The sequence below is a fragment of the Hemiscyllium ocellatum genome, chromosome 1 (assembly GCF_020745735.1).
Source record: "Hemiscyllium ocellatum isolate sHemOce1 chromosome 1, sHemOce1.pat.X.cur, whole genome shotgun sequence".
Taxonomy (NCBI): domain Eukaryota; kingdom Metazoa; phylum Chordata; class Chondrichthyes; order Orectolobiformes; family Hemiscylliidae; genus Hemiscyllium; species Hemiscyllium ocellatum.
The window spans coordinates 10,448,745-10,520,833 of record NC_083401.1 but is presented as its reverse complement, the minus strand read 5'-3'; the positions used below and the strand labels follow the sequence as shown (position 1 = coordinate 10,520,833).

The following is a 72,089-nucleotide window of genomic DNA, read 5'->3' as shown; positions in this document are numbered from 1 at the left end:
GCACCTGAACTCCAAGATCTCTCTGTTCCCCACACTCCTTTGAAAGAAGTGTGTGTGTGTGCGCGTGCATGTGTTTGTATGTTTGTGAGTATGGGTGTGTATTCGTGAGTGTGGGTATGTGTTTTGAATGTGTGTTTATGTGTGAGGGTGGGTGTGTCTTTGAGTATGTGTGGATGTGTCTGTAGATGTGTCTGAGACTAAATGTAAGATTAACCAATTCAGCAGATTGACCAGTACTCAAAACCTTAATTTTACATTCAGAGTCTCAAGTACAAACTTTACTTTGGCTAGTCAGTCACACATAGCTCAACAATTAACAGATTAGCCTTTCAAAGGTGAGGGTGAGGTTTCGGAACAAGGCAGAAGATCAGAACAGTAAAACACATCTCCCTGGGAGACGAATTGATGCAGTGGGGCAGAACGTTCACCTTTCACCTTTCCCTTCTGGCTTTGGCTGATTGAATGAGAATGTCATCGCACTCTCCACCACCTGTTCCATTCTCTCTAAGACTGCACACTTTAAAAATCATTCCTGGAGCTTGGTCACTGTGTTTCTTGTCACCCTGACTGCCCTGGGAAATATCTCGATACACCTTTGTGGCTGTCCAGCTTGCTTCAATATTCAGGGCAGTTCACGTAGGTCTGGAGTCATGAGTGAGCCTAGGCTAAGGCCAGGAGCTTCCCTTTATTCACATGTTTCTCACCAGTCTACAGCTCAAATGTCACTTACTTTGGCATTACTTGCTGATTTACTGTACTTTTAATAACTGAAGTCAAATATTCGAGAGGTGTTGTTGGGATTAGAAGCCACATTCCCTTGAATATTAGTCTTTGTGCTTTGGATTACCGGTGCAGTAACATAACTGGAGTTTGAGTTGAGTTACTCTGTGGGGTAACATAGTGATGGCACTGTTATAATGATACACATTAAGCTCAGCTCCTTCTGGACATGGCTATTGTTTTATTCTGCTGTGTGGTGTGGCCATCACTTTTGTCCATCCATTCAACTGGCCATTTCAGCAGCAGTGAGTCACATGTATTCCAGACTTGCTTCCTTAAAAAGCATTAGTGAGTAGATGGGCTTTTAATACAATCATGGCTGCAAATGTGTTGCTGGTCAAAGCACAGCAGGTTAGGCAGCATCTCAGGAATCAAGCAATAGCTTCAAGATGAGTCAATCTCTCAACTCCAGATTTGTTCATTGAATTGAAACTCAATCAGCTGCTGGACTGGGATTTGAATATGAATCACTATCCCAACAGCCTGCACCCTCTGGATGATGTGTATTGTGACATTACAACAGCAACACTGTTCGGCCCCTCCCGTACACCCCACTTGCTCACCTCCCCACCCCCCACTCAACCCGTGTAAATGCTATCAGTGAGGGTGAAGGTGTACAAAGGAGAATGGAAATACCCCAGAAGATAACTAACTCTGTGAACTGACAAACCACAATCCAATCTGTGAATAATACTGGCTGGTTCCAACTGGGAGAAAGTGAGGCCTGCAGGTGCTGGAGATCAGAGTCGAGAATGTGGCGCTGGAAAAGCACAGGCAGGTCAAGCAGCATCTGAGGAGCAGCAGAATCGACGTTTCGAGCGTAAGATATTCATCAGGCAATCTCAGCTCACGGGAGGGAATGTGTTGAATGTCTGTTCATCTTATAGCACAAAATCAGCCGTGACAAGTCTGAATTTCTAGGTTACATCCATTAGAGAGGTGACATTATACTCTTCAATACTGGGACTGATTTTAATGAATCACTTTAATGGAAAGGTAAGTCAAGAGATACATATCTTGCTTGCCTCTAACATCCATTTTGTTCCAATGACCAAGTAAACTACTTCCTTTCATCTTGGTATGTTTTTCACCAAAGGGGAATCAGCCCCAGAATGGGTTAACAATTACTGGAGACTCATGTTCATGTTTCTGAGGCAGCATTGCTTTAAGTGCCAAAGCGGATGTCGATAGACCTATCTCCAGCAGTTTATGTGGCTGGAGTTTGTTATGTGGAGCAGGTTAATGGGTGTCGAGCCTTTCACACCTGGGTTAGGTATTGGATGACTCAGGGGTCAAGTTACAAAATAAAAAATGTCTTCCACTCTTCATCTGCCAAAGAATCACTCAACAAAGGATAAAAATAGCCCTGTTTGAGCCAGATTCACTTCAGAGAGAGAACCTCTGGACTCTCAATCACATTCACTTAGTTTCATTAAAGAGGAGACTTCATTTGCATTATTAAAGGTGAAGATGAATTAACACACAGTGCACAAATTGCTGATTCATAAAAAGTATTATGAAATTATGCAAATTCTGTATCGGCTGTGATTCAGAAGCTAAAGTTGCTCTGCTCGGAGAAAGACGATTGTGCTTCCAAACCCACATGACTGAAGATAAAATAGTGGTCATGATACCAGACTAGTCCTCCAGGTGCACCAGAATAGGAATCCAGAGGTTCCAAACAGCACCGTCTAAATCCACAGCCACTGCCAACTAGAAGGATATGGACAGCAGATACGTGGGAACACCACCACCTGCAAGTTCCTCTCCAAGCCACTCACCGTCCTGACTTCCTTCACTGTCACTGGGTTAAGTCCTGGAATTCCCTCCCTCAGGGCATTGTGAGTCAATCCACAGCACATGGACTGTAGTGGTTCAAGAAGGCAGCTCACCCTGACCTTCTCAGGGGGAAACTAAGGATTTGCAATAAATGCTGGGCCCAGCCAGCAATGCCCAAGACTGAGAAAAGTTCCCAAACAGATGATCCAGAGTTTCCATATTCAAATCCAAATCTAGTAATCCAAAGTTTCATGGATAATAATCCAGACTGGTTATCCAGAAATTCTAGATTAGAAATCCTGCAATTCCAGACTAGTAATCTGGAGGAAACAACCTGGTAATCAAGAGGTATCCAACAGCTAACAGTTACATTTCACTGAGGGAACACACTGGAAAAATCATCTAGGTAAAAACAATGACTGCAGATGCTGGAAACCAGATTCTGGATTAGAGTGGTGCTGGAAAAGCACAGCAGTTCAGACAACATCCGAGGAGCAGGAAAATCGATGTGCCTGAGCACTCTGCCTCTATTCCTGATGAAGGGCTTTTGCCCGAAACGTCGATTTTCCTGCTCCTCAGATGCTGCCTGAACTGCTGTGCTTTTCCAGCACCACTCTAATCCAGAACATACTGGAAATAAAGCCTTATACCCAGAGTAATCACAGAAGTTTTATAAAAGTGCACAGAAGTCACCCAATTTATTTGGTTTTTAGTCCCAAGTTGACAGACAGCATGTACCAGGTGTGTGTACTTAATAAAAATTATGATTTATTGCAAATAAATAGATTTTAAATACAGGTAAACAGTTATGATTGTCAATAGATAACTCTAGTAGTTAAATCTCCAACCCCCTTATAAACTCCCCCTTTATACATACACAGACAAATATACAGAAAAATATGGGTGTTATGGGTGAGGGAAGATCTGGGAAGGCAGGTCAGTCATCCCTATCTACAGGTGAGATGATTTTTGGACCAAACAGTCTGTGGTTTCTCAGTCTTCCTTCTCCTGATACTTTCATTTGCTTTGCAGGGTGGCTGTTTACACTTTTAAATTAAAAGTTGCAGTTTCCAGCAACTGAAAAGGGGAAATAAACTGGCTAGCCTCAGGCTTAAGATTCTTTTAATACAGAGTAAAAACAGCTCCTTCACTTCCGAGGTCTAATGATTGCTGCCAAAACATTCACTCCCATAAACTGTTTACTTACCTGGGATCCAATCAAATTGCTGATAGCAATCAGCAGACCTTGGTCATTGATAACTGATCACTGGTCCACAAACCAATCAGCTACTTGTTGCTGACTGAAGTTCCTTTCGTGCACACCCCTTAGCTCCAGCTCGTCTGCAATCTAGGCTTCACCTATGGCTTAAACACTGTATAGGGGGATATGGATGTGTAGAGTCATGGAGATGTAGAGGCAAAAGATTTTTAGTTTAGAAAGGCATCATGTATCTTTGAGGGTTGTTTCTGTGCTGTGGTGTTCTTTGCTCTTTGTCCCTAAACAAGCAGCTGTGTAAACAACGTTTACAATGAGTGTCACGTTACTTTCTTTTAAAAAGTGCAGCAATCCTTCAACAATTCTTGGTTTTCATACAGTTATTGTCCCATTTCAGTTTCAAAACAGCAGAAAAATAAAATAAAAACAGTCTTCACATTGTCCAGATAAGTAACACAGCGGTTTCAGATTAATAATCCAGAGATACCACACGAGAATAGAAATCCGCAGATTCTGAAATAGGAATCCAGAGGGGCTAGATCAGACATCCAAAGATTCCTCATCAGTAATCTGAAAGTTGTTGACTAGTAATCCAGATTAGAATGCAGAGATTCCAGATTAGAATGCAGAGATTCCAGATTAGTAATCCAGTGAACCAAACCAATAAACCAAAAGGAGCAGTTTAGATATCCAGAGAATAAACCAAGGATTCCAGATAAATCATCCTGTTATTCCAGAATTATAATGCAGTGATACCAGACCAATAATCCGATGCAATATTATAATCTAGACATACAAGACAGTCAGTTCATTACCTAATCCTGCTCTGTCCAATCTGACCCCAATCCCACCCTCTGTCCACTCTGATCCTGCTCTCACTCCCTATCCATTCTGATCCCGATCCAGCTCCCTGTGCAATCTGATCCTGCTCCTGTCCACTCAGATCCCAATCCCACTCCCCGTCCATTCTGATCGTGTTACCACTCCCTATCCATTCCAATCCCGATCTGACTCGCTGTCCACTCTGATCCCAATCCTGCTCTCTGTACACTCTAAACCCGATCCTACTGCCTGCCCACTATGATCCTTATCCCTGCCCACTATGATCCTGATCCCTGCCCACTCTGATCCTGATCCCTGCCCACTCTGATTCTGATCCTGATTCCTGTCCACTCTGATCCTGATCCCTGCCCACTCTGATCCTGATCCGGTTTCTGTGTTTCTTTTCCATCATTGATGAAGGTGATCTTTCTGAAAAGTAATTTGAATCAATAGTTTTAATTGGGGGACGGGAAGGTTTACTGCTATGAGACGGGAGCTGTGGTGTATAAATTGGAAAGAATTGTTCGGTGGGAAAGGTACAACAGAAATGTGGAGGCTGTTTAAGGAGCACTTATTGCGAGTGCTGGATAACTTTGTCCCACTAAGGAATGGTAAGGTAAAGGTGCCTTGGATGACAAGAGCAGAGGAGCTTCTTGACAAAGGAGAAGGAAGCTTACTTGATGTTGAGGAAGCAAGGATCTGGCACAGCTTTAACTGATTACAGGGTAGCTAAGAAAGAACTCAAAAATGGACTGAGGAAAGTGAGGAAGAAGTACGAAAAGCCTTGGAGGCAAGGGTTAAGGAGCACCCAAAGTCATCTACACATACGTGAGGAATAAGAGAATGATCAGAGAGAGGGTAGGGTCGATCAGGGTAGTGGAGGGAACTTATGCCTGAAGAAGTAGGGGAGGCCTAAATGAGTTTTTTGCTTCAGTATTCACTACAGAGAGGGACCTTATTGATAGTGAGAATACTGTGGACCAGGTTAATAGGCTTGAACAGATTGATATTAAGAAAGTGAATGTGCTGGAAATTTTGGGAAGCATCAAGATAGATAAGTCCCCAGGGCTGGACCAGATACATCCAAGATTACTACTGGAAGCAAGGAATGAGAATGCTGTGCCTCTGGTGATAGTCTTTGCATCCTCACTCTCCACAGGAGTAGTACCGTATGATTGGAGGGAGGTGAATGTTGTTCCTCTGTTCAAGAAAGGGAATAGGGAAATCCCTGGGAATTATAGACCAGTCAGTCTTACAGCTGTGGTAAGCAAGGTACTGGAAAGGATTCTGTGAGATGGGATTTATGACTATTTGGAAAAACATAGTTTGATTAAAGATAGTCAGCGTGGCTTTGTGAGGGGCAGGTCATATTGAGCCTTATTGAGTTCTTTGAGGGTGTGACAAAACACATTGATGAAGGTAGAGCAGTGGATGTGGTGTATATGGATTTTAATAAGGCATTTGATAAGGTTCCCCTTATTCAGAAAGTTAGGAGGTATGAGATACAGGGAAATTTGGCTACCAGGATACAGAATTGGCTGGCCAGAAGAAGGCAGCAAGTGGCAGTGGGTGGAAAGTATTCTGCCTGGAGTTTGGTGACCAATACTGTCCTGCAGGGATCTGTCCTTGGGCCTCTGCTTTTTGTAGTTTGTATAAATGACTTCAATGAAAAAATGGAAGGGTAGGTTAGTAAGTTTACTGATGACACGGAGGTCGGTGGTGTTGTAGGTAGTGTCACAGGGTGTTGCAGGCTACAACAAGACATTGGCAGGATGCAGAGCTGGGTTGAGAAGTGACAGATGGAGTTCAGTCTTGATAAATGCGAAGTGATTCATTTTGTAAGGTGAAATTTGAATACTGAATACAGGGTTAAATACAGGATTCTTGATGGTGTGAGGAACAGCAGGATCTTAGGGTTCACGTACATAGATCCCTCAAAGTTGCCACCCAAGTTGATAGGATTGCTAAAAAGGCATATTGTGTTTTGGCTTTCATTTAGCAGGGGGATTGAGTTTAAGAGTCGCATGGTTTTGCTACAGCTCTATAGATACCTGGTTAGACCACACTTGGAATACTGTGTCCCGTTCTGGTCGCCTCATTATAGGAAGGATGCAGATACTTTAGAGAGGCTGCAGAGGAGGTTTACCAGGCTGCTGCCTCGATTGGAGAGCTTGTCTTATAAAGAGAGATTGAATGAGCTTGGGCTTTTCATACTGAAGAGCAGAAGGAAGAGAGGTGACTTGATAGAGGTGTACAAGGTAATAAGAGGCACAGACAGAGTAGTTAGCCAGAGACTTTTCCCCAAGCAAAAATGGCTAACACGAGGGGTCATAATTTGAAGGCAATTGGAGGAAGGTTTAGGGGAGATGTCAGAGGTAGGTTTGTTACACAGAAAGTGTTGGATGTGTGGAATGCACTGCTAGCGGTGGTAGTGGAGTCTGAGGCATTTGGGACACTTAAGCGACTGCTGGACAAACACATGGACTGCAGTAAATTGAGGGGTGTGTAGGTTAGGTTAATCTTAGATTAAGATAAATGTTCGGCACAACATCGTGGGCCGAAGGGCCTGTACTGTGCTGTACTGTTTCTATGTTCTATCGCCTGTAAGCACACCCTAGAGGGGCCACAGATCAGTGCGACCTCTTCAGACCACAATGTGGCAATGGGCAAGCTTGACATTGGTGGTCAGTGCCAGGAGCTGCTGAGGAAAGGCCTGTCCATTAGAGTGATAGCAGTGGGAACAGTGATGACCACAAGTGTGAAGGAATATCCCAACAACAGCATCAGAGTGTCTGGATGGGCTGATATAGCGCGCAGTGAGAATGGAATGAGCCCATAACTGAAGGGCTTTTGTCGGAAACATGGATTTTCCTGCTGTTCGGACGCCACCTGACCTGCTGTGCTTTTCCAGCACCTCTATGATCTAAACTTTGGTTTCCAGCATCTGCAGTCCTCACTTTTGCCCATAACTGACTCCGCCCTCCCACGTAATCGGGCCACTGTAACCTCTCAGAAAGGGACTTGGCAATGACTAAAGATTGACCAGATTCTTCTGATATGTCTGTACACAACGAGCTGTTTCAGAGGTAACTGAAAGCACATCATCCACACATGAGGCAACTCCATTTGCTAATAACCAGAGAATTATCCATTTATAGAAATAATTACATGCTTTAAAAAGGCTCAGAGCAGCAGATTTAAGTGTTGAATACGTTTCAAATTAAGCCACTTTTATTAATATTTCTCTCACGTTCTCCTGGAAGGTGCTGACTCAGAGGGAAAGTGGAGGATTCAAGTTCCAGTGAGATCACGTGATGATTCAGTACCAGCCTTATTTCAGGGAGTCATGTCCTCGTTTTCTGAGGATTTTTCACCCATGGGGGGTGGTCAGAGTCTGAATTGCACTGTATGGGAGAGTCATTGAGGCTGAAAACCTCACAGCCTTTAAAAAGTACTTGGAGGAGCCCTTGAAATGTCACAACATTCGAAGCTATGAGTGTGGAAAAGTGGGACTACAGGAAGGCAATGGCTTGGTGGTGTTACCACTGGAATGTTAAGCCAGAGACCCAGGCAATATTCTGGCAACTTAGGTTTGAATCCTGCCACAGCAAAGAGTCCAACTGGATTGAAAGCTTTCTCTCCACAGATGCTGGCAGACCTGCTGAGCTTCTCCAGCACTTTCCGCACTAGTTTCAGAAAATTACTGCTGTTGGGAAATGCACTGCCAACAGGACAGATTCCGCAGTCACTTTGTAAAAAGGAGTTGGACAACTGGAAGTGAAAATTAATAAATTACAGCACTATGGGGAGGAAAGCAGGGAGTGGAATTAATTTGCTGAGGCTTTCAGACAGGGCAGTCTGCCACACTGAGTTAAATAGAGTGTGCCCACACCACCAGGAGGGGGCTAACCTGTCCAACATGATGTGATAGCAAATAGGAACTGCCAATAACAGGCCAAACAGCCTCCTCCTGAGCATTGCTGGCAAGACCAGTCCATTTATTTAAAAGCTAATTTCTCGAGAATAGCTTGGCTTGCTGTTGTATTGTGATGCAGATTCCAGACCGCATAACACTGTACTTTGAAGACAGTTACATGACATTAGTGTATAGGAACAGGAGTAGGCCATTCAGCCCCTGTTCCATCATTCAGTGAGATCATGGCTCATCTGTGGTCTCACTCCACACACCTGACTTTGATCCCTATCCCTTAATATCTTTACGAAACAGAAGTTATCTGTTTCAGATTTAAAATTAACAATGGATCCAGCATCCACTGCTGGTTGTGGAAGAGAGTTCCAAACCTTCTCCCACCCTTTGTGTGTCAAAACGCTTCCTAACGTTTCTCCTCAACACTCTAGTCCTCATTCTCATAGTATGCCCCTGGTTCTAGAATCCCTAACCAGTGGAAATGGTTTGTCTTTATCTACTCTGTCTTTTCCTGTTAATATCTTGAAGACTTTGATCACCCCTAAACCATCAAAATTCTGCAGAAAACAGGCCTAATTTGTATAATCTGTCCTCATAACTTAAATAGGATCCCTACAGTGCAGAAGTAGGCCATTCAGCCCAAACAGTCTGCACTGCTCCTCCAAACAGCATCCCAAACTCACCCTGTAACCCCAAATTTCTCACAGCTAAACAATCTAACCAGCACATCCCTGGATAATGTATGACAGCCTATTCACCTAGCCTGTCCACCCTTGGACACTACTGGGCATTGTAGCATGGTCTATCCACTTAACCTGCACATCCTTGGACTGTGGGAGGAAACTGAAACACCTGAAGAAACCCATGCAGACACAGAGAAAGCGTGCAGACTCCATACAGACAGATATCCAAAGATGGAATCGAAACAGGATCCCTGATGTTGTAGGGCAGCAGTACTAACCACTGAGCCACCCAAACCTCACCCCTGAAGTCCAGATATCGTTCTTGTAAACCTACGTTATATTCCCTGCCATCTACCCTTCCTAAGATGTGGTACCCAGTGCTCCAAATGGTGTCTAACCAGGGTTTTGTATAACTGCAGCATAACATCTGCATCCTTGTACCCCAATGCTCAGGATATAAAGGTCAGCATTCCATTAGCTTTCTTAATGGTCATGATGTATTACAAAATGCACCTGAGCTCACAAGTCTCTTTGGACATTCACTGCATTTCACCTCATACCGTTTGTAAAGTACCCTTGATCTATCCTTCTACTGTCCAAACTGAATAACATCATACTTGCTTACTTTGAACTTCATCTGCCACAGTTTGATTCATACACTTAGACGAGCAATATTACTTGATAATTTTATGCTATCATCTACACTGTCTACAATGCTGTCTAATTTTGCATCATCAACAAATTTGGATATATGACTTTCTAGACCATTATCTAAGTTATTAATAATTAAACCAATATTTGAAGCCCTAACGCAGATCCTTGTGGGACACCACTAGTCACATCCTGCCAATTTGAGTATAGGTCATTCTGCTATGATGTGCATTTCATCAGCACGAATTGGCTATAACACTATTGATGAATTGTGGACTTTGTTTGAATAATGTGAACTTTCTGATGAATGGGACTTGCGGTCTACAGTGCGATGTTCTATAGCAGTTTTCCATAGTATGATTTTCTATTGCACAAGGTCACAGAGGAACACACCCGTCGGTCTATAGCAGAGTGACCTGAAGCTGCCTATTGTCCCCAACTATTGTTGCCTGTCACTCAACTAGTGTTGTCCCATTATAAATATACAGTACCTGTCTTATTTTCAATGTCTCCCAAGGTAATAAGATCAGTGTAGCGTGTTCAATCAGTCAGCTTTGTATATATAATGTACAGTCACTAGTAGGCTCAGAGCTCAGACTTTATATAAGCCATGTAAATAGCATTGCTAACAAACTTCAAGATATCTGTCTCAATAAATCTCTTTGATTTAAGAGTTACAAGGGCTTTTTTACAGAACAATCTACCAATATCAACAGTACGGTCAGCCACATTGCAGTCACATGTACACCAAACCAGGTAAAGCCAATGGATTTTAGTGAAACAATTAAGTTTAGTGCACCATTACTGAGACTATCTTTCAAGTTTTTAATTTGTTTTTAAAACTTCCGCCAAATCGATGATTAAGCACTGTCCACCAGGATCAGTACAGCAATAAACAAAGGGGAGGGCAGGATGATTAAATTAAAATGACGGTGGAAGGGAGAATAGTGCATTCCAATCCTCAAAATGATCATCTTCCACCAAGGTTTCACGAGTGTTACAAATAGCACTTAAATCCCATCAGCTGCCATGGTGGGATTTGAACCCATGACCCCAGCTCATTTCTCAGCTCTGATCTCCAGCATCTGCAGTCCTCACTTTCCCCAGCTCATTTACCTGGGCCGCTGGATTACTGGGAGAAAGAGAGGACTGCAGATGCTGGAGATCAGAGTCGAAAAGTGTAGCGCTGGATTGCTGTTCCTGTCAGTCTCCTACAGTTATCTCCCCACCAGCATGTGACGTGGGCATGACTACTGATCAGCGTTGGTCGCTCATCCCTAATTGCCCTTGTGAATGGTGTGGCTTTCTCAGCCATGTCAGGATCAGGCCCAGTGCTGAGGGCCAGGAGTCCCATTGGGGCTAGTCCAGGGAGCAGCATCAGCTTTCCTACCTGCTTTTCTTCTGCCAGAGGGTGGGGAATCTGTGGAACTCAGTGCCGCAGAAGCATGTGGAGGCCAAGTCACTGAGTGTACTTAAGACAGAGCTAGATATGTTCTTGATTAGTAAGGGACATCAAGGGTTACAGAGAGAAAGCAAGAGAATGGGGTTGAGAAACATATGAGCCATGATTGAGTGGTAGATCAGTTTTGATGGGCCAATTGGCCTAATTCTGCTCCTATATCTTATTATCAAACCACTGACATTTGTACAATGATAGATTTACCATGACCCTCCCCATGTTTATCAGGAGGGCTAGGGCCTTATGGTATTCCCACCAGACTGTTAATCTAGACACTTGGGTAATATCTAGGGACCTGGGTTCAAATCCCACCATGGTGGAATTTGAATTCAAATTTTAAAAGTCTGGAATTAAGAGTCTGTTGATTGTTGGAAAAACCCATGTGGTTCAATATTGCCTGCTTGAGAAGGAACATGCTGTCCTGAGCTGGTCTGGTCTACATGTGACTCCAGACCCACAGGGATAGGCAATAAATGCTAGCCTAGCCAGTGTCGCCCTCATCCAACGAATGGACAAAAGGACAGTTATCTGGACTTTTGAATGACCAGTGGGAGCAAACATGTTTCCCTACACACACACCCCCCCCCACCAAGTAATTGTATCCTGAGCTACGACCCTGTGAACAAGGAGTGTCAGATTGAAGGTACAATCAAAGGTTTGAATCGTCCTGTGGGAAGCCACTGACCAATTCTGGGAATGGAAGAACTCTGTGTTCTAGTGCACTGTGTCAAACCGTTGCCTCGGTTACCGACAGTTTTAATCCTTACTAAGGAACAGCTATTAATCTCACCCAGATTCCTCATTAACAGTTAACGTTTTTTTTAATGGGGTTAATGTTTTGTAAACTTTTTAACTGATTGACGCTGTATAAGTTCAGCTCTCGCTGAATTGTCAATGTCTATTACAATATCACAGTCAAAGAGCCTGCGATCTCACTCCGCTGACTACAATGTGGTGTTAAATGGGACGGTACATTGCCTCATGTTATTCATGTCTCCAAGACACAGTGTCAGAGAAATAGCCCTTGACCATCTCCCCCTGCTTCTTGCCTCTCAGCCAAATTTGGATCCATTTTGCCTTGGGTCCCATGGCCTCTTACTTTCTTGACCAGTCTGAAATGAGGGACCATTTCAAAAGTCTTGTTAAAGTTCATGTAGACCACTTCAAATGCATTACCCTCATTAATTTAGCAGTTTGGATTAGAAACTAGCTTTCTGAAAGAAGGCAGCGAGTGGCGGTTGATGGAAAATATTCAGCCTGGAGTCCAGTTACTAGTGGTGTGCCACAACAATCCATTTTGGGACCACTGCTGTTTGTCGTTTTCAGGCATAGGTAGATGGATTAGTAAATGTGCAGACAACACTAAAGTCGGTGGAGTAGTGGACAGTTTGGAAAAATGTTACAAGTTGCAGGGGGACTTGAATAAACTGCAGAATTGGGCTGAGAGATGGCAAATGGAGTTCAATGCAGCTAAATGTGAGGTAATGTACTTTGGGAAGAATAACAGGAAGGCAGAATACTGGGTCAATGGAAAGATTCTTGGTAGTGTGGATGTGCAGAGGGATCTTGGAGTTCATGGACATAGATCCCTGAAAGTTGCCACCCAAGTTGATAGTGCTGTTAAGAAGGCATACGGTGTGTTAGGTTTCATTGGTAGTGGGATTGAGTTCAGGAGCCAAAATATCATGCTGCAACTATATAAAATGCTGGTGTGGCCACACTTGGAATATTGTGTACAGTTCTGGTCCCCATATTTCAGGAAGGATGTGGAAGCATTGGAAAAGGTACAGAGGAGATTTACCAGGATGTTGCCTGGTCTGGAGGGAATGTCTTATGAGGAAAGGCTGAGAGATTTGGGTCTGTTCTCATTGGAAAGAAGAAGGCTAAGCGGGGATTTGATAGAGACATACAAGATGATCAGAGGATTGGATAGGGTAGACCGTGAAAGTCTTTTTCCTAGGATGGTGACGTCAGCTTGTACGAGGGGGAATAACTACAAATTGAGGGGTGGTAGATATAAGACAGATGTCAGAGGCAGGTTCTTTATGCAGAGAGTGCTAAGGGCGTGGAATGCCCTACCTGCTAATGTAGTCAACTCAGCCACATTAGGGAGATTTCAACAATCCTTAGTTTAGTGTAGGGGGACGAGCTGAGAATAGTTCACAAGTCGGCGCAACATTGAGAGCTGAAGGGCCTGTTCTGTGCTGTATTGTTCTATGTTCTATTAATGCTCCTGGTCACCTCTCCAAAACATTCAAACAAATTTGTCAAACATGATCTTCCCTAAACAAATCCATATTGACAATCCCTGATTAATCTCCATCTCTCCAAAGGCAGATATACTCTGGCCTTCAGTATTCTTTCTATTAATTTGCCCACCACGAGGTTGGACTGTAATTTCCTGGTCTATCAGTACATCCTTTTTTTATGTAACACTATCAGACCTCGAGTCCTCTGACTCATCATCTGTGTCCAGAGAGGTTTGAAAATTGCTGCCAAGTCCTTCATATCTCCGCCTTTACTTCCTTCAATCAGGAGCACATCTTATCTGGGCCTGGAGGGTTTATCCACTTATAAAGCTGCTAAATCTGATAGGACCTACTCTCTGCATTAATTACTTTTTACTTATCATTGTCTTCCACGCTGTTGTCAAGAATAACATTTGCCTTTTCCCATTATGAAGACAAACACTGAGCATTTCATTCAGGACTTTGCCCACATCTTCCGAGTTCACACACTGATTACCCAATGGTCTCCAATGTGCCCTACTCCTTCCCCAGTTATGGGTGGCACAGTGACTCAGTGGTTAGCACTGCTGCCTCGCAGTGCCAGGGACCTGGGTTCAATTCCAGCCTTGGGCAACTGTCTGTGTGGAGTTTGCAAATTTTCCCTGTATCTGTGTGGGGTTCCTCCCACAGTCTAAAGATGTGCAGGTCAGGTGAATTGGCTGTGCTAAATTGCCCATAGCAATAGATGCATTAGTAGGGAGTAGATGAATGGGTCTGGGTGGGTTACTCTTCAGAGGATCGGTGTGGACTTGTTGGGCCGAAGGGCCTGTTTCTGCACGGTAGGGAATCTAATCTATTGTCTTGTTCTTTATATGGTTGCAAAACCCTTTGAATTTACCTTTATCCTACCTGTCATTGCTTTCTCTTTGCTTTCCTAATCTCCTTTCTGAGTCCCTCCCTGCATTTTGTGAGGACTCTGTTGTTTTTTAAAGAATAACTTTACTCCATTATGGGTGCTGTGTCAATGCAAGTTGTTCCATTCTACTTCAGGGTAGTCACTACGGGGGAACTAACACAAAGAAACATATACAAGCAAAATGATGAAGGCAATAGTAATTGACACAACACCAGCTTAGGAAAAATCACAAGTCTTTATTCATGTACTGAGACAGAGAATGCAGGGGAAAGTAAAATAATAAGATTTAGCTTTCGAGAGCTCACATCCATTTTTAATCATTAAACTACATCACAGATATTTACAGTCTGATCGTTGAGAGTTGGGAGACACCCCATGTTCAGAGAGAAATTGCTAATCACCAGAAGAATGTTGGCCTTCACACTTGCATCGGGAATTGTGAGAGGAGAGTTTCCCACCAGAGAGCGTATGGACAGAGAGAGAGAGAGAGAGGGAGACAGTATGGAAATGGAGAGAGGCAGGAGAGAGAGAGAGAGAGAGAGAGAGAGAGACAGGCAGGAGAGAAAGAGAGAGACAGGAGACACAGAGAAGCAGGATGGAGAGAGACAGGAAGAGAGAGTCAGGGTGTGGAAACATTCTCTGAGTCTCTTGCCCCTCCTTGATTTACAAAAGCCATTAGTCAGACAGTGTTGAGCCAGTATGCCCCCACCACTCAGTGGCCTGCTGGGAAAGTGTACGAGCAATCAGTGACTGATATGTTTGAGAATGTACAAGTCTTCAGTGTGTGCTTCAGCTCTGAGTGTGAGTCTTGTGTGTGTGCATGTCTGTGTCTGTGTGTGCATATGTATGTGTCTCTGTGTTTTTATCTGTCTGTGTGTGTGTGCATGTGTGTCTGTGTCCGTGAGCGTGTGTGTGTCTCTGTATGTGTGCATGTGTGCGTCTGTGCCTGTGTGTGTGTGTGTGTGTGTGTGTGCGCGTGTTCCTGTGTCTGTGTGAGTTGAGGCCAGGTCAGGCTGTTCCTCACTGAGAAAGCTCACACAGGGAGAATGACCATCCAGGTGATTGTAGGCAGTGGAGTCGAACACCTGGAACTAAATCTCAGTGAGATTCAGCATCTTCAGGAGATGAGGAGAAGGAAACTGTGAGGAGCTGGGACTATCTGAGCAAACCACTGAAAGCCTCTTGCATGTACATCAATATCACTTACATGTGACGACACCAAGATGTATTGATGATGTTGTGAAAGGTTTTTATTTCTGGGCGATCAGTAGGAGTTCCAGATATAACTCATCCAACAAGTGCAGTGAGAAACAAGAGGCTCACTCCCTGAAAATGAGGCATACAACCTCCCAACACGTTCCCTTGTGGATCTGCAGTGATTGGAACACCTTCACCTCAACAAAAACATATTCAACTCCTGAGAAGGCAAGACCGTTTAAATCGTCCCGGCTTGAATCCTCTCAACAAGTTGAAAAGTCACCGTTATAAAAAAAAAGGAACGTCCAATAAATAAAAAAAAGTGTATCTTTCTGATAACATTTTAATATAATATATATTTATATATATACAGGGCATGGTTCAATGTCACTGGAAAAGTATTACCCTCTTCCAACTACATCCTGAAGTGCATTTACTTTTGAGATTCGCTCTCCACAAAGTCTTGTACAAGGTCTTTGATGATTGTCGATGTCTTGTTGTCATTCTCCAAACTTGTTTTTGAAGGTTTCCCATCCTCCTTGCACTGGGTCAGAAATGTCTGTTCTTTCATTTTGTCCCCTTCAATGTCTCTTGCTCTTTGCCTTCCCCCTTCCACACCCACCTTTGCCATTTTCCCTCCACCCCCTCCCCTCCCTGCCCCCGTTCTGCCTCGCTAGTCCTCAGAGGTGACGTCAATGTCCTCGGGACTGGACTGTTTGGTGGCCAGTCTCCAGCGGTTGACATGATGGGAGCCTTTCTTTTTCTGCTGGGACTCAGGCCCTTCCTCTTCCAGCTTCTGACGCTTGTATTTCGTTCTCCTGTTCTGGAACCACACCTTCACCTGCCAGGGAAAGACATCACAAGGTTCAGACTTCAGACATAATATTTAAATTGTGGAAGAAAGAGACATGGAAATTGACTCGGGCTGACAAGTGGCAAGTAACAGTCGAGCCACACAAATGCCAGGCTATGACCATCTCCAAGAAGAGAGTCTAACCATCACCCCTTGACATTCAACAGTGTCACTCTCACTGAACGCCCCACTATCAACATCTTGGCATTTACCATTCACCAGAAACTCAACTGCACTTACCACATAAACACAATGGCAGGCCAGAGGTTAGGAATACTGCAGTGAGTACTCAGCTCCTGACTCCCCAGAGCCTGCAAGGCACAAGTCAGGAGGGTGATGGAATACCCCCTACTTGCCTGGATGAGTGCAGCTTCAACAACACTCAAGAAACTTGACACCATGCAGGACAAAGTAGCGTTCTTGATTGGTACCATATCCACAAGCACGCACTCCCTCCACCACCAAAACTCAGTAGCAGCATGGTGTACTATCATAGAACATAGAACAATACAGCGCAGAACAGGCCCTTCGGCTCTCGATGTTGCGCCGACCTGTGAACTATTCTCAACTCGTCCCCCTACACTATCCCATCATCCATGTGCTTATCCAAGGATTGGTTAAATCTCCATAAAGTGGCTGAGTTGACTACATTAGCAGGTAGGACATTCCACGCCCTTACCACTCTCTGAGTAAAGAACCAGCCTCTGACATCTGTCTTAAATCTATCACCACTCAATTTGTAGTTACGCCCCTCGTACAAGCTGACATCATCATCCTAGGAAAAAAACTTTCACGGTCTACCCTATCTAATCCTCTGATCATCTTGTATGTCTCCATCAAATCCCCTCTAAGCCTTCTTCTTTCCAATGGGAACAGACCCAAGTCTCTCAGCCTTTCCTCATAAGACCTTCCCTCCAGACCAGGCAACATTCTGGTAAATCTCCTCTGCACCTTTTCCAATGCTTCCACATCCTTCCCAAAATACGGGGATCAGAGCTGTACACAATATTCCAAGTGTGGCCGCACCAGCGTTTTATATAGTTGCAGCATGATATTGCGGCTCCAGAACTCAATCCCTCTACGAGTGAAACCTAACACACCGTATGCCTTCTTAACAGCATTATCCACCTGGGTGGCAACTTTCAGGGATCTGTGCACATGGACTGCAAGATTCCTCTGCACATCCACATTACCAAGAATCTTTCCATTGACCCAGTATTCTGCCTTCCTGTTATTCTTCCCAAAGTGCATCACCTCACATTTAGCTGCATTGAACTCCATTTGCCATCTCTCAGCCCAATTCTGCAGTTTATCCAAGTCCCCCTGCAACCTGTAACATTCCTCCACACTGTCTACTACTCCACTGACTTTAGTGTCATCTGCAAATTTACTAATCCATCCACCTATGCCTATGTCTAAGTCATTTATACAAATGATAAACAGCAGTGGTCCCAAAACGGATTGTTGTGGCATATCACTAGTAACCGGACTCCAGGCTAAATATTTTCCATCAGCCACCACTCACTGCCTCCTTTCAGAAAGCCAGTTTCTAATCCAAACTGCGAAATCACCCTCAATTCCATGCCTCTGCATTTTCTCCAACAGCCTACCATGTGGAACCTTATCAAAGGCTTTACTGAAGTCCATGTATAACACGCCAACTGCCCTACCCTCATCTACATGCTTGGTCACCTTCTCAAAAAACTCAATGAGACTTGTGAGACATGATCTGCCCTTGACGAAACCATGTTGACTATCTGAAATCAACTTGTTGCTTGCTAGATAATTATAAATCTTATCTCTTATAATCCTTTCCAATACCTTTCCTACAACAGGAGTAAGGCTCACTGGTCTATAACTTCCTGGGTCATTTCTACTGCCCTTCTTGTACAAGGGCACACATTTGCAATCTTCCAGTCCTCAGGTACTCAACCTGTAGACAATGATGACTCAAACATCAAACCCAAAGACTCTGCTATCTCCTCCCTAGCTTCCCAGAGAATCCTGGATAAATCCCATCCGGCTCTGGGGACTTGTCTACTTACACTCCTGCTGCAATTGATAACACCTGTTCATAATTAACCTCGATTCTTTCTAGTCTAATGTCTTGTGCCTCATTCGCCTCTACAATATTCTCCTTTTCCTGAGTGAAAACTGATGTAAAATGTTCATTTAGCACCTCTCCGATCTCCACAGGATCCACACTCAACTTCCCACTACTGTCTTTGACTGGCCCTATTCCTACCCTAATCATCCTTTTATTCCTCACATATCTAAAGAAAGCTTTAGGGTTCTCCTTTATTCTATTTGCTAAAGACTGCTCATATCCTCTTATTTGCTCTTCTTAACTCTCTCTTTAAATCCTTCCGAGCTGATGTGTAACTCTCCATCGCCTCATCTGAAGCATCTTGCCTCATCAAAGCATGCGCCTCCTTCTTCTGCTTAACAAGAGATGCAATTCCTGTAGTAAACCCTGGTTCCCTTACCTTATCACTTCCTCCCTGCTTGCCTGGGACATACCTATCAAGGACACACAATATCTGTTCCTTAAACCTGCTCCACATTTCCATTGTTTGCATGTCCTGCATTTTGCTAACCCATTCTATGCATCCTAATTCTTGCCTAATCGCATTATAATTGCCCTTAGCCCATCAATAACTCTGGATCTGTGGTATGTACCTATCCCTTTCCATCACTAAACTAAACGCAACCGAATTATGGTCACTCTCTCCAAAGTGCTTACCTACAATTCAATCAAACACCTGGCCTGGTTGATTGTCAAGTACCAGATCCAATGCTCCCCCCCCACCCTCATCGGCCTTCGATATGCTGTGTCAGGAAACCCTCCTGTACACATTGGACAACCACTGATCCATCCGACATACTAGAGTTATAGCATTTCCAGTCAATGTTGGGGAAGTTGAAGTCCCCCATAATGACCACCCTGTTCCTTTCACTCCGACTCAAAATAATTTTGCTAATCCTCTCTTCCACCTCCCTGGAACTCTGCTGAGGCCTATAAAAAACTCCAAGCAATATGACCTCTCCTCCTGTTTCTAACCTCAGCCCACACTACTTCAGTAGACGAGTCTTCGTCAAAAGTTCTCTCAGCCACCGTTATACTATCCTTGACTAACAAGGCCACACCTTCCCCACTTTTACCGCCTTGCCTGTTCTTAATGAAAGATCTAAACCCTGGAACCTGCAACATTCATTCCTCATCCTGCTCTATCCAAGTCTCCGAAATGGCTACAACATCGAAGTCCCAGGTACCTATCCATGCTTCAAGCTCACCTACCTTATTTTGGATACTTCTGGCATTGAAGTAGATACACTTCAAACGAGTTTGCTGTCTGCCAGCACATTCCTGTGACCCTGAAAATCCTGTCCCTGTCCTTCCTACTCTCATCCTCCTGTGCACTGCAGCTACACCTCTGGTTCCCGTCCCCTTGCTGAGCTAGTTTAAACCCACCTGAATAGCACCAGCAAATTTCCCACCCAGGATATTAGTTCCCCTCTGGTTCAAGTGACAACCGTCCTGTTTGTACAGGCCCCACATTCCCCAGAATGAGCCCCAATTATCCAAGTACCTGAAACCCTCCCTCCTGCACCATCCTTGCAGCCACGTGTTCAGCTGCTATCTCTCCCTATTCCTTGCCTCGCTACCACATGGCACGGGTAACAAACCAGAGATAACTACTCTGTTTGTTCCAGCTCTCAGCTTCCACCCGAGCTCCCTGAAATCCTGCCTTACATCACTATCCCTCTTTCTACCTATGCCATTGGTACCTACACGGACCACGACTTGAGGCTGGTCACCCTCTCCCTTCAGGACCCCAAAGATATGATCCGAGACATCACAGACCCTGGCACCTGGGAGGCAACGCACCAACCGTGAGTCTCGTTCATTCCCAGCAAACCTATCTGAGCCTCTAACTATTGAGTCCCCAATGACTGACACTCTCCTCCTTTCCCTCCTTCCCTTCTGTGCAACAAGATGACCTGCAGAAATTCACCAAAGATCCTCAGACAGCACTTTCCAAAGCCATGACCACTTCCACCAAGGAGGACAAGGACAGCAGATATCTTCATTGCCACTGGGTCAAAACGACATCCCCTCAGCAATATGTGTGTCCTCACACCAGTTGGACTGCAGTGGTTCAAAAGGCATCTTACCACCGGCTTGACCAATATACATGGAGATGAGCAACACATGCTGGCCCACCCAGCAACATCCACCCAGGTTATTGGATTTAATAACAGAACCAATACATCACCAGGTATGCTGATGGTGTATTGGTTCTGTTATTAAATCCAATAACCTGGTTAACAATCCAGAGAGCATGTTCAAATTCCACCAGGGGTGTCTGAGAATTTGGAGTTTGTTTTTCTTGAAGACAAAGACCAGCATTAAAAGCTGAGTAAAAGTGACCGTGAAGTTGTCAGATTGTGGTAAAATATAACCGGTTCACTAATGTTCTTTCGGCAAGAAAACGTATTGTCCTCACTTGGTCTGGCCCACATATGACTCAGACCTTATACACCCCAGTGAATGTGACCATGGCAGGTGTGATTCATGTTAGAATAAGGAAAGAAAATCCCTATCTCTGTAAACATCCCCATCATTCTTTTCTCCTTCAAGGGATAAGAGTGTCACTGTCTGGGCCAGTATTTATTGCCCAACCCTAATTGCCCAGAGGGCAGGTAAGAACTAAACACATCGCTGTGGGTCTGGAGTCACATGTAGGTCAGACTGGGTAAATTCAGCATTTCCTTCCTTAAATAACATTAATGAGTCAGATGGGGTTTTTCAACAATTGATTCATGGTCATCGTTGGACGCTCAATTCCAGATTTCTTTTCATTGGATTCCAATGCCACCATCTGCCTTGGGGGGGGATTCAAACCCAGGTCCCCAGAATATTAACTGAGTCTCTGGATTAGCAATCCTGCGATAATATCACAAGGCCATTGCTTCCCCTAAGCTCTACAAGCCACTAAGATATCTCCAGGCTATTGAGTGGGTCCTTCAGCTGTGACTTCCTCCTTGGTAGAATTAGAAAGGTAGGAGAAAGTGAGGACTGCAGATGCTGGAGATCAGAGTCGAGAGTGTGGCGCTGGAAAAGCACAGCAGCTCAGGCAGCATCCGAGGAGCAGGAGAGTCGACGTTACGGCCAGGAGCCCTTCACCAGGAATTAGAAAACTGAACAGGACCTAGACAGAGAGTGTTCCAGAATTTATGACGTCGACACCTAAATGCACAACCATTTGGAGCTTTGTCACTGACATCAAAAAGTGTAAGAGGCAAGAATTGGAGAAGACAGAGACCACGATGTCTTGTGTTGCTGAAGGTGGGGGAGGGCTAGAGTGGAAATGCGTGGATTGGACAGTAAGGATGTGCATATTTAAATCAAGCCATTGTCAAACTAGAAGTCGATGTGGGCTAGGAGGCATTGGGAGGGCAAAAAAATAATTGGGCCTTGTTATGGTTTAGGAGGTGTCGGAGAGAGTGGGGTGGCCTCACATTTATTGAGGGTAGAAAGTAGGAGGCTCTCCAAGGCAGAGTTGGAATAATCATGTCTAGCAATAAGAAAGGCATGGATGAAGGGCTTCAGTAACAAAGGGATGATGGCAGGATCAAGGGAAGGGGAGCATTACAGAGTTGGAATTCGTTGGTTTTGGTCATGGAAAGGTTATGCAATTAGAAGCTCAATCTAAAGAACCTAAAGAATTGGTGGGATCTCGCAAGGATCAGCACTTGGCCCCAGCCGTTCACAAATATATCAGTGATCTTGAGGTGAGGACCAAATGCAAAGTGAGGACCATGTTCGTGGATGATACAAAGCCAAGTGGGAATATGTGTTGTGAGGAAGATGTAAAATGGCTTCAGGAAAGTTGAGAAAGGTTCAGTGAAGTACAGATGCCTGGCAAATGAAATATAATATAGAAAAATGTGAGGTTATTCACTTTGGAAGAGAAGCAGATGAGCAGAGTATTTCTCAAATGGTGAAAGACTGGGAACTGTAAGACATACAAAAGAGCATAGATGTCCTTGTCAATAACTCACTGAAGGCAACATGCACGCTATTCAGAAATCTTGTGGATATTAGTCTTTATCAGAGGAGGATTTGAGTACAGGAGAAGTTCTTATAATTGTATCGGAACATGGTTAGACCAGTCCTGGATTACAGATTAGTCTCCTTATCTCAGGAAAGATACTGTTGCCCTCGACAGAGTGCAATTAAGGTTCACCAGAAACAGAAACTGAAAGTGCTGGACAAGCTCAGCAGGTTGGCAGCATCTGTGGAGACAGAAAATAGAGTTAAGCTTTCAAGTCCAGCAGCCCTACATCAGAACCAGTTCTGAGGAAGGGTCACTTGCCTCGAAATGTTAACTCTGCTTTCTTCTCTGAGTTTCTCCAGCACTTCTTCCTTTTGTTTCAGACTCCCACCATCCAAAGTTCTTCCGGTGTATTTCCAGTCCACCCGGTTTGAGCCAGAATGGTAGGACTGTTCTTTGGAGAGCCTGAGCAAACTGAGCCTGTATTCTCTACAATTGCAAAGAATGAGGTGATCACCTTGAAATACGCAAAATACTTAAAGGGGCAGATGGATTAGATCCTGGTTGAAGGTTCTAGAACCAGGGAATATTTTAAAAATGAAGGGGATGCCACAGAGGACTGTGATGAGAATATTCTTTTCCTTTGACCGAGAGGGTGGTGAATCTTAGAATTCTCTATCCCAGAGAGCAGTGGAAGATCAGGGTTTGAGTATAGAACATAGAACATAGAAGGATACAGCGCAGTACAGGCCCTTCGGCCCTCGATGTTGCGCCGACCGAGTCCTACCTAACCTATACTAGCCCAATAACTTCCAAATGCCTATCCAATGCCCGCTTAAATGAACATAAAGAAGGAGAGTTAAGTAGACGTTGATAATTTATCAAATGGCAAACAAGGTTATGGAGATAATGTGGGTAAAGGACATGAATTATTCAATTGGCCACAACGGTGTTAATCGCATTGCAGGCCTGATGGACAGAACAGCCTACTCCTGTTTCGAAGATAACAGAAGATGTGCTTCAGTTTCAGATACTGGTGAGAGAAAGTGTCAAAGAGGATAGATAAAGGGGAGACAATGGATGGAATATATTTAGTTTTTAGAAGGCATCTGTTAAGGTGCCACTCATTACGCTGTTTAATATGAAAAGAGCCCATGGTGTCAGAGGTAGTATGTTAGCATGGATAGAGGATTGGCTAACTTATAGAAGGAAGAGAGTTGGGAGAAGGGGGACGCATTTTCAGGCTGTAACTAGTGAAATGTGGTAGGGACCAGTGCTGGGGCCACAATTATTTATTAATGACTTGGATGAGGAAAGAGAATGTGCTGTGGCCAAGTTTCAAATGACTACAAAAATAGGTGCAAAAGCAAGTGGTAAAGATAACTCAGGGGTGTGTAGGTTCGGTGCATTAGTCAGGGGTAAATATGGGGCCATAGGGTATGGGTCTGGGTGGGTTACTGTTCAGAGGGTCGTGTGGTTGTGTCATCATCAGTTGGGCCAAAGGGCCTGTTTCCACACTGTAGGGATTCTAAATTCTAAAACTTCCCAATTTCTATACTCAATGCTCTGACTGCCCTGTCTACCTATGACTCCATTTTCAGGGAACCATGCACCTGAACCCCAACATCTCTCTGTTCCATTGCACTCCTTAAGGCCCTATCTGTTACCATGAAACTCCTACCTTGATTTGATTTTCCAAAATGCAAGACCTCTATTTGACCAGATGGGCCAATGGGCTGAGAAGTGGCAGATGGAGTTTAATTCAGATCAATGCGAGGTGCTGTATTTTGGGAAAGCAAATCTTAGCAAGACTTATACACTTAATGGTAAGGTCCAAGGGAGTGTTGCTGAACAGAGAGACCTTGGAGTGCAGGTTCACAGCTCCTTGAAAGTGGAGTCACAGGTAGATAGGGTATAAAGAAGGCGTTTGGTATGCTTTCTTTTATTGATCAGAATATTAAATATAGGAGTTGGGAGGTCATGTTGTGGCTGTACAGGACATTGGTCAGGCCACTATTGGAATATAGCATGCAATTCCGGTCTCCTTCCTATCAGAAAGATGTTGTGAAACTTGAAAGGATTCAGAAAAGATTTACAAGGATGTTGCCAGGGCTGGAGAATTTGAGCTATCGGGAGAGGCTGAACAGGCTGGGGCTGTTTTCCCTGGAGCGTCGGAGGCTAAGGAGTGACCTTATAGAGGTTTACAAAATCATGAGGGGCATGGATAGGATAAATAGACAAAGTCTTTTCCTTGGGGTTGGGGAGTCCAGATCTAGAGGATATAGGTTTAGGGCGAGAGGGGAAAGATATAAAAGGGACCTAAGGGGCAACTTTTTCAAACAGAGGGTGGTACGTGTATGGAATGAGCTGCCAGAGGATGTGGCGGAGGCTGGTACAATTGCAACATTTAAGAGGCACCTGGATGGGTATATGAATAGGAAGGGTTTGGAGGGATATGGGCCGGGTGCTGGCAGGTGGGACTAGATTGGGTTGGGATATCTTGTCGACATGGACAGGTTGGACCGAAGGATCTGTTTCCGTGCTGTACATTTCTGTGATTCTTTTTGGGAAAGCAAATCCTAGCAGGACTTATACACTTTATCTATATCATCACTTATCTATATTAAACTCCATTTGCCATTTCTTGGCCCACATCCCCAGCTGATTAAGGTCCTGCTGCAATTTCTGCTAACCTTCTTCACTATCCATGCTACCGTCTATGTTAGTGTCAGCTGCAAACATACTAATCATGCTTTGTACATACTCATTCAGTTGCTGGTTGGGCAAAGTGATTGGCCCAAGGCTAATGACTTTTAGAATGATAGAATTCCTACAGTGTGGAAACAGGCCATTTGGCCCAACAAGTCCACACTGACCCTCCAAAGAGTATCCCACCCAGACCTATTCCCCTACCCTAGTACTCTACATTTCCCCTGACTAATGAGCCTAACCTACACATCCCTGAATACTATGGGCAATTTAGCATGGCCAAGTCACCTGACCTGCACATCTTTGGACTGTGGGAGGAAACTGGAGCACCTGGAGAAAATCCACACAGACACGGGGAGAATGTGCAAACTCTACACAGACAGTCGCCTGAGGCTGATATCAAACCTGGGTCCCTGGCGCCATGAGGCAGCAGTGCTTACACTAAGCCGCTGTGCAGCCGCACGGCTTTTATGTTCCTCATACCTGCTTGGAGGAGATTTCTCTTCATCCAGTATTGAAGGTCAGGCAAATTAGAGACACTGGGGAAGTTGAGAGAGGCAGTGCTAAGAATGAGCTGGGAATGCATGTTGTTGTTTCACCTGATGCTGTTATTTCCAGCAATATCACTAGGGGGCAGCATGTCAATGAGTGAGCTGTAGTTCCATCTTTACATGGCAGCTTATCATCAAGGTTACATAGGGGATGAGAATGGGACTTAGGAAAGTATGCTGGGTAAACATTTACCGCTACAGGAAGAGAACAGCAGTGGGAACCCTTTAAAACAGTGACCAGGAAATGCCTTTAATCAAAGAGCAAAAATAAACAAAAGTAGTAATGAGCAGCATCCGAAGAGCAGGAGAATCGACTTTTCGGGCATAAGCTCTTCTTCAGGCTTATGCCCGAAACGTCAATTCTCCTGCTCCTCGGATGCTGCCTGGACTGCTGTGTTTTTCCAGCACCACATTTTTCAGCTCTGATCTCCAGCATCTGCTGTCCTCACTTTCTCCCAAAAGTAGTAATGGCACACCCTGGGCACTGATTCTGAAGGAAAGGCTAACCACATGGACGAGAAAGGAGAAGATGACAAGACAATATAGATAGGTTCGGAAACAAGACAAATGATGGATAAAGAGAGAGAGACTATAAAATTAAATTATCAACGAATCTAAACTAAATTATGTATTCTATTGAGGCATCAATGACAAATGTTATATTTTCCTACAAATAGATGAATAATTACAGAAATCTTAAATTCTTTGCCTCAATATACACCAGGATTATTTAACATAGAAGGATCAAAATCAGTGTTAAAATATTTGAGATAGAAAGAGGCGCACTAGTTGCTGATATAAACAAACTCTAAGTGGGGTGGGGGGGTGGGGGGGGTAAGACATCTGGTCCCCATGGATTATGTTTGGTAATTTTCAATAGTGTGAGGGAAGAGATAGGAATACAATATTAAACCAAACTGAAACCATTGATTAGATAAGGGTTCAGCGGATTAATGGATTGTTCATGTGATTGTCATATTTAAAACAGGAAGATGGTGGGATGAGGTGCTACATCAAGGAAGGTGTGGGTCTCACTTACTTACAATGTATACCAGTGACCTGGATGAGGAGACCATATCATCCCAATTGTCTTTAAAACTTTTAGATTGGATTAGCTTACTTACAGTGTGGAACCAGGCCCTTCGGCCCAACAAGTCCACACTGACCCGCCGAAGCGCAACCCACCCATACCCCTACATTTACCCCTTACCTAACACTGCGGGCAATTTAGCATGGCCAATTCACCTGGCCCGCACATTTTTAGACTGGGGGAGGAAACCGGAGCACCCGGAGGAAACCCACGCAGACACGGGGAGAACGTGCAAACTCCACACAGTCAGTCGCCTGAGGCGGGAATTGAACCAGGGTCTTTGGCGCTGTGAGACAGCAGTGCTAACCACTGTGCCACCGTGCCACCCTAAACTTCAATTTGTGCAAACCTGCAGGTTTAAAATTCCATCGCTGAGGTCTTTGAGCAGGGTGCATGGAAAGAGCAGCCCAATTTCACACCAGATCAAGATAATGTGGTCGAGGAGAATATTAAGATACAGGCTACTAGACTAGATGGATTGAGGTTCATAAGGAGGAGGTGTAGCAATTCTGGGAAGTGTAAAAATAGATACGTTCCCTGGGCCAGATGGGATTTATCCTAGGATTCTTTGGGAAGCCAGGGAGGAGATTGCCGAGACTTTGACTTTGACCTTTATGTCATCATTGTCGACAGGAATAGTGCCAGAAGACTAGAGGATAGCAAATGTGGTTCCCCTGTTCAAGAAGGGAGTAGAGACAACCCTTGTAATTATAGACCAGTGAGCCTTACTTCAGTTGTGGGTAAAGTGTTGGAAAGGGTTATAAGAGATAGGATTTATAATAATCTAGAGATGAATAAGTTGATTAGGGATAGTCAACACAGTTTTGTGAAGGGTAGGTCATGTCTCACAAACCTTATTGAGCTGTTTGAGAAGGTGACCAAACAGGTGGATGAGAGTAAACCGGTTGATGTGGTGTATATGGATTTCAGTAAGGTGTTTGATAAGGTTCCCCACGGTAGGTACAAATTATGGAGGCATGGGATTGAGGGTGATTTCACGGTTTGGACCAGAAATTGGCTAGCTGAAAGGATCTGTTTTGGGTCCACTGTTGTTTGTCATTTATTTAATTACCTGGATGAGGGCATAGAAGGATGGGTTAGTAAATTTGTGGATGACACTAAGGTCGGTAGAGTTGTGGATAGTGAAGAAGGATGTTGTAGGTTACAGAGAGACATAGATAAGCTGCAGAGCTGGGCTGAGAGGTGGCAAATGGAGTTTAATGTGGAAAAGTGTGAGATGATTCACTTTGGAAGGAGTAACAGGAATGCAGACTAATGGGTTAATGGTAAGATTCTTGGTAGTATAGATGAACAGAGAGATCTTGGTGTCCAGGTGCATAGATCCTTGAAAGTTGCCACCCAGGTTGACAGTGTTGTTTAGAAGGCATACAGTGTGTTAGCTTTTATTGGTAGAGGGATTGAGTTTTGGAACCATGAGATCATGCTGCAGCTGTACAAAACACTGGTGTGTACAGATTATTGGATATTGCATAGAGTTCTGGTCGCCGCATTACAGGAAGGATGTGGAAGCTTTGGAAAGGGTTCAGAGGAGATTTACTAGAATGTTGCCTGGTATGGAGGGAAGGTCTTACGAGGAAAGGCTGAGGGACTTGAGGCTATTTTCATTGGAGAGATGAAGGTTGAGAGATGACGCAATTGAGTCATATAAATAATCAGAGGGTTAGATTGGGTAGACAGTGAGAACCTTTTCCCTTGGATGGCATTGGCTAGCACGAGAGGACATAGCTTTAAATTGAGGGGTGATAGATATAGGACCTGTTTTTACTCAGAGAGTAGGAGGGGCGTGGAACGCACTGCCTGTAACAGACCCATCCAACTTTAAGGGCATTTAAAGGTCATTGGATAGGCATATGGATGAAAATGGAATAGTGTAGGTTAGATGGGCTTCAGATTGTTTCCACAACATCGAGGGCTGAAGGGCCTGCATTACGTTGAAATGTTCTATCATAGAACATAGATCTATCTATGTAAGAATTGGCTGAACCTGAATTCTCATTAAGGACTGTGATATAATTTAAGAAATGAACTTAGGCAGAGAGGGTGTTCAGAGAGTCTCCAGATTCAGGGGACTGGCTCTGAGCTGGCTGGTGAGAGCTCATGTAGAAGAAAAGGAATAAACAGAGAGAGAGGTTTCTGAGTGGTCTGTCAGGCTCAAAAATAGATAAATCTCCAGGGCTGGTTGAAATATATCCCAGTGTTTTTTTAAAATAAATATTCATTGACAGGATGTGGACATTGCTGGCCAGAGCAGTATTTATTAGGCAGAGTCAGTACTGCAGATACTGGAGATTAGAGTGATGCTTGTTGGTGTGGACTTGTTGGGCCGAAGGGCCTGTCTCCACACTGTAGGGAATTTAATCAATAGTCAAAGGTGTGTAAGTGAGGCCAATATGTTTGATGTAGTCTATTTGGACTTCAGCAAGGCTTTTGGTAAGGTCCTGTACAGGAGACTGATAGTGAAGGTAGGAGCCCATCGGATCCAAGAAAATTTGGGAAATTGGATCCATAATTGGCTGAGTGACAGGAAGTAGAGGATAATGGCTAAGGTGTCTTTTTCCAACTGGATGTCTGTGTCCAATGAAGTTCCACTGAGGTCAGTATTGATGCTCTTGCTGTTTGTGTATAGGTATTTCAGACTTTAATATAGGAGGGTTGATTAGTAAGTTTGCAGATGATACAAAAAAACTAGCAACGTGGAAAACAGTAAGGAGGCTCGCTCTAGATTGCAGGAGGGCAGGCTGTCGGGTGGGCTGATCAGAGATAAATGGAATCCCATCAGATAAATGAGCAGGACAAACAAGGCAAGGGAATACATGATGAACAGTAAGAGCCTGTGAAGCACTTACAGACAGAGGCACCTTGATGTGCATGTTCATGGGTCCCTTAATGTATCAGGAAAGGTGGATAAAGTGCTTCAGAAGGCAAATGGGCCTTTATTAGCCATGGCACAGAGTTTAAGAGCAGGGAGGTTATGTTGGAACAGTATAAAACACTGCTTAGGCCACTGCTAGAGTATTGTGTGCAGTTCTGGAACCCACATTATAGGAAGGATGTGATAGCATTGGAGAAGATACAGAAGAGATTTGCCAGGATATTGTCTCGGCTGGGGAGTTTTGGTTATGAAGAAATATTGGACAGAGTTGTTTTCCTTAAGCACACAGGAGATTGAGAGGGGACATGACTGAGATGTATAAAATTAACAGGGGGAAAGACAGGATAGATAAGAAGAAGCAAAGATCATATTTGAGGTAAGCGGCAAGAGGTTTAAAGGGAGTATAAGGAAAAATATGCTGACTCTTGGAGGGGGTGGCAGAGGAGGTTTACAAGAATGATCTCAGGGATGAAGGACTTGTCATATGAGGAGCAGTTGAGGACTCTGGACCTGTACTCAATTGGATTTAGAAGGAAAAGCTCTATTGAAACTGATTGCAACTGGATGTGTTAGGTGACTGGAATGCACTGCCTGGGGAGGTGGTAGAAGCAGATATGAGAGCAACATTTAAGAGACATTTTAGACAGACACATGAACAGGCAGAGAGTAGGAATCCCAGAGGCTGTGTGACCTCCCCAGTATCAGGGTTAAGGACATCTGCTCAGGGCTGGAGAGGGAGGGGAGAGATCCAGCCCTTTCATCCACATTGGCTCCGACGACACTGATAGGATGAGAAAGGAGGTTCCACTGAAAGACTTTGAACAGTTAGGAGCTACATTGCAATGCAGAACCTCCAGGATAGTAATCTCAGGATTATTCCCTGAGCCACGGGCAATTTGGCATCGGGTAAATGAAGTCATGGAGGTTAATACTCGGCCTAAAGATTGATGTGGGAGGAATGGGTTTCAGGGAGGAATGGGATACTGACACTAGTACTAAGGCAGAAGGGAGCTGTTCTGGTGAAATGGATTTCACTTGAACCAAGCTGGGACCAGTGTCCTGGTGAATCATAAGACCATAAAAAAAAAGGAACAGTAGTAAGCGTTTTGGCCTGTAGAGCCTGGTCCACCATTCCATAGAATCATGGCGAATCCAACAGTCCTCATGTCCCCTTTCCTGACCTTTCTCTATAACAATGGATTCTCTGACTGATCAAGAATCTATCTATCCCCGTCTTAAATTGGTGACCCATTATTCTGATTGTGGACTCTCTCATGAGGGAAAACATTCTCTCAGCACCGATCCTGTCAATGCATAAATATACATTGAATAAAGATAGCTATAGAACGCGTTTCAAACTAATGAGAGGAGAAAGGTTTGGGAGGGGCATAATGTAGGCTTACAAAGCAAGAGGATGTGGCAGAGTTACAGGGCAGCTCTTCAGATAACAATACCAAGACAGGACCACAACGGACAGAGTGTGCAATCATAGGGAAATGGAATTAAATTGGATCAAAGGGGGATAAAATGGTAAAAAGGCAGCAACGTTTATGGCTCTTTATTTGAACACATACAGTATTCAGAATGAAATAAGTGAATTAATGGAACAAATACAGATTAATTGCTATGATCTCATAGTCATTACACAGCTTTACAAAGGAATCAAAGCTGGGAACTAAATATTCAGGGGGATGTGATGTTTCAGAAGGGCAGTCAGCAGCGAAAGGGGATGAAAAGCATTGTAAACTTTTGCTGCAGTTTCTGTTAGTGTCAATTTCGGGCCTGGTGTTGCTGTAGGTTTTGATGTTGGTGGTTGTGTTTTGGTGTTTTGTTGCTGGTATTGGTGTCAGTGTCTGTTCCACTGCCTGTGTTAACATTGTCAGTGCCACTGCCGGTGCTCGTGTTGGTATTGGCAGTGGTGTTGCTGTTGGTGCTTAGGTGGTCTTGGTATTGCTGGTGGTCTTGGTACTAGTGCTTGTGTTGGTGCTGGTGTGGATTCTGGTGTTGATGGAGATGATGTTGGTGTGACTTCTGGGTGTTAATGCTGGTGGTGATGACGATACTGGTGTAGGTGTGGATCCTGATGTTGGTGTTGGTTCTGGTATTGGTGGTGGTGTGGATTCTAGTATTGGCTTTGATTTTGATGTGGATTTTGGTCTTGGTGTTGTGTTTTGGCAGTACTGGTGTAGGCCTGGGGTGGACAAAGTTAAAAATCACACAACACCAGGTTATAGTCCAACAGGTTTATTTGGAAGCACTATCTTTTGGAGAGCTGCTCTTTCATCAGGTGGTTGTTGGTGTTAGTGTTAGTGCTGGTGCAGATGGTGGTATTGTTAGTGATGATGGTACACATTCAGACATCAGTGTTGCTGATGGTTTTATGGTGGTGGTGTGGATTCAGGGATTGATGTAAGCGATGTTGATGAAATTGATGTAAATGCTGGAGTTGACCTTATGGCAGCACTATTGGTGGTGTTATAAAGACTGTATCTTTTCTGTCGTCTTAGATTATGGACTAAAAAGAGACAAAGATTCATTAAAAAGCCAATACCAATTGAAGCAGTTGTGTACTTTTTAAAAGCAATTTACCTGATACTCACTGTAAGTGTTGTTTACACTGCTGTTGGTTTAAGCAATGGGGCAAGGTTAGTTAATGGGTAACTAGAACCAGAGAATGGAAATATAGCTGGCAACAAGTAGATAATTGGTCCATGAACTAGTGACCAGTTATCAATGACAAATACCTCCAACCTTCTAATTAAAAGTAACTTTTTGACCAGGGACCACAAGCTGCTTTCTCAGTTTTTTCCTCCATCCATGACATCAATGTTTCTGTTTGTTTCTGTCAGTGTCTAGATGTAAGTGTGTGTAAAGGACAGTCTGGAAATTAGTTAGAGTTCACCAGTAGAGTTATGTGTCAATGGCTCATAATTGTTTATCTGTGGTTAGAGGTGATTGATTTGTAATAAATAATAATTCTTGTTAAGTACAGAAACCTTGTCCTTGATTTCTGTCAATCTGGGTCTAAAAAGAGAGGGAAATGGAGGAATATAAAGCCAAGAACTACAGATGCTGGAATTCTATAAAAGTACAATGTTCACATTCACTTGTGGTCTCACAGAGTCATAGAATCATACAGTTCAGAAACTCATCCATGCCAACCTAGTTTCACAAACTGAACTAGTCCCATTTGACAGCATTTGACCCATATTCCTCTAAACCTTTCCCATTCACATACCCATCCAGATGCTTTTTAAATCTTGTAACCGTACCTGCATCTATCACTTCCTCTGGCAGTTCATTCCACACACGAACCACCGTCTGTGTGAAAAGGTTGTCCCTCAGGTCCCTTTTAAATCTTTCTCCTCTCATCTTAAAAATATGCTCCCTATTTTTGAACTCCATCACTCTAGGAAAAAAACCTTTGTCTTTTGCCTTGTTTATGTCCCACGTGATTTTGTAAACCTCCATAAGGTCACCCCTCAACTTCCTACACTCCAGTGAAAAAAGCCCTAGCCTTATCCAGCCTCTCCTTATAACTCAAACCGTCCAGTGCCAGCAACATCCTGGTAAATCTTTTATGAACCCTCTCCAATTTAATAATCATCTTTGTCTAGCAGCGCAGCTGTGTACTTAAACCCGGGGTCTCTGTTCGGCAGCACTATGCAGGACCCTGCCATTTACTGTAGAAGGCCTGCCCTTGTCTGTTTTACCAAAATACCTTGTATTTTACCTTGTTTTACCTTGTATTTATCTAAATTAAACTCCATCTGCCACTCCTCAGCCCATTGGCCCAATTGATCAGGATCCCTTTGTAATCTGAGATAATCCTGTTTACTGTCCACTACACCACAATTTGGTATCATCCACAAACTTGCTAACTATGCCTCCTAAATTCTCATCCAAATCAATTATACAAATGACAAACAACACTGATCCCTGCAGCACACTGCTGGTCACAGGCCTCCAGTCCTAAAACACAACCCTCAACAATTATTCTCTGTCTCCTGCCATCTAACTGATTTTGTATCCAATTGGTGAGCTCTCCCTAAATCCCTTGTGATATAATTTTGCTAACCAATTTATTTTGATTTGGAGATGCCTCACAGCGCCAGAGACCAGGGTTCAATTCCCGCCTCAGGCGACTGACTGTGTGGAGTTTGCACGTTCTCCCCGTGTCTGCGTGGGTTTCCTCCGGGTGCTCCGGTTTCCTCCCACAGTCCAAAGATGTGCGGGTCAGGTGAATTGGCCATGCTAAATTGCCCGTAGTGTTAGGTAAGGGGTAAATGTAGGGGTATGGGTGGGTTACGCTTCGGCGGGTCGGTGTGGACTTGTTGGGCCGAAGGGCCTGTTTCCACACTGTAAGTCTAATCTAATGCCAGTGTTGGATTGGGGCGGACAAAGTTAAAAATCACACAACACCAGGTTATAGTCCAACAGGTTTAATTGGAAGCACTAACTTTCTGATCGCTGCTCCTTTACAACCACCTGATGAAGGAGCGGCGCTCCGAAAGCTAATTTGCTTTAAATTTATTATGCAGAACCTTGTCAAAGGCTTTAGTAAATTCCAGGTAGACTGGTCTATAGTTACCAGACTTCTCCCTACAGCCTTTCTTAAATAAAGGCACAATATTAGCCACCATCCAGTCCTCCAGCACCTCACTTCTACACTGGGAAGACAAAACATAGACTGAGTGTCCACTTTGGGGAACGTTGTTAAAAATCACACAACTTCACATTATAGTCCAACAGGTTTATTTGGAAGCACTAGCTTTCAGAGCGCTGCTCCTTCATCAGGTGGTTGTGGAACACCTACCTTCTGAGCACAGACATGACCCTGAGCTTCCAGTTACCTGTCACATCAACGCACCACTGTGTTCCCTGGCCGACATTTCAGTGTCAGGCTTGCTGCAGTGCTCCAGCAAACCTTAACGCAAGGCTGGAGCAGCAGCACCTCATCACCTGTCTAGACACCTTACAGCCTTCAGGACCCAACACTGAGTTTAATAATTTCAGAACTATGAACACGCAGCTCTTCACTCATTACCCACACCGCGAGATTCTGTTTTGTAATGCTGCTCCCAGCACAGACAACCCCATTTCAAACATTCATAGAATCATAGAGTCATACAGCACAGAAACAGACCCTTCAGTCCAACCAACCTATGCCACCAGTAATCCCAAACCAAAATAGTCCCACCTGCCTGTGCTTGTCCCATATCCCCCAAACATTTCCAATTCATGTACTTATCTCAATGTCTTTTCGACACTGTAAGTTTACTCTTATACACCACCTCCTCAGGAAGTTTATTCCACACACGAATCACTCTCTGTGCAAAAAGATTCACACATTCACATTTCCTGTTGGCATCCTACTCGCTATTTATCCACTCTTCGCTCATCATCAGCAATCTCTTTGTTTGCCTCTGCTTTTCTCTCTTTCTCTCTCTCTCAGCATTGTCTCCATTCACTCCTCATCCCCCCAACCCCAGACCCCACCCATCACCAGCATTAAATACCACCCTTTCTGGGCTGTTTTTAGTTCTGATGAAGGGTCCCTGGATCTGAAATGTCAATTCTGTTTCTCTCTCTCTCTTCTGCATACTTTTTAAAGTGCTTAGCTTTTGTGTTTGCCTCAGGAATAGCAGGGCCTGATTTCCAGTGCCCTACCACAGTGAGGGGTAACAATGTTTGGTGGGCCATCTTGGATTGAAACAGGCACAAGAGGATTTGGGTGTGGTATTAGGAAGTGACAGAGTCATAGGGGCATACAGCACGGACACACATCCTTTGGTCCAACTTGTTCATACTGACTAGATATCTCAGTCTGACCTAGTCCCGTTTGCCAGCACTCGGCCCATATCCCTCTTCCTGATGCAGGGCTTTTGCCCGAAATGTTTATTTTCCTGCTCCTCAGATGCTGCCTGACCTGCTGTGCTTTTCCAGTACCACTCTCTCAACTCTATCCTCCAGCATCTGCAGTCCTCACTTTCGCCTAAACCCTTCCTGTTCATATACCCATCCACGTGCCTTTTAAGTGTTGTAATTGTATCAGCCTCCACCACTTCCTCTGGCAGCTCATTCCAAACATATACCATCCTCTGCCTGAAATAATTACCCCTCAGGTGCCTTTTAAATCCTTCCTCTATCACCTTAAACCTATGGCCTCTCATGAAACTCACCTACCCCAGGGAAAAGACTTTGCCTATTTATCCTATCCATGCCCATCACAATTTTGTAAACCTCTATAAGGTCACCCCCTCAGCCTCCGAAACTCCAGGGAAAACAGACCCAGTCTATTCAGCCTCTGCCTATAGCTCAAATCCTCCAACCCTGGCAACATCCTTGTCAATCTTTTCTGAACCCTTTGAAGCTTCACAACATCCTTTCTATAGGAGGGAAACCAGAATGTATGCAGTATTCTCAAAGTGGCCTAATGAATGTCCAATACAACCACAACATGACCTCCCAACTTTATGTATACACTCAATATTATGACCAATGAAGGCAAGCATGCCAAAAGTCTTCTTCATCACCCTGTCTACTTGCAACTCCACTTTCAAGGAACTATATATCTGCACCCCAAGGTCTCTTTGTTTGAGAGGTGAAAAAAAACACCAGGTTCTGTAATGCACTTAAAACCTGCCACTGGAAGAGATAATGGATTTCCTCCAGGACAGGGGAACTTTAGAAACCCAATTTGATTGACTTGGTGGGTAAACTGGAGGTAACATTTACTGTCATTTCTATTAAGGCAGAGATAATTGAGGTGCTATCACAGCACTTGGGTTTAGAGAAAAATACAAGAATAACCAAATACTCTGGGTCGTAAAACATTGGAATCAGGTGATATTCAGTTGCAGTTAAAATGGCTTGAGTATGAGAAAAGAATGAAAAAGGTGACAGTAAAATACAAGGAAATAGCAGAAAAAGATAAGAAAAGGGAAATAGAATTAAAAAGAATAGACATGAATAAACTAAAATTATAACTGAAAGAGACAGAAAGCTGTCACTTTAAAAGGGTCCAACTAAATAGGAGGTATCAGATAATGAAGTAGACCTACTTCATTAGGTGGATCTAAGTCATGATTTAAAGTCCAGAAAGGAAATGTTGAGTTTGCACATAATTTGAGGCAACAAGTATGGAAGTATTTTTCACGTCATTTGAGAAAATGCTAGGCATGAACAGCAGTGTGCCACATGGATCAGTGCTGGGTCCACTGCTTTTCATCATTTATATCAATGATTTGGATGTGAACATAGGAGATATTGTTAGTAAGTTTGCAGATGACACCAAAATTGGAGGTGTAGTGGACAGTGACAAAGGTTAGCTTAGAGTACAACAGGATTGTGATCAGAAGGGCCAATGGGCTGAGGTGTGGCAGATGGAGTTTAATTTAGATAAATGCCAAATTGAGAAGGAAGAGTCAATGGATGTTGATACATAGAAGGCTTTGATAATGCCCTCCATAGGAGGTTGGTTACAAGAATTAAAGCACATGGTACAAAAAGTCATACAGGCATACAAGCATAGAAACAGGTCCATCAGACGCCTATGTCAATCCTGATCAACAAACACCATTTACCTGCACCTGTCCATAGTCTACCATGCCCAGCCATTTTAAGTGCTTATCCAGGTGTTTCTTAAATGCTGTGAGAGCATCTGATTCTACCACCCTCTGGGTGAAAAGTCTTTTCTTCAGATCTCCTCAAAACCACTTACTCCTCCCCTTAAACCTATGCCCTCTGGTCTTAGGCACACATGAGGAAAAGATTCCCGCAATATACTCTGTCAATGTCCACTATAATTATATGTACCTCAGTCAGATCCCACTACCCCAAGCCTCCTCTGCTCTAGGGAAACCAATCCCAGCCTATCCAGTCTCTCCTCGTCACTGAGACTTTCCATCCCAGGCCACATCCTGGTGAATCTCATCTGTACCCTCTCCAGTGCAATCAGGAACTTCTGTTAGGCCAACAGACAAAAAAGAAATATTATAAATGGATCATTTTCATGAAAAGCTGTGTTTATGAATGGTGCAAGGCAGAAAATCGAATTGAGAATGAACAGGAATACAGGTTTGGGGAGAGTTGAAAAAGCAAATTTGAAAAGCAAAGAGAAATAATGAGAAAAGACTAGCAGCTGACTTGAAGGAAAATCCCAAAGTCTTTTATCGACACATAAACAGAGAGAGTTCAAAGGAGGGGAAGGGCCAATTAGAGATCAGAAAGAAGATTTACAGATGGAGCCGGGGGTATGGCTGAGCTATTCAGTGAATGTTTTGCATCTGTCTTTGTCAAAGAAAATGTTGCTACCCAGACCATGATGACAAAAGAGGAAACTCTATCACTAAGAGGTTCAGAACTAAGAAGGAAGAAGTCCTGAGTAAATTGTTGGCATTTAATGTTGACCAGGTACAGGGGTCAAATCAGATGCATGCAAGGATTTTCAAAGAGTGTGGAAATTGAAGAAACACTGGCCACAATCTCTCAGTCTTCCCCAGACTCTGGGGGAGGTGCCAGAAAATTAGAGAATTGCCAACATTACAGCCTCATTTAAAAGCGTTCTTAAGGATGATTCCAGCCACTCCCCCCTCCTTTCCATTCCTCTCATCGACCCTGCCCTTTAGCTACCAACCGGATTGATTCTTCCCATCAACCAACCAGGTCGTACCCTCTACCTGTCTTCACCTATCCCCACCTCAACACCTGACCTCCCACCCCCTTTATCTGCAGCTCCCCCCACACCCACGCCCACTCCTGAAGAAGGGTTAGACCCAAAACCTCCTGGGCCAGCCTGGCTTGCTTTGTTCACCCAGCCTCCGGCTTGTCTATCAAACAATTATAGACCAGTCAGTTCAACTTTCAGAGACAGTTCTCCTGGATTGAATTAGAAATCACATGGATAAAGATGAAGAGGTAACAGAAAGGCTTGATGAGGGGACCACATGACGTGGTACACAAGGATTTCCAGTTGAGACTGTTCTCCATGGAGAGAAGGTGGCTGAGAGGAGATCTGATTAGGGTTTGCAAAATCATGAGCGGGTGAAATAACTGCACAAAGGCTGATATCCTGTCACCAAGTCACCTTTTCTTTACATGTGCACAGTACATGGGCTCTAACCAGCCAGCTCAGAGCCAGTCCCTGGACTGAGGGAATCTTGTGGAGTTTTGTTTCGTCTCATCTCGTCTCGTCTCGTCTCGGACACTGGTTGTGGCCAGCCAGCTCAGGGCCAGTCCGTGAAGTGAGGAGATTCTGAATCCCCTGTTTATATCTGTCAGCCAGGACTCCCTGATTGGCCCTGGTTGACAACCCCAATTCAGGATCTCATGGTCAATGAAATCCGCCTGGCCCTTGTTCTAATCACTGCACCATGCTAGATAGAGTAGATAGGGAGAGGCAGTTTCCATTTGTAAAAGAAACAACAACGAGAGGGCATAGATTTAAAGTGATTTGCAAATGAATCAAGGGTGATGTGAGAACAAGCTTTTTCACACAGTGAATGCTTTGGGCATGAAATGCTCTTCCTGGAAATGTGATTGAGGCATGCAACAGAACATTGGATGGGCTTTTTGGCAAGTAATGGGGTGCAGAGATATGAGGAAAAGGCAGGAGATTGGCACTAGAACATAGAACACAGAACATTACAGTGGAGTACAGGCCCTTCGGCCCTCGATGTCGCCCTGACCTGTGGAACCAATCTGAAGCCCATCTATCCTACAATATTCTACTTTCATCCATATATCTATCCAATGACCATTTAAATGCCTTTAAAGTTGGTGAGTCTACTATTGTTGCAGGCAGCACATTCCACGCCCCTACTACTCTCTGAGTAAAGAAACTACCTCTGACATCTGAACTATATCTATTACCCCTCAATTTAAAGCTATGTCCTCTAATGCTAGCTATCACCATCCAAGGAAGAAGATTCTCACTGTCCACACTATCTAACTGTCTGATTATGATTAGATCAGATCAGATTAGATTAGATTCCCTACAGTGTGGAAACAGGCCCTTATGTGTCTCAATTAAGTCACCTCTCAACCTTCTTCTCTCTAATGAAAACAACTTCAAGTCCCTCAGCTTTTCCTCATAAGACCTTCCCTCCATACCAGGCAACATCTTGGTAAATCTCCTCTGAACCTTTTTCAAAGCTTCCACATCCTTCCTATAATGTGGTGACCAGAACTGTATGTAATACTCCAAGTGCGGCCGCACCAGAGTTTTGTACAGCTACAGAGTGACCTCGTGGCTCCGAAATTCAATTCCTCTATCAATAAAAGCTAACACACCATATGGCTTCTGAACAACCCCATCAACCTGACTGGCAACTTTCAGGGATCTATGTACATGGACACCGAGATCTCTCTGCTCATCTACACTACCAAGAATCTTACCATTAGCCCAGTTCTCTTTATTCCTGTTGCTCCTTCCAACATGAATCACCTCACACTTTTCCACATTAAATTCCATTTGCCGCCTCTGCAGCTTATCTATGTCCCTTTGTAACCTGTAAATTCCTTCGTCACTATCCACAACTCCACCCACCTTAGTGTCATCTGCACATTTATTAACCCATCCTTCTATGCCCTCATCTAGGTCATTTATAAAAATGACAAAGAACAGTGGCCCCAAAACAGATCCTTGAGGTACCCCACTAGTAACTGAACTCCAGGATGAATATTTCCCATCAACCACCACCCTCTGTCTTCTTTCAGCTAGCTAACTTCTGATCCAAATCACTAAATTATCCTCAATTCCATGCCTCTGTATTTTGTGCAATAGCCTACCATGGGCAACCTTATCAAATTGCTTAGTGAAACCCATATACACCACATATTCTCCTGCTCCTCGGATGCTGACTGACCTGCTGTGCTTTTACAGCACTACACTCCCGACTTTGATCTCCAGCATCTGTAGTCCTCACTTTTTCCCGATTATTGATTATTGTGTTATGCAGATATTCTATGTACCGCGTAGATATACCAGAATATTACCTTGTGTGTTATGTCAATGTTCCAGTACATTGTTGTTTGTTACAGATATCCAGAAGGTTACAGTATGTTATAGAGATACCTTGAGGCATTACTATATGATGTATGGATACCTCAGAATGTTGCAGTGGGTTATGTTGAAATTGTAAGGACTACAGATATTTTGCTTGAAATCAAAGTGCAAAAAATGGCAGTTTGTACGCTGCTTTGTTGCACAGAATACATTAGTTTTTATTTATATATATGACTGAGAAGGAAGTTGAATGGTGTGCTCACTGAACAGTTACACAATGATGGACATTTTTGGGAATACCTGGATTTTGCTAAACAAACTTTTCAGTGGTTGGTTGTCAGCAGAGCAGTGGCTAAGTAATGTCCATCACTAGACATCAAAGTAAAACACAAAGTATGACCACAAATAACAATGTCTAAAACTTCCTTTAAAGGTGCGGGTGATTCAAAAGAAGGGTTTAGTTTGAGCTCAGCATGAAGATCCAGAGTTAAGTTAAGGTTGAGAGCTTGCACTGAAAACTGAGGCTGAAGGACATTATGGTTTTATTATAATAGGAAAGGGATTATGATAAGGAGGTAGAGACATTCTCACAGTCCTGCAGAGGAATGGACAATGAAGAATGGATAGTTGTCACGTCAGATATTAGTTTTGCCCAGTTATGTTAAGGACGTATTGTGAAACGATCATGAGGTTCCTATGGTAGGACATGCAGGAATACAGAAAATTCAGCTATCTACAAACAGGCATGTTATCTGACCAAGAAAATTTTAGAGCGATTGTGTTAAAAATGCCCTTCATTGTCCAGTAAGTGGGAAATACCCAAGGTGTACCTTTGCAGCACCAATCTTTAGAGTATTAGTAAACTGTGTAAAACCAAGACTGAAAACATAAGCAGGACACCAGTATATCCTTACAGTTATGGATATGACAATTAAGAACAATTAACTCTGTTTTTCATGAATTATTGAAACACACTAATATTCTGAGGTGTCTATATATATCATACAGTAATGCCTCAATGTATCTGTATAATATACAGTACCTTGTGGGATAGCTGTGCATAACACAGTGATGTCTCTGAATATCTGCAGTAAACAATAATGTATTGAGATATTGACATAACACACAAAGTAATTTCCAGTGTTTCTACATTGTACATAGGAAAGTTCTAGAATAACACAGCTGAATTACCAATTGACATTTGGTTAGACCAAGCCTCTAGCCTGACATCGAAAGGTTTTTCAGGACATAATCTGCAGTTTGGTGCAAAAACAACTGAAGTCCATGACCTATCACCTGCAAAGATTGGGAGGGAGCTTTCATACTCTCAGGACAATGATGAAGGCATATTGTCACAAATACATTCAGGATTGGGAAAGGTGATTGGATTGCTTGTTATTTTCACACAGGAAGTTCCCAAAAGAATCTAGGATTGGATTTAGTCCATTCAACTTGGTCATGACAAAAGAGATCCATTCAAACTAATCATTGAAATATGTTTAAGAAAAAAATATTCTCAGTGTTGGATGACATGTCATTGTTCTTCAAGAAGTATGCAAGATAGCAAAGGAACCATAGACAGCATTCTATCCAGATGCATTGCAGGCTTGGTATTCCAACTGCTCTGCCCAGGACCACGAGAAGTTACAGAGAGTTGTGAACACAGCCCCGTCTATCACACAAACCAACCTTCCATCCATTCACACAAACCAACCTTCCATCCATTCACACAAACCAACCTTCCATCCATTGACTTCATCTACACTTCCCACCGCCTTGGGAAAGCAATCACATAGTCAAAGGCCCTTCCCACCCTGGTTATAATCTCTTCCAACCTCCTCCATTGTGCAAAAGATACAAAAGCTTAAACACACGCACCAACAGATTCAAGAACAGCTTCTTCCCCGCTGTTATTAGACTTCTGAATGGATCTCTCAAATTTTAAATTTAATGTTGATCTCGCTCTTTGTGCTCCTTCCATGCAGCTGTAACATTGTATTCCTCGCTCTGTTCTGTTATCCTAATGCACTCTGTATGGTATGATCTGCCTGTACTGCACGCAAAACAGAACTTTTCACTGTATCTCGGTACATGCAATAATGATAAATCAAATCAAGGAACATTTAGAGATTCTATAGGCAAAGATGATAAATGGGCAAACAAACACGCTACAAATGTGACAGAAGACAAAGTGTTGATAAAAGCTTTGAAAGTGAGCTTCAGTTATCCATACAAACTAAAAGGGAGGATTAGTAAAGAGACTTATCTAGTTGACAATGCCAAAGGACTAAGATTTGGAGATGTTGCACAAACATGTTAAAGTAAATCCATCATCAGAAAGAAGAGAAGAAAGAACAAGTATGTTAAGTGATAACAGTAGTGCAGGATGACTTATAGTGTAAGAGTAGGGTGGAGGAGAGGTCGATGTTTCACAAAATGAACCTCCTTACAATGTGACTGGTGTAGTGATGCTATGACTTTCAGAGATGTATTTTGTCCTGGCTTTATTTATACAGAAAAGTTAAGATAGAGCTGGTGAGCAGTCAGCTCAAAGTCAAGAAAGTAAACAGCTTGTGAGATCTGTTTATGTTTAAGTTGGAACAATAGAAGCATCCTGACTGGGTTGGGTCAAGCTCCCACAGAACCAGGATTTTCTTTTAGTTTTATCATTCAGTAGCTGAGTGTGGAAGCTCTTATTCCTTTCTATGTTACAGCTAAAAATTGGGGTTTTCTTCCTGCTTCTAGAATTGGATATGAGACAATCTATTTTACTGAACTTGCATTTGCCAACTCTATTTACACTTCTTGTTGCCATGGCAAACCTGCCAGCAGCATCAAAGACTCCTCCTACTCCAGTAATGCTCTCTTCCAACCAGTTCCTTGGAGAAAGTGAGAACTGCAGATACTGGAGAGTCAGAGTCGAAAAGTGTGGTGCTGGAAAAGCACAGCAGGTCAGGCAGCATCTGAGGAGCAGGAGAGTCGACATTTTGGGCATAAGGCCTTCGTCAGGAATGTGGGGGGGAGGGGCTGAGAGATAAATTGGAGTGAGAGAGTTGGGGTGGGGGTGAGGTAGCTGGGAAGGTGATAGGCAGGTGGGGGGTTATGGTGATAGGTTGAAAAGGATGGTGCAGCTGTAGGTGGGAAGGAACTCTCCAAACTGTCCATCTTCCTTCCCACCCACCCGTCCACCCTCTCCTCAAACTATCACCATAAACCCCCACCTGCATCTACCTACCACCTTCCCAGCTATCTGACCCCCACCCCAACTCCCTTCCCTCCCATTTATTTCTCAGGGCCCTTCCCCCCAACATTCTTGATGAAGGTCTTATGCCCGAAACGGCCACTCTCCTGCTCCTCGGATGCTGCCTGACCTGCTGTGCTTTTCCAGCACCACATTTTTCAATTCTAACCTGTTCCATCAGGCAGAAGATACAGAAGCTTGAACACATGCACCAACAGATTCAAGAACAGCTTCTTCCCTGCTATTGTCAGACAGCTGAATGGACCGCTAATTTTAAATAATGTTGATCTTGCTTTAGTGCAACTCTTGTGCAGCCTTGTATGCCTCACTCTGTCTAAGCACCATATGATCTGTATGTTCTTGTTTACTATGGTCTGCCTGTACTGTTTGCAAAACAAAGCTTGTCACTGTACTTAGGTACATGTGAGTACAATAAATCAAACCAAATCAATGGAGGATAAATCAAGGAGGAAAGATAAGGAAGTTGAAGTTTAATTATCAGATGCTTGATCAAATGACTGAGGGGGAAAAGGAACAGGTGGAGATATTTTTAAGTTTAGCTGAATTACAATAGAAGGATGAAAAACTAAAGCAGTTGTATGAAAAAGCATAGACAGAAGAAAAATCTGAGTGAATCCCAGAATGTTACTAAGTTTAAACTGATGTCTTGATGAGGAAATGGAGACCATCAGGCAGATGAGAAATGTGCAGAAGCTCATCAAGTGATATTACCAGTGGGTAATAGAAGGGAGGTGTTGCGGAGGGCACATGAATTACCAGGGGGAAGTCATTTAAAAGTTAGGAAAAGTCAAGCCAAAATTGTTTATTAGTAGTTTACAATTTTGTTAAGAATTTCTATAGAATTACAGTTAAGCCAATTCTTTTATTTTTATATTGTCCGTATTTTAACGATAGTGCAGGAAAAAGAGCATTTTGCTTCAAACCTGATAGTGAGACCAATCAAATAACATCCTGAATGCAACACCTGGCACTTTGCGAGTTAGAGTCTCGGCTATCTCCTTAACATGTTTTGTGGGAGTTTGGTCTGGTCCATAACAAGGGCTAATGTTGAAATGCTGGGACAGTTAGACAATACGTTCTCAACTTTAGGGGAAAAACAATGCGAAATTCTGGTAAGTTTACTTAGGAATCATGGAATCACACAGTGCAGAAGTGGCTCTTCGGTACCACCAACAATACACTATTACTTACATCAATCCCACTTTCTTGCACTAGGCTGGTAGCCTTGAATATTATGATATTCCTAGTGCTCCTCCAAGGTTTTAAAGGTTGTGAGATATTCTGCTTCAACTACCCTCCTAGACCCTGCATTCCAAAATCCATCACCCTCTGGGCGAAAAGAGATTTCCTCAACTACCAGCTAAACTTCCTCCTTTAAAATTAGCCCCCCCCCCCTTTATTATCGACCCCTTGTCTAAGGGAAACGGCTGCTTCCTATCCACCCTGCCCATGCCCCTTATAATCTTATACACCTCGATCAGGTCCCCCTCAGCCTTATCCGCTCAAAGAAAAACAACCTGAGCTTATCCAGCCTCCCTTCCTCGCTGAAATGCTCCATCCCAGGCAACATCCTGGCGAATCTCCTCTGCATCCCCTCCAGTCCAACCACATCCTTCCTACAGTGCGGTGACCAGAACTGCACACAGTTCTGTGATCGACCTGGAGCTCTGTGCAGCTCCAACATGCCATCACTGTTCTTAAAATCCCTGATACAACCAATAAAGACAGTTTAAAGAATCAAATTGAAGGAAGGCAAAGTAATAAATGAGAAAAGCCAGAATCCCAAAAGTGATGCCAATAAAATAATTTCTTCCATTATACTAGGACTCGACAGACTAAAACACATTTCTGAAAGTTAATTATAGACAAAAAATACTGCAGAGGCTGGAAGGACACAGCAAGCCAGGCAGCACCAGGAGGGACAGGCAGGAGGCTGGGGGAACACAGCAAGCCAGGCAGCACCAGGAGGGACAGGCAGGAAGCTGGGGGAAAACAGCAAGCCAGGCAGCGTCAGGAGGGACAGGCAGGAGGCTGGGGGAACACAGCAAGGCAGGCAGCGTCAGGAGGGACAGGCAGGAGGCTGGGGGAACACAGCAAGGCAGGCAGCGTCAGGAGGGACAGGCAGGAGGCTGGGGGAACACAGCAAGGCAGGCAGCGTCAGGAGGGACAGGCAGGAGGCTGGGAGAACACAGCAAGCCAGGCAGCACCAGGAGGGACAGGTAGGAGGCTGGGAGAACACAGCAAGGCAGGCAGCATCAGGAGGGACAGGCAGGAGGCTGGGAGAACACAGCAAGGCAGGCAGCACCAGGAGGGACAGGCAGGAGGCTGGAGGAACACAGCAAGGCAGGCAGCACCAGGAGGGACAGGCAGGAGGCTGGGGGAACACAGCAAGGCAGGCAGCATCAGGAGGGACAGGCAGGAGGCTGGGGGAACACAGCAAGGCAGGCAGCATCAGGAGGGACAGGCAGGAGGCTGGGGGAACACAGCAAGGCAGGCAGCATCAGGAGGGACAGGCAGGAGGCTGGGAGAACACAGCAAGGCAGGCAGCATCAGGAGGGACAGGCAGGAGGCTGGGGGAACACAGCAAGGCAGGCAGCACCAGGAGATATGTAGAGTCATAGAAATCTACAGAAGAAGGTTTTTTTTGGCCTGTCCACACCAGTCAGAAACAGCCACCTCATTATTCTAATCCTGTTTTCCAGCATTTTGCCCATACCCTTGAACATCTTGACATTACAAGAGCACGTCTAAATGTTTCTTAAATGTTGTGAGGGTTTTTGCCTCTACAATCCCTACAGGCAGTAAGTTCCGGATTCCCTTCACCCTCTGGGCGAAAAAGCTTTTCCTCATATCTGCTCTACACCTCCTGGCCCTTATGTTCAATTTATCCCCATGGTCATTGGGCCCACCATCACGGACATATGTCCCCTCCTGTCTCTTCTGTCTGTGTCTTTCATAACCTTATATATCTCGATCATGTCCCCCCTCAAACTCCTCTGCTCTACGGAAAGCAACGACAGTGTGTCTGAACTCTCCTCTTAACCAAACGTTTCCAATGCAGGGAACCTCCTGATAAAGGTCCTCTGCACCCTCTCCAGTGCATCCACATCCCTCCTACTATACGGATTCCAGATTTGCATAAAATGGGAGCCTTATTGCAATCATAAGAGTGCCTGAGGAACCTGCAGAGAAAAGTGCATCAGAATGGGAAGTCAGTCTTAAAAGTGTTGCAAAAAGACAGGAAGAATGTGTTCCCTTAAAACCTAATAGGAAGACAGGATGGCTCAAGGTGGTCAAGAAATGTATTCCTTGATGCTAGTGAAAGGAATCAGACGTATACCAGACCCATTATAAAGAGCTGGGAAAAGGCCTACTCCAGTAAATAGAGAGGTTGTAATTGAAGAATTGTAACAGATCCCAATAGAAAGAATTGAATTTATCTTGGGGAATAGCCTGGTTGTTAAAAATATTAGCCTCACTGAGGGTGCTGGAACCTATCGAAACGGACAGAAAACTGGCACGTTTCAGGAGAAGATTCTGGATTGCTGAAGTTTGTTCATTTTTTTTAACAAGATATGGATTGCCCAAAGCAATACAATCAGATTAAGGTTCAAATTTTGTGTCACACTTATTCAAGGAAATAGTGAATAGTTTGAAAATAAAATAATTTATGCCTTCATTGTGTACAGGAGGGTTTCCTGACACAGTATGTCGAAGGGCCGACAAGAGGGGAGGCCACACTGGATCTGGTGCTTGGTAATGAACCAGGCCAGGTGTTTGATTTAGCTGTAAGTGAACACTTTGGAGAGAGTGACCATAATTCAGTTACATTTAGTTTAGCAATGGAAAGGAGTAGGTACATGCACAGGTCAAGAGTTATCGATGGGGCAAGCAAGACTTAAGACGGGGTAGCAAAATGCAAGGGATGCAAACATTGGAAATGTGGAGCTGGTTTAAGGAACAGATATTGCATGTCCTTGATAGGTATGTCCCATGCAGGCAGGGAGGAAGTGATAAGGTAAGGGAACAGTGGTTTACTACAGAAATTGCATCTCTTGTTAAGCGGATGAAGGAGGTTTATGTGTTGATGAGGCAAGATGGTTCAGATGAGGCGATCGAGAGTTACACTTCAGCTAGGAAGGATTTAAAGAGAGAGTTAAGAAAAGCAAAGAGAAGACACGAGCAATCTTTCGCAAATAGAATAAAAGAGAACCCTAAAGCTTTGTATAGGTATGTGAAGAATAAAAGGATGACTAGGGTAGCAATAGGGCCAGTCAAAGACAGAAGTGGGAAGTTGAGTGTGGATCCTGTGGAGATTGGACAGGTCCTAAATGACATTCCTCATCAGTTTTCACTCAGGAAAAGGAGAATATTGTGGAGGAGAAGAATGAGATACGTGATATTAGGCTAGAAAGAATCGAGGTTAGTTATGAAGAGGTGTTATCAATTCTAGAAGGAGTGAAAGTAGACAAGTCCCCTGGGCCAGATGGGATTTATCTGAGGATTCTCTGGGAAGCTAGGGAGAAGATAGCAGAGCCTTTGGCTTTGATATTTGAGTCGTCATTGTCTACAGGTTTAGTACCAGAGGACTGGAGGATTGCAAATCTTGTGACCTTGTACAAGAAGGGCAGTAGAGATGACCCAGGTAATCATAGACCAGTGAGCCTTACTTCTGTTGTAGGAAAGGTTTTGGAAAGGATTACAAGAGATAAGATTTATAATCATCTAGCAAGCAACAAGTTAATTTTAGATAGCCAACATGGTTTTGTCAAGGGCAGATCATGTCTCACAAACCTCATTGAGTTTTTTGAGATGGCGACCAAGCATGTCGATGAGGGTAGGGCAGTTGGCGTGTTATACATGGACTTCAGTAAAGCCTTTAATAAGGTTCAACATGATAGGCTGTTGGAGAAGCATGGAATTGAGGGTGATTTAACAGTTTAGATTAGAAACTGGCTTTCTGAAAGGAGGCAGTGAGTGGTGGCTGATGGAAAATATTTAGCCTGGAGTCCGGTTACAAGTGGTGTGCCACAAGGATCTGTTTTGGGACCACTGCGGTTTGTCATTTTTATAGATGACTTAGACACAAGCATAGGTGGATGGATTAGTAAGTTTGCAGATGATACTAAAGTCGGTGGAGTAGTGGACAGTTTGGAAGAATGTTCCAGGTTGCGGGGGGACTTGGATAAACTGCAGAATTGGGCTGAGAGGTGGCAAATGGAGTTCAATGCAACTAAATGTGAGGTGATTCACTTTGGGAAGAATAACAGGATGGCAGAATATTGGGTCAATTGAAAGATTCTCGGTAGTGTGGATGTGCAGAGGGATCTTGATGCCCATGTACATAGATCCCTGAAAGCTGCCACCCAGGTGGATAGTGCTATTAAGAAGGCATACGGTGTGTTAGGTTTCAATGGTAGTGGGATTGAATTCCCGGGCCGCAACATCATGCTGCAACTATACAAAACGGTAGTGTGGCCGCACTTGGAATATTGTGTACAGTCCTGGTCCCCATATTTCGGGAAGAATGTGGAAGCATTGGAAAAGGTGCAGAGGAGATTTACCAGGATGTTGCCTGGTCTGGAGGGAAGGTCTTATGAGAAAAGGCTGAGAGACTTGGATCTGTTCTCATTGAAAAGAAGAAGGCTAAGGGGGGATTTGATAGAGACATACAAGATGATCAGAGGATTAGATAGGGTAGACAGTGAAAGTCTTTTTCTTAGGATGATGACGTCAGCTTATACAAGAGGACATAACTACAAATTGAGGGATGATAGATATAAGACAGATATCAGAGGCAGGTTCTTTACACAGAGAGTGATAGGGGAGTGGAATTCCCTGCCTTTCAATGTAGCTAACTCGGCCGCATTAGGGAGATTTAAACAATCCTTGGATAAACTCATAGATGATTTTGGGATAGTGTAGGGGGACGAGCTGAGAATAGTTCACAGGTTGGCACAACATCGAGGACCGAAGGGTCTGTTCTGCGCTGTATTGTTCTATGTTCTATCTATGTTCTATGTTCATTCATAATCTTGAGAAGCATTAGAAAGATGGTATCAAACCTTAAAGATTTGTGGTTATTGTCAGAAATTGGGATAAAGAAATTCCTAAGTTGCCATTTGCTGTTAGGGATGCCACATTCAGTCCGTAACATTCAGTCCTTTTGAACAACTGTACATGAGGTGAGACAGCCCATTAATTTAATTAATGGAAATGTCATAGAACAGAGCTCAGAGATCCAACCAATGTGTCTCATGTCCAAAAAGAATTAACCAAAGTATGTGACTTGGTCAAAAAGCGTTAAAAGGTGCTCAACAAATAATGAAAATTAGAGCAAGTAAAAAGGTCAAAATTCAGAATTTGTTGCTGGAGACATAGGGAACTACTAAAAGTGAGATTCACCAGACCTTACCAAATCAAATTGTACTGTATAGATCATTACAAAATCAATGTGGTCATGCAAGTGCCCATAGTTCCAGGGATATGCAGCCAAATGGATTATCCTTGGGAAATGCAGAGATGTAGGTGGTGGATCAGGTTGAGATGCTTGAAAGAGAGTTAATGTGGACTTGATGGACCAAATGACCTGCTTCTGCTCTGTAAGGAGTCTAAGGTACTGCATTCTCAACTTTATCCTTCCCTGAGATTTGGTGGCCCTCAGGTTAAACTCATTCCCAGTTGTCTCTCTTTCTCTCTAATGAGACAGTAGGACCATGGTGACCTTTCTATACTTTATCATTATGAGCTATATGGTTAGGAGTGAAAAATGTACCAGCAACTTTTCAACATTAACAAATCAAGTCTATGAAGGATTACACAAGTGTGTTATCTACATAAATGCATTGGCAGGGTTTAGTTAAATCAGAGTAATGTTTACTTCTCTTGAACAATTATTTGGTCAGCTACAAAGAGCCAAATAGGACATTCATTTGGCTAAAAATGAACTTTCTAAAACAAAAGTGATTTACCATGGGACAAGACCAAATAACACGCACAAGAGCAAAAATAATTTTGTAATTGTAATTCCCTGTGCCTAAGTCAAAATAAGATATTTTGTGATACATTGGCATGTATGAATCTTATTGAACATTTGTTCTGAATTTCAGCACTAGAATGGCTCCTTGAACAAGTTTGTTAGAACAAGTCCAGCAATTTTAAACAACAAAAGAATGTCAAAATGTCTTTGATAACTTCAAAGCCGTACTGACTACTACACTGGTTTTAGCAACACTGAATTGCGCAAAGCTAACATTACTGTTCATATTAATGCATCAGTGTTGGTGAATGGTTTTATAGGAGAATAATATGGAATTGCATGGTTGTTTATTTATGAATGCATGTAAACAAACTATTCAACTACAGAGAAGTAAGTTTGAAGCCTATATTTCTAACAACTCTGCAGAGATTATTATTTTACAAATCACAATTCCGTCACTTTTCTTGAAAGACTTCCGAATAAGAATTTGAGGATATTTCATTAGGGTTTGATGCTGCAACCATACAATTTGAAGATCATTTATATAGCCAGAAAAGGCATATATCAGTGTATGCTTTATCAAGAGCAAACATTAAGAAAACTCAATGTCTTGATTAAAATGGATGTACATGAAATACAATTGCTGTAGATGTATTCAAAGATGCATTTAAAGTTAATATCACTCCTGTCAAAATGAAATCAGCAAAAAAGGATAGATTCATAAAAGGAAATTGTAATAGAAAAATTAAGACATCTCTTAAAAATTATTTTTGCTTTTAATCAGCAGAGACATGTGCTGAAGGTTATTTCTCAAATGTGAGATCCCTTAATCTGAGATTATACCCTCTGGTCCAGACATTCCCCTCAGGTGAAACATTCTCTACATTGGGGAGACAAGATGCAAACTTGTGGAGCGGTTCAGGGACACACACACCAAACAATCCCACCATCTTGTGACCAACCACTTCAACTCCCCCCCCCCACCCCACCCCACTCCCCTAAGGACATGCAAATCCTCAGGCTCCTCCACTGCCAAATCCACGCTGTCTACCAACTGGAAGATGAACACCGCATCTTCCACCTTGGGACCCTCCAACCACATGACATCAATGTTGACTTCACCAGTTTCCTCATCGCCCAATCCTCTGGGACCTTCCCTGATTCTCGCAATTCCTGAAAGATCACCTCTAACACCTCCACTATCTCTTCAGCTATCTCCCTTAGACATCTGGGGTGTAGTCCATCTGATCCAGGTGATTTATCCACCTTCAGGCCATTCAATTTATCTAGCATCTTCTCCTTCATGATGGCCACCATATTCAGCTCTGCCTCCTCACACACTTGAATTTTTGGCACATTACTCATGTCTTCCACTGTGAAGACTGCACAAAGTAATTATTCAGTTCCTCAGCCATTTCCTTGTTCCCATGACTATCTCTCCTGCATCATTTTCCAGCAGCCAGCCCTATGTCCAATTTTGCCTCTCTTTTGCCCTTTTATATATCTAAAGAAATTCTCACAGTCTTCTCACCCTCATATTTAATCTTCTCCCTCTTTATTTCTGTTCCTCTTGCCCTCTGTTGGTCTTTGCAAGCTTCTCAATCCTCTGGTTTCCCATTGCCCTTCACCAGATCATATGTTTTCTCTTTTGTTTTTCTGCTATCCTTGTCTTCCCTAGTCAGCGATGGTTGCTTTATCTTCCCTGTACCATGCTTCTCTTTCCTCAGGATGACTTTCTACTGTGTCTCCTGGATTACTCCCAGAAAAGCCTGCCATTGCTGTTCCCCAATCTTTCCTGCTAGGCTCCTCTCCCAGTCAATTCTACCCATGCCTCTGTAGTTGCCTTTATTCAGCTGTAATACCGTTACCTCTGATTCTATCTTCTCCCTCTCAAATTGCACAGTAAATTCAATCAAATTATGATCACCACCTCCTTAGGGTTCCTTCACCTTAAGCTCCTGTATCAAGTCTGCCTCGTTGCACAACACTAACTCCAGTATTGTCTGGAACATCAACTCTCCAGCTCCTTAGATGCTTTTCCAGCGCCCCATTTTTTGACACTAAATTCATTATTGGCTGTTCCTTAGTGGGTTCCACCACAAGCTGCTCCAAAAAGCCATCTCAAAGACATTCCACAAATTCCTTCTCTTGCAATCAACCGCCAACCTAATTTCCCCAGTCCACCTGCATATTGAAATCCCCCATGTCATGTTTTTGCCCACTCACTGAACCTGTCCATATCTCTCTGCAGACTCTGTTACATCCTCACCAGTTACCTTCCCACCTGTATTTGTGTTATCTGCAAGCTTAGCTATAGGACCTTCACTGTCCTCACCTACGTCACAAACATACATTGTAACTGACCCCAATGGAATTTCACCAGTTGCATTAATAAACTGCTGTCAATAAATTCCATTATTTTCCACCATTGTAAGTAAAAAGCAAAAATAAAACTTATAATCAATCAAACCAGGTTTCACATTGGGATTTAACTTGTCTGGAATCACTATCAGATGGGATCATAAATCAGCACATTACGATAACATTTTTCAATTAATTCACAGGAAGTGCATGTTGTCGGTTGGGGAATTAATTCCAAACCATAATTACCCAGAAGGCAGTTCAGAGTGGGTTAGGAGTCCCAGACTGGGAAAGGATGGCAGATTTCTTACTCAGAAGAACATTAGTGAACTCGATGGGATTTGAAAATGAAGAACAGCAGTTATATGATCATCAGAAAGCCAGCTTTTATTTAGGATATATATTGAATTCAGTTGCCATAATTTGTCAAATGATGGAGCCGTGTCTCCAGTGCACAGCTGGAGGCTCTAGATTACTGGCATTACCATTTCAGTACATTACCATCTCCACTACACTGCCAAATCCCTGACACCACCATCACCCTGACACCACCATCACCCTGACACCACAATCTCCCCCGCACCACCATCTCCCCCACACCACCATCTCCCCTACACCACCATCATCCCCACCGCCATCATCCCCACCACCATCACCCTGACACCACAATCTCCCCCGCACCACCATCTCCCCCACACCACCATCTCCCCTACACCACCATCATCCCCACCGTCATCATCCTCACCACCATCACCCTGACATCACCATCACCTTGACACCACCATCACCCTGACATCACAACCTCCCCCACACCACCATCTCCCCCACACCACCATCTCCCCTACACCACCGTCATCCCCACCGCCATCATCCCCACCACCATCACCCTGACACCACAATCTCCCCCACACCACCATCTCCCCATACCACCATCACTTCTACACTGCACATCACCCGAGCGCCATCATCCCCACCACCATCACCCTGACACCACCATCACCCTGACACCACAATCTCCCCTACACCACCATCTCCTCTACACCACCATCTCCCCTATACCACCATCCCTTCTACACCGCGCATCACCCCAGCACCATCATCCCCACCATCATCATCCCCACCGTCATCACCCTGACACAATCTCCCCTACACCACCGTCCCCTCTATACCGCCATCATCCCCACCGCCATCATCCCCACTGTCATCACCTGACACAATCTCCCCTCCACCACCATCTCCCCTACACCATCATCCCCTCTATACCACCATCATCCCCACCGTCATCACCCTGACACCATCTCCCCTCCACCACCATCTCCCCTACACTACCACCCCCTCTATCCTGCCATCATCCCCACTGTTATTAGGGCACTATTGAGCCTGAGAAGTGACCTTACAGAAGTTTATAAAATCATGAGGGGCATGGATAGAGTAAATAGAGAAGGTCTTTTCCCTGGGGTGGGGGAACCCAAGACGAGAGGGCATCAGTTTAGGTGAGAGGGGAAAAGTATAAAAGGGACCTAAGAGGCAACATTTTCACACAGAGGGTGGTGCGTGTATGGAATGAGCTGCTAGAGGAAGTGGTGGAGACTAGTACAATTGCAACAATTAAAAGGCATCTGGATGGGTTTAGAGGGATATGGGTCAAATGCTGGCAAATTGGAATAGTTTGATTTAGGATATCTGGTCAGAATGGACAAGTTGGACCAAACTGTGCTGTACATCTCTATGACTCTAATTATCCAGGACATTATTGTGTATGTCTAATGATCCCAAGAAATTACAGTGTTATATAATTAACCCAGGACATCATTGAGAAAAGACACATTCACAAGAATGTCACATCACCATGGCAGCAACCATGGCAGAGATTCTATCTGTACTGGGGCGTGGTAAGTCATTACCCAAAACCGGATATGAACTGTGTGTGTGTGTGTGTGTGTGTGTGTGTGTGTGTGTGTGTGTGTGTGTGTGTGTGTGTGTGTATACCCTGCCCCTGGGTGTGTCTGTGTGTGTACCCTGTACCCGGGTATGTCTGTGTGTTCACCTTGTACCCGGGTATGTGTGTGGACACTGTGTGTTCACCTTGTACCCGGGTAAGTGTGTGGACACTGTGCCCAGATGTGTGTGTGTGTGTGCGTATCCTGTACCCTGTACCCGGATGTGTGTGTGTGTGTGTGGTGGGGGGGGTGGAGCCTGTACCCGGGTGTGTCTGTGCGTGTGTGTGTCTGTGTCTGTGTGTACGTGTGTTTGTGTATCTGTATGTCTTGGTGTGTGTCAGTGTATCTGTATTTTATTAACAGAGGGATCGAGTTCCAGAACAATGAGGTTATGCTACAGCTGTACAAAACTCTATTGCTGCCGCACTTGGAGTATTGCGTACAGTTCTGGTCACCGCATTATAGGAAGGATTTGGAAGCTTTGGAAAGGGTGCAGAGTATGGTGATGGCGAGCACGAGGGGGCATAGCTTTAAATTGAGGGGTGATAGATAAAGGACAGATGTCAGAGATAGTTTCTTTACTCAGAGAGTAGTGGGGGCATGGAATGTGCTGCCTGCAACGGTAGTAGATTCACCAAGTTTAAGTACATTTAAGTCGTCGTTGGACAGGCATATGGATGTACATGGAATAGTGTAGGTGGGATGGGCTTCAGATTGGTATGACAGGTAGGAGCAACATCGAGGGCCAAAGGCCCTGTACTGTGCTGTAATGTTCTATGTATGTATACCTTATACGTGGACCTGTATGGGCCCTGTACCCAGGTGTGTGTGTGTGTGTCTACCCTGCACCTGGGTGTGTATGTGTGTGGACCCTGTACTTGGGTGTGTGTTTGTGTGTGTGTGTGTGTGTGTGTGTACCCTGTACCCGGGTGTATCTATGTGTGTGCCATGTACCCAGGTGTGTTTGTGTGTGGGCCGTGTACCTGGGTGTGTGTGTGTGTGTCTATGTACCCATACCCGGGTGGGTGTGTGTGTGGGCACTGTACCCGGGTCAGTGTGTGGACCCTGTACCTGGGTGTGTGTGTGTGTGTGTGTGTCTATGTACCCATATCCGGGCGTGTGTGTGAGCACTGTACCTGGGTCAGTGTGCGGACCCTGTACCTGTGTGTGTGTATACCCTGTACGCGGGTGAGTGTGTGTACTCTGTACCCAACTGAGTACCCAGGACAGTGTACCTCCTCCCTGTTACCTGGGTCTCGGACAGGCTCAGGCTGCTGGCGAGCTGCTTTCTCTCGGCGCCCACCACATAGTGATTCTTCTCAAAGGCTCTCTCCAGGCGGAGCAGCTGAGACGGTGAGAAGGCAGTTCGGATTCGCTTGGGTTTCCTGGCGAACGGGCCGTGTAGTAACATGGTGTCATGGGCAGAGTCAGCCCCTGGGTGGGGAGAGAGAGAGAGAGAGAGGTCTGAGCTGCTGTCTAACCGACGGATCTCCAACTCCAGAACAAACTGGGGCAAAAATCACCCGAAATACTTTAGTTTGTCCCTTGCCAATGGATTATTAGCTATTTGAATTTTTCCCCTTGTGGGTACCCTCGCCTTCTTTCTGGTTTTAATTCCAATTTTATCTTTAATGTTTGCACATGTCCTTTCTTTTTGTCTCCGTTACAAATCGCACAGCAACCCAAGAATGCCCCGAAAGCGCCCTTTAAGTTATAACTTGGCGGCTTTGGGGGGTGGAAGGGTTCACTTTTCTGACCGGGCCGAGATGGCACTGAGACGCTTCTCCAAAGAGCCGCTGTTAAACAAACTCCAGCACACCCTTCCAAACCACCGTCACCCCCCCCCCCCCCCCCGCCAAAAAATAAAGAAAAATCAGGAATATCTCTCTTCAGAAATACCAATTCAGTTTAATTTAACATTGTAGATTTATGCTCACGCAGTATCGTGTTTAAATCGGTTTAATTCGCTGTTTAACCTCTGTTAGGAAGAAATTGTCTCTTGTGTAAACCCTTTAGTGTTCTAGAGTGAGCGGGATTACGATTTTGTTGAGGGGGGGTGCTTAGTAAAGCTTTTCCTAACTCTGTCAAGGGTTTACTGGTCTGCTTTTCGATGCGAGACACGGAGTTCGCGTTTATAGAGAGTGTTCTATCCCATAGAAGGTCAATCCTTGAATAAATAAAATCCTCCCATGTCTGCCGACTAAAAACCAGGCGGATAATCTAGAATTGGGCAGTAGATTCTAAGGGCCGACGGACCCACTCTTTACACGGCTTTTATCTTAATTTACACTTGTCTGTCTCCGCAGCCGCGTGTCGGGGAAGGATGGGGAACAGATTGTATGGCTTTGATAAAATATTCAGTCAACTCTCGGCAACAGCGCGTCCCGCCACACAGCTCCACATTCCTGAACACTCTTGGCTCCAGTCTCAGCCCATTGGGATTAATGTGGGGGTGGGGGGGGGGGGGGGGGGGGGGAGAGAGGGGGGGTCGGGGAGGTCTCTGAGTCTGGGGGGAAGTGCTCAGTTTCACATCCTCCTCCATCCCCTGGTCCATTGGGAGGTTTCTCTCGCCTTCCTCAACCCGCAGCAACATCAGCGCATTTCTCAAGGGAAAAAAAAATAATAGCTGTTTATCTACCTCTCCCACAAATTCTGCCCAAACCTGCTGAGTTTCTCCGGCAATTTCTGTTTCCTTGTTTTTGATTTCCAGCGCCTGCTGTGATTTGGGGTTTGAGTCTGTAAGCTAACATTGCCCAGTAGTAAATAACCCAGAGCCTGGCACTGGGGATTTCATTAATCTCGGGGCTTTCTCTTCGAGAGGGACGGGTTTCCATGATCTGAATCGTGTCTCCCCTCTTGTCTTTATCACGGGGCAGGGACTGGTTCAAACACCATGGAATTCTGAGCTATGAAAAAAATGTAGTTCCATGTTAATTGTCAACGAGATTTTCTTGCTGAGTTTGTCGCATGTTTCATTTACACACTCTCTCTCTCTCTCTGGTTTTCCTTTTTCATTCTGTTTTCACTCTTTTTTTTCCCCTCTTTCGTTTTTGTCACTATTATTCTGTCCCTCTCGTCCCCTCTGCCCGCTCCTTCTCCCGCGCTATTTCGTTCACTAGTTCCTTTCTCCTTCCTTCCATGTATTCTCTCACATTCCATCTCTCCCTTAACCTTACCTCCATTCGCATCCTCTCCCTAATCTGTGACAGAACCTTCCCGCTCCCCCTTTCCTCTCATTCACCCGGAGTCTCACTGCATCTCTCTCGTTTCTCTTAGTCCCAACAAATCCCTCTATCACACCTCTCTCTCTCTCTCTCTCCTCGTTTTTAACCAACTCCACCGATTCTGGGTCGGTCTCGTTTATATTCATAAAGCCGTATTGCAATGCGGATTGAACAGGGGGATGATTTAAAACGGCTACCCAGAACAAAATCTATCAATTTGCGTTTGTCACGCACCAACAAGCGAATTTTAACTGACAGCACTATCCCTGTTCTCTCTGGAACATCCTGTTCTCCCTAAGTTTCTCTATTTGATGAGTGTGTGAGTGAGAGAGAGAGAGAGAGATAGGTGTTAGAAACGGCCGTTCAACATTTTGAAAGTTCGGGTAAGTTTAAAAGGACGATTTGTTTAATTTTTCAAAACTTTTTTTTTCTCGAGGTGTTCAATTTGGGGTTGACCAATCTGGCTTCGAATTTTGGAATTTATCTGGGGATCCAAATGAAATTCATTGCAAGTGAACGCGCGGATTCACTGAACGGCAGAGAGAACCCCCGAACTGAACTTGAGGGACCCGAGAAATTAAATGGAACTGAAATAGAGCTTTCGCTTTTGTTAAAAAAAAAATGAGGGGGAGGTAAAACGGGAGCATGTCAGGGGTTTTGTTTTGTTTTATTTGCTGTATACAGGGCAGTGGTATCGATAAAGAAATGGGCTGAAGTTTTCCTGTGCACTCCCGAGTGTCTCCCTCAAAGATGACTCCAAAATCCAAACTAACTAGCCAGTGGTTGAACACAACTGTTCCCTTAAATCTCCCCACACCCACCGGCCTCCCCCGCCCCCCCCCCCCCCCCCCCATTCCTGCCACTGATCATATTCTGAAGGAGCACGCATATAAATCGTTGCTCGCTTTTAATTCCATTTCAGGTTGTCATTGTGAGAAAGTGATGTTTTTTCTTGTTCGAAAGCATTCATTTCTGCACCGTACACTGCTTGGTAATCCATCATTAAAACAAACAGAGCAAGAGGCCATTCCGCCCCTCCAGCCCGGTCCTGCCAGCTGGATTTAACATCTCCTTTTATTTTGTCCCTCTCCGCTCTGTATTTCTTACCCTGATAAAAGAACATTGAAAGCTCGGGTTGGGAATTCTCAAAACAGCCCCAAAATGCAGAGTTTTTTTTCTGGTTGACTCTGGGTGAATGAGGGTCTAACTTCAGAAAACTAATGTCCCACTGTCAAAGGGTGTCAGGGTCCATCTGAGAGATAGCATTGAGACGGAGCGCAGAGCGGCGGAGCCGGCAATGTCTTTCTCTTGACTCGGACTGTGTGTGTGTTAGAATTACCCTTTACCCCCACCCTCTGAATGGACCCTTTTAGTCTAACATTTGCCTGGAAGCTGGGATTTTCACTTGCCCTTTTGGGGCTGGGAACTGGCCCATAGTTAGACTCTGTCGCTCATCCCCTGGTTTGGAGGAAGTTTCTAACAGACACGGAGTTCACTGTCTCTATTTTGACTGAAGGCATTCAGCGAATACATCTCAACCTGACCGTCGATTAGGAAATTAGACGAGAAAAACAAAACCAGACCATTTTCCCGCGAATCGGATTGACTTGATCTGTCCGCTCCCTTATATCGAATCGAACGAGTTTATTTAAACTATGAAGTGAAAACCAAAATCCGAAAACGCTCTTAATATCTTCTGTTTTTTTTAATTATTATTGTGGTTATTTTTCCAAAAATTAAATAGCACTAATTGTTGCTCATTTTGTAGAAAAGAAATTGAACAATTATTTTAATTTGCGCCCTCATGGTCCCGCGTATTCATTTTGCATTTGACAATTGGAAATGCGGACAGGGCATTAACTGAACTGTACGGATTACTCTGGGATCTTTAGCACGGGAGACACACAATTATACAAACATACCCAACAGCTCAAAATACTGTATGTCCCCAAAATATACAGCAACTTGCCCACAACACTGACCTGTAGAAACGCTTGTTGATATTTAAACCCGATGGATATTTGAACAGGATTGACGCGAATTTAGAGATTTTGAAATGTAAATTATTTGGCAGGTTATACGGAGAAGATACAATTTTTATTCGTTAAGTTATCTATAGAATGTTATGAACAAATGCGCTGCTTAAATATTGAACATATATATATATACATTATCTTGAGGCTGCATATGGTTTTTACACGTTTCGTTGCCGCTTTTCGCATACAGTAATTTCTAAACATTCGTAAATGAGTTCTCAGCCCGTGTCGACAAACGGGAGTTGCCCATGTTTTATAAAAAGCCGAAGTAGTTTGTTACCTGATCGCTCCTCGCTTACCTTGGAATCTGTGTCCGAAGAATCGGTTCCTGAGGACCCAGGGGTAGAAGTTGAGCGGGTCTCTGTGCTGGGGGGTGAAGAAAGGATGCGGGTTCTGCAGGTGGTGAGCTCCGAGCTGGTGAGGGTGCACAGACAGCGGGCTGTGACTGACCGACTCCTGGAACATCAGCTCGGGCCCCGAGTACAGGGAGCGGCCCGCTGTCGGGAAACTGCTGGCGAATGCATCGGCCGGCGGCGAGTAGGTGACAGCGGTGGGTCGGAGCGGCTCGTCCGGGGGTGACAGGGGGCTGCTGTCCTTCGCTACCAGAGACTCGATGGTGAAACACCGCTTGCTGACTGATTGGAACATTCTGGGAAAGGGGGGTGGGTGGAGGGGAGGGGAGGGGTAGAGGGGGAGGCTAGGCAGCTAAGGTTTTGTTTAAAATTAACCAGGTGGAGTTGAATTTGCTTTGCCCCCCCTCCCTCCCCCCCTGTTTTAAGTTTGATTTGGTAAGGCAGTTTGTACCTGGCAGGTCAGGGAAGGGTATAATCCAGAGCGTGTCCTCAGTTCCCAGGTAAAAATTACCCTCAGTGTGATCCCAAGTGCAGCTTAGTACTGTGCCTCTGTCTCTGTCTCTCTCACACACAGCTCTTGAGGCAGGAGGAGAGGAGGTGGGGCAGGGAGGAGGGAAGGAGGGAGGGAGGGATACCGGAGGGAAGCTGCTGCTGCTGAAATCGGTTCATACGTGGCTGTGGAATTGGCTGCGCACACTGGACAGTTCACCTGGGCACTAGGCAGTGTCCCCAGCATCCGGCCCTGGGCTTTTCAGAGCCCTGGGGCGAGGAGAGAGGCGGTGTTGGGGGAGGGCGGGAGTCAGTGAGGAGGAGGAGAAGGGGGGGGGTGTTTGGGGGTGGGGGTGGGTGGGGATTGGAGAATGTCTCCTCTCGCCTCCCCCTTCCCTTACCTGTGTGGGTTGCAGAGGGAGCTCAGTCACAGAACAAAGACAGCAAAGTGCTTAGTGGTTCCTCTGGGGAAAACGGTGAGGCGTTCAGTTCAGGGACTGTGTATCGGGAGGTGAAATTCTGCACCCCCTCCCTCTCTCCTTCACCTCCAACCCCCCACACACACCCCCCCCCCCACCCTCTCTCTCTCTCTCTGATTAAAAACAAACTTCTCTGATCTGCCACATTAACTCTCTCTAGATACTGCCAGCTCTACTGAATAATAAATAAATTGTATTTATTTTTTCATCAGTGTTTTAAAATTTACACTTTTATGGGACCCGATCTCCCCTCCAATTAAAATTCTACAAAAAGTTGAAATAAGGTTTTTTTAAAAAAATTATACTGAAAAAAAAAGCTTTCTTTAAAAGAAACAGCGGCCCGCACTTAAGAATTTATATTTGAATCGTTGCTTTATGTTAGCGTGCGGGGGTGAGGTATGTTTAATGCACATTGTCTGGAGTGTGGCTCGCATTCAGATTCCGAATTCAGTTGTTAATTTTCCCTGGAAACTGGGGGGAAAGGCCAGGAGCCGGGGGGGGGGGTGACAAGGGGGGTATATTTGGATAATTGATCTTAACGGGCGGCTGGGGAGTTTTGGGGGTTAGAGTGAGGAGGGTGTGGGAAATATTGGCTTCTGTGATGAGGCAGGAGAGGCGGTTTCCTGGTGTTCAGGGAGTATGGGGTGGGAGGGGGGGGGGCATTATTTCTGTGTGTGTCCCAGAGGGGGGGGGGGGGGGGGAGAGTGGAATGTGTTATGAAGATTTCTGTGGAAGTGTGTCTGATTTGAGGATGTGTGAATGAAGGTTCTGTGTGTGAAGATCATTAGGATCAGATATCAATGTTTTGACACGTGTGTCTGAGACTTCGAGAGAAAGCTGTCAGTTCCAGCGCTCAGTAAACACGTTCAGTTTCTGTTCTCGGAAACGACAATAAAAGTCAAACGGAAACATTGAAAACAGAGTCTGAAATATTTACACTTGGAGCAGATTCTGTGGGACACGGGGTGCTGTGTGCGTGGGGCTGCTCCAGCGAGTGGGAAATACAAAGCCTTTATCCCTGCAGAAGTGACATCTCTGTCATCTCTACCTTCCACAGCCAGAAGTCCGGGCTAAAGGCAGGAGGAAGTGAGACTCCTGCCCGGGACTGCTCGGATGCTGTGCTTTCCCAGCACCACAGTCCCCTCAAGTTAAAGCAGCTGACATTAAACCAGCGGCTGCACCCAGTGTTCGCTACAAAACCGCCGGCTTGCTGGGACGGAGTTGTGTGCTGCTCCTTTTCCCGGTGTCCCAGGCTTATTGACGGAATGCACTGCTTTGAGCCGCCCGTTCTCTCATCTGTGCTGCGAATTCTTACTGGAGACTCTGGGATTCCAGTCTGCAGGGATATAATGCCGTACTGAGATGAGAGTCCGCCGGGTGTATGGGGAGGGAGTGGGTTTGACTTGAACACCAAAAGCTGCCCCTGTCTGCAATCTGAGAGACCGGGGTTTTACTCAGAAAGGCAACAGGGATACAGGGGACACTGACTGCTCTGTAGTTCTCTGGTCTAGCCCTCGCTGCCTTCTTGAATAACGGTGCCATATTAACTGCCCTCCAGTGCTGTCCCAGCTCTCCGGGGGTCAGAGAGGATTGGACTGTAATGTCAGAGATTCTCCTCCCTCAGCTCCCACAGAAGCCTGCGGTACGCCCACCTGACTCTGGGCATTCATCCACTTTGAATCCTCCTAAAACCGGGAATACCTTCTCCATCTCTGTATATCCTAGCTCCCTCTCCCTGATTTCTAAACACACAATTTGCCATATTTGTCTCAAATAAGCCCTGCTCTCTCCCTGGTTATACTCTTTTCCATGATATATTTATCAAATTTGGATTTTCCTTCGTGTTCCTGGCCTGTTCCTTTCTCATGTTACCTCTTCCCTGTCTGAATTCCTTTGTAAAGTAACCCCCTGCAGTTTTTTTATATTCCTCTCGGGCACCTGTTGTTTTGAGCTTTCGCTATCTCTCATAAGCTCTTTTCTGTTTCCTCATCCAGCCCTCTCCATGCCTTGATATCCAGGGTTTCCTGGATTTATTGGTCCTACCCTTCACCAATCCAGGAATAAGTTGACCTTGCACTCTCACTGTTCTCTTACAGAATGCTCTGATGCGACTTTCCCGCCACTGGCTCCTCCCAGCCCACTTTAGCCAGCTGCTGTTTTAACTATAATTCGAGATGGCTATCCCCCAATTCAGAACCTTTACTGCTAGGCCATCCTTGTCCTTGTCCATAATTACCTTCAATCTTTCTGTCGTTGTCAGGCCATCTGCCCCCAGTTCCGCATCTCCCAGTCTCCCAGCTTCATTCCCTAAAAGTAGAAGCAGCATCCCTTCCCCCCACCCAACCCGCCCCCCCCCCCCCCCCCCCCCCACCCAATGGGACTCACTACATACTGGTCTAAACAGATCTCCTGAACACACTGAAAAATTCCATCCCTCGAAACCTTTCACATTTCGTCTATTCCAGTTACCATTGAAATCCCTATTACCAACGTCCCTTTACCTTTACACTTCTCTGAGATGTGATACCACATTTCTCTTACTACCTGTCCCTGGCTGTTTGTACACTCCCTACATAACGATTGCTCCCTTTTTGGCCCTGTATTTGAGCTATCATCCCTCCTTAATGCAAGAATCGACTCCTAGATCAGTATTGAAAAATCGCTTCCTCTTTTCCACACCCCACCATTCCCAAAACCCCCCGTTTCACTGAATGATTCTATAACCCAGAATATGGAGCTGCTTGCCCTATCTCTCCCTCAACAATGGCTCAATGATATCGCAGCCTTGCATTAATCAAAACCCTCAATGCATCTGCCTTACTCACAAGATTCCTTGCATTAAAATAGTGCCTTAACTATATTTACATTGTCTCCTAGACTGACTTGGTTCTTTGCCTGTACCTCTGCTCTGTATCTCACCCTCCTACAAAACTAATTTAAACCACTTTGCCCCAAAGGGTATTGTTCCCGTTCCAGTTCAGGTGCAGCCCATTGGTCTTGCACAGATTTCACTTTCAACAGAAACAGGGTTGAGAGTGTGTGCCTGTGTGTATATGTGTTTCTGTCTATATGTGTGTGTGTTTGTGTGTGTGGTTGTGTGTATGTGTGTCTGTGTGTATATGTGTGACTGTGTGTGTATGTGCCTATGTGTATATGTGTGCCTGTGTGTTAATGTGTGTATGTGTATATGTGTGTGTGTGTCTGTATATGCATGTGTATATATGTGTTCCTGTGTATGTATGTGTGTTTGTGTCTATATGTGTGCATGTGTATGCCTTAGTGTATATATGTGTGTTTTGTGCCTATGTGTGTATATGTGTCTCTGTGTCTTTGTGTACATGTATGTATAAGTGTGCCTGTGTGTATATGTGCACCTGTGTGTATATGTGTTTCTTGTATACATGTGTGCCAATGTGTGTATGGGTGTCTCGTGTGTATAAGTGTGTCAATATATTTATGTGTGTCTGTGTGTGTTTATGTGTGCCTGTGTATATATGTGTCTATGTGTATGTGTGTCTGTGTGTATATGTGTACTTGTGTGTGTTTGTGCGTCAGTGTATGTATGTCGCCTGTGCATAGAACATAGAACATAGAAAAATACAATGCAGTACAGGCCCTTTGGCCCTCGATGTTGCACCGATCCAAGCCCACCTAACCCACACTAGCCCACTATCCTCCATATGCCTATCCAATGCCCGTTTAAATGCCCATAAAGAGGGCGAGTTCACCACTGCTATGGCAGGGCATTCCATGAACTCACGACTCGCTGAGTAAAGAATCTACCCCTAACATCTGTCCTATACCTACCTCCCCTTAATTTAAAGCTATGCCCCCTCGTAATATCTGACTCCATACGTGGAAAAAGGTTCTCATTGTCAACCCTATCTAAACCCCTAATCATCTTGTACACCTCTATCAAGTCACCCCTAAACCTTCTTTTCTCCAATGAAAACAGCCCCAAATGCCTCAACCTTTCCTCATACGATCTTCCTACCATACCAGGCAACATCCTGGTAAACCTCCTCTGCTCCCGTTCCAGTGCCTCCACATCCTTCCTATAATATGGCGACCAAAACTGCACACAATACTCCAGATGTGACCGCACCAGGGTCTTATACAACTGAAACATGGCCTCAGGACTCCGGAACTCAATTCCTCTACCAATAAAAGCCAGTACACCATATGCCTTCTTCACAGTACTATTTACCTGGGTGGCAACTTTCAGAGATCTGTGTACATGGACACCAAGATCCCTCTGCTCATCCGCATGAATGTGCCTGTGTGTATATGTATGTCTGTGCATGTGTTTATGTGTGTGTGTGTGCCTGTGTGTCTGTGTGTGTATATGTGTGCCTATGTGTGTATGTGTGTCTGTGTGTATATGTGTGCCTATAAAAGTTGGCAAGGGTATTTGCCATCATGCCAAATTTTCTCAGCTGCCTGAGGAAGAGATGTTGTTGGGCCATTGTAACCAGTGCGTCCACATGGAGAGTCCAAGAAAGCTTGTTGTGGATGACCACTCCCAGGAGTTCGACACTCTCCACTCGTTCCACCTCTGTGCTGTCAATGTGTAGTGAGGGCATGAGTAACATCCTGCTGAAAGTCAACCAAGAGTTCCTTGGTTTTGCTGGCATTGAGAGTTCTCAGTGCACCATTTTTCCAGATCTTCTACCTCCCATCTGTAGTCAGTTTTGTCGCCATCTGAGATTTGACCAACTATGGTGGTGTCATCAGCGAACTTATAAATGGCATTAGTCTAGTATTTGGTGACGCAGTCATGGGTATACAGTGAGTACAGAAGGGGGCTGAAGTACGCATTCCTGGAGGGCTCCAGTGATGAGTGTTAGTGAGGATGAAATATTGTCCCCAATCTTCACTGATTGTGGCCTGTGGGTCAGGAAACTGAGGATCCAGTTGCAGAGAGTGGGGCTTAGTCCGAGACCACTAAGTTTAGTAATCAGTCTCGAGGGGATAATAGTGTTGAAGGCTGAACTGTTGTCAATGAGTAGGATTCTTACGTAACTGTTCTTAGTGTAAAGATGTTCTAGGGAGGAGCCACTGGCAAGTGATATGGCATCTGATGTGGATCTGTTGGTCCAATAGGCAAATCAGAGTGGGTCAAGAGTAGTGGGGAGGCTAGAATTGATTAATACTATGACCAGCTTTTCAAAGCACTTCATGACCACCAAGGTTAGGGTCACTTGGCAGTAGCCATTGAGACATGCTGCATGAGCCTTCTTCGGCACAGAGATGATGTTGGCCCTCTTAAAACAGGCAGGGACAGTGACCTGCTGCAGGGAGAGTTTGAAGATATCAGAGAAGACCTCTGCCAGTTGATCTGCACACGCTCTGAGTGCACGGCCTGGTACTCCCTCGGGTCCCATCACTTTCCTTGGATTCATAAAAAGGAAAACTGATCTGACCTTTGAATCAGTGACTGTTGGGATAGGTATGTCAGCACTTGTCGGTGTGTCTGTGTCTGTTTGTGTGTTTGTGGGTCTGTGTGTATGTTTGTGCCTGTGTGTGAATGTGTGTCTGGGTGTCTGTGTGCCTATATGTGTTTGTGCTTCAATAGATACATATGTGCCTGTGTGTGTATATGTGTCTCATGTGTATGTGTCTTTGTGAGTATGTGTGTGTGTATATATGTGTGGTTATGTGTATATGTATGTCTGTGTGTATATGCGTGCTTGTGTGCTTATCTGTGTGTGTATGTGTTTCTGTATGTATACGTGTGCCTGTGTGGGAATGTGCGTGTGCATGGGTGCCTTGGTTTTGCTGGCATTGAAAACTAGGTTGTTCTCAGTGGACCATTTTTCCAGAGCTTCCATCTCCTGTCTGCAGTCTGTTTTGTCGCCATCTGAGATTCAACCGACTATGGTGGTGTCATCAGCAAACTCGTAAACGACATTAGTCTGGTATTTGGCGGCACAGTCATGGGTATACAGTGAGTACAGTAGGGGGCTAAGTACACACTCCTGGGGAGGTTCCAGTGTTGAGTGTTAGTGAGGATGAAAAATGTCCCCAATCTTCACTGGTTGTGGCCAATGTGTATATGTGTATCTGTGTGTGCATGAGTATCCATGTATGTGTGTGTATATGTATGCGTGTGTGCATATATGTATATATGTGTGGCTGTGTGTATATGTGTGTCTGTATGTATATGTTTGTCTATGTGTATATGTGTGCCTATGTGTGCCTGTGCGTATATGTGTTCCTGTGTGTACATGTCTGCCTGTGTGTGTACGTGTGTCTTGTGTGTATAAGTGTGCCTGCGTGTGTCTTTGTGTATGTGTTTCCATGTATATACGTGTGCCTGTGTTTATGTCCGTCTGTGTATATGTGTGACTGTGTGTACATGCATGCTTGTGTGTGTGTGTGTGTGTGTGTGTGTGTGTGTGAGAGAGAGACTGTGTATATGTGCGTCTGTGTGCATAGGTGTGTCTGGGCATACATGTGTTTACTTTACTTTAGTGATGGAGAGGGATAATCGTGTGCCGCAGGGCAAGAGCTATAGCTGGGGGCAGGGAAATTATGATGCAGTGAGGCATGACTTAGGATGTGTGGATTGGAAAAACAGGCTTCAAGAGAAGAACACTAATGAGATGTGGGGAGTGTTCAAGGAGCAGCTGCTGCGTGTCCTCGATAGGTATGTACCAGTCAGGCATGGTGTAAAGGGCCTTGTGAGGCAGCCGTGGTTTAGTAAGGAATTGGAGTCCCTTGTGAAAGGGAAGAAGGCGGCATATGTAAAGATGAGGCGTGAAGGTTCAGTAGGGGCGATTGAGAGTTATAAGGTAGCCAGGAAGGAGCTAAAGAGGGAGCTAAGAGAAGCGAGAAGGGGACATGAAAAGTCTTTAGCTGGTAGGATTAGGGAAAACCCAAAGGCTTTCTATAGGTATGTCAAGAATAAAAGGATGACTAGGGTAGGTATCGGTCCAGTCAAGGATAGTAGTGGGAAGTTGTGAGTGGAGGCGGAGGAGATTGGAGAGACATTAAATCAGTACTTTTCATCAGTATTCACTCAGGAACAGGACACTGTTGCTGATGTGAATATGGAATCACAAATAATTAGAATGGATGCCCTGGAAATATGCAGGGAAGAGGTTTTGGGAATATTGGAAAGGATGAATATAGATAAGTCTCCTGGGCCTGATGGCATTTACCCCAGGATCCTATGGGAAGCTAGGGAGGAGATAGCAGAGCCATTGGCCTGGATTTTTATGTCGTCGTTGTCAACAGGAATAGTACCAGAGGACTGGAGGATAGCGAATGTGGTCCCATTGTTCAAGAAAGGGAGTAGGGATAGCCCTAGCAACTATAGGCCAGTGAGTCTGACTTCAGTGGTGGGCAAAGTCTTAGAGAGAATGGTAAGGGATAAGATTTATGAACATCTGGGTAGGAATAACGTGATCAGGGATAGCCAGCATGGTTTTGTGAAGGGCAGGTCGTGCCTCACAAACCTTATTGAGTTCTTTGAGAAGGTGACCAAGGAAGTGGATGAGGGTAAAGCAGTAGATGTTGTGTATATGGATTTTAGTAAGGCGTTCGATAAGGTTCCCCATGGTAGGCTAATGCTAAAACTTCGGAGGTATGGCATTGAGGATACATTAGAGGTTTGGATTAGGAATTGGCTGGCTGGAAGGAGACAGAGGGTAGTAGTTGATGGATTATGTTCATCTTGGAGCGCAGTTACTAGCGGTGTACCACAAGGATCTGTTTTGGGACCATTGCTTTTTGTTATCTTTATAAATGATCTAGAGGAAGGACTTGAAAGCTGGGTAAGCAAGTTTGCGGATGACACAAAAGTCGGTGGAGTTGTGGATAGTGAGGAAGGAAGTGGTAAGTTACAGCGGGATATAGATAAGTTGCAGAGCTGGGCGGAAATGTGGCAAATGGAATTCAATGTAGCTAAGTGCGAAGTCGTTCACTTTGGTAGGAATAACAAGATGATGGATTACTGGGCTAATGGTAGGCTACTTGGTAGTGTGGATGAGCAGAGGGATCTTGGTGTCCATGTACACAGATCTCTGAAAGTTGCCACCCAGGTAAATAGTGCTGTGAGGAAGGCATATGGTGTACTGGGCTTTATTGGCAGAGGAATTGAGTTCCGGAGTCCTGAGGTCATGTTGCAGTTGTATAAGACTCTGGTGCGGCCTCATCTGGAGTATTGTGTGCAGTTTTGGTCACCATACTATAGGAAGGATGTGGAAGCTTTAGAACGAGTGCAGAGGAGGTTTACCAGGATGTTGCCTGGAATGGTAGGAAAATCTTATGAGGAAAGGCTGAGGCACTTGGGGCTGTTCTCATTGGAGAAAAGAAGGTTTAGGGGAGATCTGATAGAAGTGTATAAGATGATTAGGGGTTTAGATAGGGTAGATACTAAGAACCTTTTACCGCTAATGGAGTCAGGTGTTACTAGGGGACATAGCTTTAAATTAAGGGGTGGTAGGTATAGGACAGATGTTAGGGGTAGATTCTTCACACAGCGGGTTGTGAGTTCATGGAATGCCCTGCCCGTATCAGTGGTGAACTCTCCTTCTTTATGGTCATTTAAGCGGGCATTGGATAGGCATTTGGAAGTTATTGGGCTAGTATAGGCTAGGTAGGATTCGGTCGGCGCAACATCGAGGGCCGAAGGGCCTGTACTGCGCTGTATCCTTCTATGTTCTATGTTCTATGTTTCTAAATCTGTGTGTTTGGCTGTGTGTATGTGTGGCTATATGTGAATGTGTCTGTGTGTATATGTTTGCCTGTGTGTGTTTGTGTATTTGTGTGTGTACCTGCGTGTATGTGTGTCTGTATGTATATTTGTGCCTGTGTGTGTATGTGTGTGCCTTTGTGTGTATGTCTATATGTATGCTTGTGCGTGTGTGTGTGTATATCTGTGTGTATATGTGTACCTGTGTGCATGTGTGTTTGTGTTCACATGTGGGTCTGTGTGTCTGTGTTTATGTGTGTGCCTGTGTGTGAATATGTTTGCTTTCAAGGTGAGAGATGGAAGGTTTAAGGGGAATATACGCGACAAGTCCTTCACACAGAGGGTGGTGGGTGTCTGGAACACTTTGCCAGCAGAGGTGGTAGAGACAGGCACGGTAGATTCATTTAAGATGCGTCTGGACAGATGCATGATTAGGTGGGGAGCAGAGGGATACAGATGCTTAGGAATTGACCGACAGGGTTAGACAGTACATTTGGATTGGCTCAGCTTGGAGGGCCGAAGGGCCTGTTCCTGGGCTGTAAATTTTCTTTGTTCTTTGTTCTTTGTATATATGTGTGCCTGTGTGTGCGTTTGTGTGTGTATGTATGCGTGCCTGTGTCTGTGTGTGTCTGTATGTGTATATGTGTGCCTGTGTGTATGTATGTTTGTGTGTATGTGTGCCTGTATGTGTATGTATGAATATACATATGTGTGTATGTGTGCCTGTGTGTATATGTGCACCTGTAAAAATGTGTTTCTATGTTTATATGTGCGCCTGTGTGTAAATGTGTGCCTGTGTGTGAATGTGCATATGTGTGTCTGTGTGTATATTTGTGCCTGTGTGTGAATGTGTCTATGTGTATACATGTGCCTGTGTGTGGCTGTATGCCTATGTGTGTTTGTGCTTCAATGTATACATATGTGCCTGTGTGTGTATATGTGTCTCATGTGTATGTGTCTTTGTAAGTACATGTGTGTCTGTGTGTATATATGTGTGGTTATGTGTATACATGTGTCTGTGTGTATATGCATGCTTGCGTGCTTATCTGTGTCTGTGCATACACGTGTGTCGGTGTGTGTATGTCTTTCTGTATGTATATGTGTGCCTGTGTGGGAATGTGTGTGTGCATGGGTGCCTTGGTTTTGCTGGCATTGAGAGCTAGGTTGTTCTCAGTGGACCATTTTTCCAGAGCTTCCATCTTCTGTCTGTAGTCTGTTTTGTCGCCATCTGAGATTCGACCGACTATGGTGGTGTCATCAGCGAACTTGTAAATGGCATTAGTCTGGTATTTGGCGATACAGTCATGGGTATACAGTGAGTACACTAGGGAGCTGAGTACACACTCCTGGGGAGGTTCCAGTGTTGAGTGTTAGTGAGGATGAAAAATGTCCCCAGTCTTCTCTGATTGTGGCCAGTGTGTATATGTGTGTCTGTGTGTGCATGAG

The 72,089-nt window shown here is 44.5% G+C and overlaps 1 protein-coding gene across 1 annotated transcript; it reads right to left on the bottom strand.

The window, feature by feature from the left end:
* Positions 1-16,332: 16,332 nt before the first annotated feature.
* Positions 16,333-61,272, bottom strand: emx1 (empty spiracles homeobox 1). Its single transcript, XM_060828100.1, has 3 exons — positions 60,924-61,272; positions 56,614-56,798; positions 16,333-16,500 (listed from the first exon to the last, which is right to left on the bottom strand). Exons 1-3 carry the CDS (start codon positions 61,270-61,272, stop codon positions 16,333-16,335), a joined length of 702 nt encoding a protein of 233 aa, XP_060684083.1.
* Between the last annotated feature and the right edge of the window lie 10,817 nt (positions 61,273-72,089).

Bases quoted from the DNA above. Each gene is read 5' to 3' on its own strand.
- emx1 (XM_060828100.1), bottom strand. From the start codon at position 61,272: ATGTTCCAATCAGTCAGCAAGCGGTGTTTCACCATCGAGTCTCTGGTA. The intron at 56,799-60,923 runs GTAAGCGAGGAG...CTCCCCACCCAG, and splicing joins CTTCGGACACAGATTCCAAG to GGGCTGACTCTGCCCATGAC. The intron at 16,501-56,613 runs GTAACAGGGAGG...TTTCCCTGGCAG, and splicing joins TGAGCCTGTCCGAGACCCAG to GTGAAGGTGTGGTTCCAGAA.